Below are 72,089 nucleotides of genomic sequence, written 5' to 3'. Positions count from 1 at the left end.
GAATGTCTGGATAGTCATTCTGCTGTTTGGCCATTTGGTTGATTTGCATATTATGCTTTTATTATTATAGATTAAAATGTCATTGATTTTTCACATTGTTGTTTCTCCTTTTCCCTTCCTCTCGCTCTGAAATCAACAAATACATATTTAAAAGAAAAGTAGAAAAATAAAAGGTTAGTAAGCCCCATTGTTTATTAAATATATTTTATTGATTTTTTACAGAGAGGAAGGGAGAGGGATAGAGAGTCAGAAACATCGATGAGAGAGAACCATCAATCAGCTTCCTCCTGCACACCCCCCACTGGGGATGTGCCTGAAACTAAGGTACATGCCCTTGACTGGAATCGAACCTGGGACCCGTCAGTCCCCAGGCCGACACTCTATCCAGTGAGCCAAACCGGTCAGGGCAGTAAGCCTCATTTTTAACCCTTCCAATCTCTGTCATATCATGTCTTTTCTGTACCCAGCTTCAAAAAAAAAAAAAATTTACTTTCTTTTTCTACATAATTAGAATGTACACTCCTCAGTTCATCACCTTGTGTTCTGCACCAGCCATTTATTTTAACTTTCTGTGGGTTTTTCAATCATCCTTTATTTTTTCTAAATCTATACACATTTTTGTTGTTCTTTTTTTTCTTTATTTATTGATTAAGGTATTACATACGTGTCCTTATCCCCCTATTGTCCCCAAACCCCGCACCCTGTTTAGGCCCTCACCCCCACTGGTGTCTGTATCCATTGGTTAGGCTTATATGCATGCATATAAGTCCTTTGGTTGATCTCTCCCCCTTACTCCCATCCTCCACTACATTCCCTCTGAGGTTTGAGCATCTGATTGATGCTTCTCTGTCTCTGGATCTGTTTTATTCATCAGTTTATGTTGTTCATTTTATTCCATAAATGAGTGATATCATGTAATATTTGTCTTTCTCTGATTGGCTTATTTTGCTTAGCATAATGCTCTCCAGAACCATCCATGCTGTTGCAAATGGTAGGAGTTCTTTTCTTTTTACAGCAGCATAATATTCCATCCTGTTGATATACCACAGCATTTTAATCCACTCATTGGCTGATGGGCACTTTGACTGTTTCCAAATCTTAGCTAATGAAAATTGCGCTGCTATGAACATAGAGATGCATATATCTTTTCTGATTGGTGTTTCTAATTTCTTGGGATATATTCCTAGAAGTGGGATCACTGGGTCAAATGGGAGTTCTATTTTTAGTTTTTTGAGGAAACTCCATACTGTTTTCCACAGTTGTTGCTCCTTTCTGCATTCCCACCAGCAGTGCACGAGGGTTCCTTTTTCTCCGCATCCTCGCCAGCACTTGTCATTTGTTGATTTGTTGATGATAGCCATTCTGACAGGTGTGAGATGGTACCTCATTGTCGTTTTGATTTGCATCTCTCAGATGATTAGTGACTTTGAGCATGTTTTCATATGTCTCTTGGCCTTTATGTCCTCTTTCAAAAAGTATCTAAAAATAGTCCATTGCCCATTTTTTGATTGGGTTGTTTATCTTCCTTTTATTCTTTTTATATAACTTATTTTTATTATTTAAAACTCTTGCCAACTTTTGCCTTAGAAAACTTTTCCTTTCCATGATATCGATAATGGCACTCTTTGTTCTTTTCTAAGTTCTCTTCCATTCAGTTTTTTTAAAAAATAATTTATTGATTTTAGAATGAGAGAAAGGAAGAAGAGAGAAACATCTGTGTGAGAGCATAACATTGATTGGCTGCCTCCTGCATGCTCCCCACCAGAAATTAAGCCCACAACCCAGGCATGTTCCTTGACCAGGAATCAAAACAGCACCCCTTCAATGCATGGGACGATGTACAACCAACTGAGCCACACTGGCCAGGGCCCTTCCATTTAGTTTTATATGAGACAAAACTTCCTTTTACACTCCCTGGTATTTCCCAGGGCTCAACTCTTTGGTCATTCTGTCTCTTCTCCCACTCTCTCCATGCTCTCATGGCTCAGCTCTGATTTATCTGCTGAAGGCTCTCTAATCCACATCTTCCACTGTTACTACTGTCCTGAGCTCAAAACCCATTTACCTGAGTAGATGTTTGCACCTGGTTATTTCATAAGCTCCAGAGACTCCTCCAGGCAAAGCTCTTCTATGTAACCTCTATAGTACTTGTAGCAGTTTATACACAGAATATAGTACTTATCCTTTTATTTGTTGCATGTGAAATTCTCCAACTAGAGTCTTAAGTGTTTGGAAATCTAGGAGATTATATATATATGTATATATGTATATACATATACCTTTCTATTTCCAAACCCTGACATCATATCTGTATACCTCCTATCTGTTTTCTCCACCTCTCAGGATGGCTGGGGTTTGATTTCCACCTCCCTTCAACTTGTTTTACCTGATTAGCTATTTTCTTTAACCTGCCCCATTTCCAACATAGCATGATTTCACAACTTACCTTCAATGTATTTTTTTGGGGGAAAAAAGATGTACACCATTGGAATGAGCAACTGATTGCTCATCTTTGGAATTAGGTTGGTTTGGCTATTTGCCTGAGAAGAGTGTGGGTGGATTCATTTTGTCCCCTCTCTGTGTATGAAGTCACTGTTTCTTTCTTTGGTTCTTGGTGGGGAAAACAAAGAAGTCCATAATTGTTGCATCAGAGTAAAGTATAGTAAATGATGAATTTAGAGAATTTATCAAGGTCAGATCATTAAAGGGCTTTGTGATTTATTATTATTATTTTTAATTTTTTTACTTAACTCATACCATTGTGATTGAAGAAGATGTGTGATATGATTTTAGTCTTCTTAAATTTATTGAGACTTATCATGTGGCTTGACATATGCCCTATCCTGGAAAACATTCCATATACACTTGAAAAGCATGTGTATTCTTCTGCTTTGAGGTAAAACGTTCTAAAAATATGTATTAAGTTCATCTGCTCTAATATGTTGTTTAAGGACATGGTTTGCTTGTTGATTTTGTGTCTAAATTATCTATTCATTGATCTCAATGAGGTATTTAAGGCCCTATTATTACTATGTTACTCTGTATCTCTTGCTTTGTGTCCATCTATATTTGCTTTGTATATTTAATTTTTATACTAGCTTTATAATTTGTTGATTCACTGTTTTTGCAAAGTGCCTTTGCCAGTCTGATTTTTTTCTTTTCTATATTTTTGTATTTATATCTTTGATCTTTTCTTTTCCACTTAAAGAAGTTCCTTTATCATTTCTTATAATTCCTTTGTCTGGAAAACTCCTTCTCTCTCCTTCTGTTCTAAATGATAGCCTTGCTGGGAAGACTAATCTTGATTGTAAGTCTTTGCTCTTCCAATTTTTAGCATATGTGCTGCGAAAGTGAACACTATGTCTTTGCTTTTCATCACTTTCAATATTTCATGCTAATCCTTTCTGTTCTACCACGTTTCTGTGGAGAAATCAGCTGACAGCCTGTGGGAACTCCACCTTACATAACCAATTTACTCTTGCTGCATTTAAAATTCTCTTTTATATTTAACCTTTGATATTTTAATTATAATATGTCTTGCTGTGGACTTCTTTGTGTTCATCTTGTCTGGGAATCTCTGCACTTCTTGGACTTGTATGACTATTTCCTTTGCCAGGTTAGGGAAGTTTTTAGTCATTATTTCTTCAAGTAGTTGTGTTTTTTTTTATCCCTTGTTCTCTCTCTTCTCCTCCTGGGACCTTTTTGATGCAATTATTGGTATACTTGATATTGTCCCAGTGGTCCCTTAAACTATCCTCCTTTTTTATTCTTTGGTGTTGTTCCATTGGGAGTTTTTCACTGCCTGTCTCCTAGATTACTGATTCAATTTTCCATTTCATCTAATTGCTGTTGATTCCCTCTGATGTTTTATTGATTTCTGTTATTTTATAATTCAGCTCTGAATGGTTGTTTTTGTTGTCTATTTGTGTGTGTGTGTGTGTGTGTGTGTGAGTGTGTGGGTTTTCACTTTGTGGAAGCTCTCACTGAGTTCATGCATTCTTTTCCCAATTTCATTGAACATCCTTGTGTTTTAAACTCTGTATCTAATAGATTGCTTGCATTTTGTTTAGTTCTTTTTCTGAAGTTTTGTCCTATTCTTTCATTTAGGGCCTGTTTCTTTGTCTCCTCATTTTGGTTGACTCCCTGTCTTTATTTCTATGTATTAGGTGGATCTATTACATGTTCCAGTATTGGCAGAGTGTTCTTTTTTTAAAAAAAATATATTTTATTGATTTTTTACAGAGAGGAAGGGAGAGAGATAGAGAGTTAGAAACATCGATGAGAGAGAAACATCAATCAGCTGCTTCCTGCACATCTCCTACTGGGGATGTGCCCGCAACCCAGGTACATGCCCTTGACCAGAATCGAACCTGGGACCTTTCAGTCCGCAGGCCGACGCTCTATCCACTGAGCCAAACCGGTTTCAGCAGCAGAGTGTTCTTATGTAAAAGGTGTCCTATGGAGTGCAGTGGCACATCTCCCTGGTCACCTGAGCTAGGTTCCAGAGGCATCACCTGTGTGAATTGTGTGGGCCCTCCTATTGTACTTGGACCTCCATTGCTGTTGGCACATCAGTGGACTGACTGGGTGAGAGGACTGGCCATAACGACAATAGATGAGTTGTTCTGCAGGGGCTGACCCCAGGGAGTGAGAATCACTTTAGCAGAGGCTCTGGGGCCAGTTGGATCTGCCCTTTTCTTGTGTCAATTGTGAAGTTCATTGGGTGAAACCCCAGTGCAGCCTGAAGCCTGCCCCTGGGTTTGTTAGGTCTGGAACCTCTTGGAAGGAGCTCTGGTGTAGGCCAAGGCCAGCCACTGCTTGTTCAGGGTTTGGGGCTGCTTGGTAGGAGCCACATAGTGATTGGTTAGTTGCCACTTGTGCTGGACTTGGATGTGCTTGGGAGAGGCTATGCTGCAAACTGAGACCAGCTGCCACTTGTTCTGGCTTTGAGACCCTTTGATGGGTGCAATGATGCAAACTGAGGGTAGTCATCATTTGTGCTGGGTCTGTGGCTGCTTAGTTGGAACTATGCTGAAGGCTAAGACTGGCTTCCCCTTATGTCCAGTTTGGGGCCACCTGATGGCAGCGACAGTGCAAATTGAGACTGGTTATCACGTATGTTCACGTTGTGGCCACTTGGCAGGAGCTACAATTTAAGCCAAGGCCTGTTGCTGCTTGTGTGGGGGTTTTCGCCCTTTGAGAGAGTCTGTATCACGAGCCAAGAGCAACCACTTGCATGGAATTTGTGGCCTTTTGAAAAAGTCTGCAGCATAAGCCTAGGGGTTCTATGACTCATGTGGTGTTTGCCGTCCTTTGAGTGTGTCTGCAGCATGAGCCAAGGCAGGCCACTCCTATGGAGGAACTTCTGGAAGAGGCTCAGACCAGGCAAGGGAATTGAGTTGGTGGGGTCTTAGGGAGTCACCAGGGTGGGGTGAACTATGTTTCCCAAGTTAATGGAGAGCATGAGTTTGGCACCTTCCTGCCCTGGGCCAGCTTCTGGGAGGAGAGCTCAGCAAAGGAACAATGGTCCAGCCAGTGATTCTGTCCCTGGAGAGAATGCCAGCCCTCATCCAGAAGTTAGTCAACTTAGTTATTCCCCAGATGTTCCTGTCACTTTTTGAGCTGCAGCCTCTGTGCTGGAGTTTAGATCGAATGAGGTTTTGTACTGCCCCTTTAAGAGCAGCATGTCCTGGTCTCCCACAGACATTTATTTGTCTGTCTGGGATGCAATCGCCACTGGTTTTCACAGACAGATGTCATGGGGACTCCTCTTCCCAGCACTGAACTTAGGAGCCCAGAGTGGGGTTGGGCCTGATATATCCCTCCTGTTTCTTACTCATTATACTCAGGTATGGAACCTGCCCTGTCTGCATCTCCACCCCGCCTACCTGTCTCAGTTATGACTTTTTCTTCTGTATCATTAGTTATAGGAATCCTGTTCAGCTAGTCTTCAGGTGGTTCTCAGTGATGGTTGTTCCATAGTGTAGCTGTAATCTTGATGTGAACTTGGGAGGAGGCAATCTCAGAGCTTACCTACTCTGTCATCTTGAATGAAGTGTTTTGGTTTTTTTTTTTTTTAGTCAATAATTTTTACAAAGCTATATATGCCCTCATTTTCCTCAGGAATATAGTATTTAGTTTTTTCCCATTGGTGGGTTTTGACAAAAACATTCTCTCTCTCTCTCTCTTCTCTTTCCCCCATTGCCTACTGTATAGAACTCATTTTGTGCAGTAACTCAATTGATGATAAGGCACCCAATTTGCTAGAGCAAATATAGCTCTAGATTGTGCTATTATTATGGTCATGAAACCAGGTTGCTGCTATTTCTGTCATTACCTCAGATTGAGGAGGTCACTGTGGTTGCTGCTCTCAGTCTTTCAAATTACTCTTTGATATAGCTCATTTGGGCCAAAATTTTGCTAAATTTCATACTTTTTTTTTTAATTGAGGCATAATGGACATATAACATAATATAATGTTTCAGGTATAAAACATAATGATTCCATGTATGTATATATTGTAGAATGATTGCCATAATAAGTCTATCACCTCATGTAGTTACATAATTTTTCATGTGATGAGAACTTCTAAGGTCTACTATCTTAGCAACTTCAAATATACAATATAGCATTATTAACTACTAGAGGCCTGATGCATGAAATTCCTGCAAGAGTAGGCCTCCCTTCCCTGCCAGCACCGGCTTCCCTCTGGCACCCGAGACCCGGGTTTCCCTCCAGCCACCAGCAGGCACCCGGGACCTGGGCTTCCCTCGCAGCCCCAGCTTGGTCCAGAAGGTTGTCCAGAAGGATGTCCAGTCTAATTAGCTATTATGCTTTTATTATTATAGATAGTCCCCATATTGTATATTATATCCCTAGAACTTACGTAATTTATAACTGGTAGTTTGTATCTCCCTCTTTTTCTCACACACACAAAAAAACAAAGTGTTAAAAACTTTACTGTTAAAATGAGCTTGACATTTTTTCATGTCACTGACATTATAAATATTGTGAAAATAATTATAACATCACATCAATTTATGTAGATTTGTTTATAGCTCAAGATTGCTTAAACCAATAACATTAAATTTCCTCTTCCTGGTGTTTTGGAAGTCTTTGCCTTACAAGGTATTATCATATTTTTTTCAGGTGCAGAATGATCTTGAAATAAAACATAAAATCAAGGCACAAGCTTTATTTTACCCTCACTTACAGGTAATTGATTCGTATTTGCCATCTCACAGAGAAAATGAGAATGGTGTGGTTCTGACCAGGGACATAGCCATAAAACTTGTGAGCTTATATATCACCGAGGATAAAACATTTCCCCAGGCACTGAAAAGAAACCAACATATGCCGCTGGAATCAAGACCTTTGTTCAAGTTTGTTAACTGGAGTACTCTCTTACCCGAGAAGTATAGAAAGGACTATGTTTATACTGAACCAATTCTTGGAAGAACTAGTTATTCATTGCCAGCTCTTATGGACATCAGAATGTCACCCTTGGTGGCCAATGATTCCCAGTTACAGAATTTGCCATCAACCTTTATTCTTACCTGTCAACATGATATCCTGAGAGATGATGGACTTATGTATGTTTCAAGACTTCAAAATGCTGGAGTTCAAGTTACTCATGAACATATTGAGGATGGATTCCATGGAGCTCTATCATTTATGGCACCACCCCTGCACTTACATCTAGGTCTCAGAATAAGAGACATGTATATTAGTTGGCTGGATAAGAATTTATAAATCCATCACTTACTTGATTGTATTTTGTGATATTTTGTAGTTGTAGTACAAAGAACAATGCCATTTGTATTGTCTAAATCTAGGCTTGAATCAGTTATAATGACTACTGCATATCCTCGAACTAGTAATATTTTTGACTCACAAAACCTGCATGTGATCCTTTTTTCTCATTACTTATGGTTATTAGAATTATGTTGGTCCTGATAGAGACCCATGCTTATTAAAGTTTAGAAATAAGAATAATACTGGCAAGTAAGAGAAGACAACATTCAGACAGGTACAAAAACTGTATAATAAGTGGGAAGAGAAAAAACATACAGAAAACATCATAAGGAAATTGTATTCATTTCATGTGGCTGTTATAACAAATTACTACAAATTGTGTGGCTTAAAACAACAGAAATTTATTCTCTAGAGTTCCTGGGCCTGAAGTCCAATATTAGTATCACTGGGCCAAAATTAAGGTACTGGTGAGAGAGCTGCTTACTCTGGAGGTCCCAGATGGCTGAACCCCTGCCTCTTTCACCGGGTGGCTAACAGTACTCCTTGCTCTAGCCAGGTCACCTTAATCTCAAAGGCTGGATTCTGCAAATCTCGCTGCTGCATCTTCACATGGCCTTCTCCTACGCCTCCTCCTAGAAGGATACATGTGTTTGCATTCAGGTTCTATCCAAATAATCCAGAACAATCTTCCCATTTTGAGATTCTTTTTTTAAAATTTATCTTTATTGTTTAAAATATTACAGATGTCCCCTTGTTTATTTTTTCCCATTGACCCCCTCCACCCTGCACCCGCTCCTCCCAGACCTTCACTACACTATTGTCTGTGTCCATGAGCTATAAATATATGCATTTAAATTCCCGGTTAATCTCTTCCCATATCTAGCCCCACTCCTGCTTCCCTCTGAAATCTGTCTGTCTGTTCCATCTGTCTATGTCTCTGGGTCTATTTTGTTCCTCAGTTTATTTTGTTCATTAGATTCCACATCTGAGTGAGATCATGTGATACTTATATTTCTCTGACTGGTTTATTTCACTTGCATAACACTCTCCAGGTCCTTCCAAGCTGCTGAAAATAGTAAGAGTTTCTTTTTTATTTTCTTTCTTACAGTCGTGTAGTATTCCATTGTGAAAATGTACCACAGCTCTTTTTATCCATTCATCTGCTGATGGACACTTGGGCTGTTTCCAATTTACATTTGCAGATACTACCTTTCTATCCCTATATATTAGGTAACATTCACAGGGATTAGGATTTAGATATTTTGGAAAGGCCTTTTTTTATTTTCAGTTTTGTTTTGTTTTTTAAAAAAGCAGCAGATCAGCATTATAATTCAATCAAATCTAAATATGCATTCGACAATGTATTTCATCTGAGTATGTAGTGAAAAACTTTTCTACAAACACCCTAAATATATTATCTAGAAATACATTTACTAATAAGTAAATCACTTCTGCAAGCCTTTTGTTGAGCAGAATCATATGTTAAAACTGAAGACTTATTGCTGTGAAAAAAAAATGTGTAGTACAGTAGTATGAATCTTAGGTATTAAGCATAATCAGTTGAATCAAGTTAAGTTAAAAATAAATATGTGGCAAGAAATGTGTGTGTGTGTATGTGTGTGTGTACCTGTAAGTGGGGTGGGGGTTGGGGTGAAAATCTACAAGCCATTTGACTATATACCTTGTTTAGTTAAGACTAGACATTATATCATACCTTCCTTTTTCAGAAGACAATTAAAAATGACAATTTCAACAGTCCATAAAAAACACACTACTGTAAACAGACAACCAAGGGGTCCGAACTGCCTGTCACTACTTGAGCCAATTAAGCAGAGACATGATTAAATCATATATGAGCGTTTATTCCAACAATGCACGAAGTATGGAGAGCAGCAGGTCATCCACAAAAATCTGCTCTGCCCCCACCATAAGCCAGCTGCTTCTATTGGGTAGGAGGCAAAAATTATGTGGGAGAGTAAGAATTACAGGCATGGGAAAGTAGGCAAGGTATAATGGTTACAGATTACAGGCAATGCGGAGTGGGGGGGGGGGCGGGAGAGAGGGGGGTGGTGTGGTGGAGGGGGGGAGTGTCACAGAGGACGGGTGCCTCCAGGCACCACCTCTGGGACCAGATTACAGGCAATAGGGGCTGGGGATTGCAAAGGGTGGGGGCCTGCAGGACTAGATTGTTTTAGCCACAGGGTTGTAAATCTTTCCATAAGGGTAGGCAGTTCTTGGGAAAAGAAGATGGACTGCATTCCGATGTTAACTCCCATGTCCCAGGGTAGAGGACTCTTAGCCAGGTTAGAATGTGCTTTTTTCTAATCAGAACAGAACAATCACAGTTAATAGAGCATGATTAGAATTTCTTATAATTATAGCTACTCCCCAATATTCTATTTCTGCCCCTAACACTATTTTTTACAGTAGAAAGAAATTAACTATGTGCAAAAAGCTATTTTTATTCAGTTTAATTTCAAGGCCCCTAGGATAAAAAAAAAACACAAAAAAACACATCCATGATTCTCACAAATTAAAAAAAAAAAAAATGAATGGCATTGGAATGAGTTGTTTTTCCCCACTAAGGTTTATAAAATCTATACAAAAATTTGATACTGTCATATTGTCATGGTTCTGATTTCATTTCCATTACACTTTCTTAAAATATATTTTTTAAGTTATAAAAGTAATTATCTTCATGGTACTGAATCTGATTCCAGTTCTTTTTCATCATTTAGGATAACTGGCTCCCAGTTCCAATCAAGGAAAAATAAAAACCTCTTGTGCAGGTAAAGCCAGAACATTGAGACTGGTGCTTGGAGACAAAAAGGTTTATTTATTTAGTCAAAGCGAGAAGACAAGGAGCAAGATCCTCAATCCCCCTCTCTCAAAAAGCAAAATACGGGGGGTTTATGCAGTTAGGGAGTAGGGAAGGAGGAGTTCCAGGGAACTGAGAGAGAAGTCTGTGTTTCTTTAGTCACAGATAACACTTTTCCTCTCAGACTCCTGGGTGTCAGCAGCTGGCCGCAGCTACCTTGAAGACAATCTTTCCTTCTCCAAAACAAACTCATATATTTTCCTGCGACCCTGACCCTGAAGTTATCTCCTCCTGCTTGACATCAGCAACCTATGACTACATTTGTGAGAACAAATGTTGAGCAGGAAGAGCGATTTAACACATGGACATAGGCCTAATTAAGAATTAAGAAGGAACTCCTACCATTTGCAACAGCATGGATGGACCTGGAGAGCATTATGCTAAGCTAAATAAGCCAGAGGAAGATAAGTACCACATGATCTCACTCATACGTGGAATCTGATGAACAACATAAACTGATGAACAAAAATAGATCCAAAGGCTGAGAAGTGCCGGAACAAATTGTCAAACCTCAGAGGGAAGGAGGGATGGGATGGGTAGGAAGAGATCCACCAAGGAACTTGTATGCATATATGCCTAACCCATGGGCACAGACAATAGGGTGGTGAAGGCATGGGGTGGGGGACCTGGGTGAGCTGGGAGAGATCAATGGGGGAAAAGGGGGACATAGATAATACTTGCAACAATAAAGATGAAAAACATTAAACTATTTAATTCTAGCTGCCTAAAGTATGAGGGGCATCAACATCACAGGCTCAGCTCTGTGCCTTAGGGAGTGACTAAGGGCCCTCCTGGACTAGACAGTTCACAGAAGTGTGCTCCAAGCCTCTTTGCAGAAACAATCACCAATCTTGTAGGAAGATTATCTGGAGGTACCTTTGTTTGACACCATTTGCAACAGGAAGTCCTCCCTCCTTTACATCACATTTGTTGTACTCACTGTCCTTGATGCATACCCAAGAATACCCAAATCAAGGAGGTGGCTGGGAGTCATTAGGGACACAGATATTTGTTTTGTGTTTGGGGTTATGAACTAGACGGTGTTACTCATTCTGGCACTCAAATTGTTCCAGCTTGGGTCATTGGGCAGCTCTTTCCCCCTTACACATACCTCTGTATCCTTTAGATTGGTTGGTGTTGAAGGGTAGTAGGGCCCAGACTCTTCTATCCCCTTCAGATCTAATGGCAGACAGCTTGTACTCACTCACTAGGCTGCTCAAATCCTGCCAGTTTCAACTGCTTTCCAATTGGTTACTAAGACTTCAGATGAATACATGTTGGTAAGATCTTCTCTGTTGCTCCCTGGGCTTCCCCCTGCACAGAGGCTGCTGCTGCTGCACAGGCCTTGGAGCTGTTGGTGGCTTGTTTCCACTGTTCGTCCTTGGAGGTTTGTGCGGAACTGTACAGGTTTAGCTCACATTTTGCTTCCTAGTAGGTCGTCCATCTTTCGTTGGTTTTATTAACCAAGTTTCTCTGTGGGTTTTCATGGGGACATTGAAAGATTTTTAAAAGCTAAGGACTCATATTGGGATATTTAACACATTTTTTTTCTAGTAACTGATAGAATAAACAGATAGAAATTAATAAGTAGATTTTGGAAAAATAATAAAATAAATTTAATTTATACAAATTGAAACCAGTATCAAGTAATGTCATAACACACCTTCTTTTCAAATACACATGGAACATTTTTTAAAAAACCCTTGGCTATAAGCTATTGTTATCATATTTAAAATGATGGAAGCTATGTAAAGGATAATCTTTAGCTACAGTGGAATTAGGCTAGAAGTGAATAACATGATAATTCAGAAATCCCCATTTAAAAATAAATAAAAATATTACTAAATAATTCATGGTCAAAAATATAATTCACTATAGAAATTAGAAAATATTTCCACTTAAATAATAATGAAAACACCACATACTAGTACAAGGAAAAACTTGTGGAATGCAGCTAAAACTGGTCCTTACAAGAAAGTTTATAACTAAAACACATGCATTAGAAAAGAAGCAAGGACAGTTATCAGAGAAGGATCTAGAACAAAAACAAGCCTGTACAGATAATTTTTGCAGCTTCCTACTCAAGTACTTGCAAATTAAGTCAAGTACTGCCACCCAGTGGCATCTTTTGGAATTTGGAATTCAAATCCACTTGGTAAAACAGTACAAACAACTGCTTTTTTGACTGGTTGATTATTGTGCCTTGGTGCAAAAAGCTTCCATTATAGAAACCCACCAGGAATGTTATGGGTTGGAAAACATTTTGATTTGTGTAATTTCAGAGAGACATGCTGATAAATATGGCGCAACACAGCAGAGCTCTTTGATAACATGGGAATTGTATGTTCAGGACATGTCTGGAGAAACATATAGATGGGTTTAAGTCAGTCTGCTTTGTTTTCTATTTGTTCATTGTTTCAACATTTTCCTGCCTTTTTAAAAAATTAATTTGGTATTTTAATGATTTAATTGTTTTCCCCATTATTGGGTTATTTGTTTTATAATTTTTAGTGGTTGCTTTAAGAGTTTACAATAGGTATCCTTATTTTATCACATGTAACTTCAAATGATAACGGTACACATAAGTAGTAAGAATTTTTCAATTTCTTTCCTCTCTTCTTTTAGATTATTTTGACCATATATTTTGAATCTACATGTGTTATGAACTCAACATAATTTAAAAAATATTTTCGATTTAAATAGTTATTTAACTTTTGAGATATTTTCTAAATGAGGAGCAATCTATATTGGCTCAAATGATTATTTTTCTGAAATTCTTCATTCTTTTTTATAGATCAAAGTTGTTTTTTTATTATTTTTATTCTGCCTAAAAACCTGCTTATATCTTCTGCAATGTAAGTATGCTTGCAATGAATTCTCTCAACATTTTTTCTGAGTAAAGTATTAAGGTGCCCTCATTTAATAAAATATTTTACTTCGAATGGGGTTATGGTTTGATTATTTTTTTCTCCAACACTTTTAAAGATGATCTGTCTTCATATGGGTCTTCTAATGAGAAGACTGTGGCCATTCTTATGTATATACTAGGGGCCCAGTGCACAAATTCATGCACCGTGAAAGGAACTGTGAGCCACGAGGCTGTGGTAAGCACAGGGGTGGGTCTTGGCTCATCCTTCGTGCCCCCACCCAGCCCCTCCTGCTGCGGCCCCAGTCCCCTGTCTGCCAGCAGCCCTGCTCCTGCTGCCCCTACTCCCATGCACTGATGGCGCCGGCCTTGCTTGCACCTGCTGATGGCACAGAGCAATTGGGGCCAATGCCATCAGTGGGTGCGAGTGGCAGCTGCTGCCCTGATAACCCCTCAGGAGTAGGTGGTGGTGGAGAAGCCCTCAGGCATGATTAGGGCCAGCAACTGCTGCTCCCACCCACTGAGGGTGATGAGCGATTGGGACCAGTGCCAGGCACTGGCAACAGGTGCAAGCGGCGGCTCCAGCGCCAGCTGCGGGTGTGAGCAAGGCTGGTGCTGGCAGTGGGTAAGAGCAGGGTCAGCACGGCAGCAGGTGCGAGTACCAGGCAGGACTGTGGCCCGTGGGAGCAAAGTATTTTCAGTAACCACCAGAGGCTCGTCCTGATGACAGCAACCGGCACCCCGCCTTGGTCTGGCGCCCCTGCTCAATTGCTCCACCATCCCGCCATGGCCTATGCCAGCCATGTTCTGCGCATGCCCCCTGGTGGTCAGCGCATGTCATAGCAACTGGTTGTTCAGTTGTTCTGGTTGTTCTAGTTGTTCCGCCATTCAGTCTATTTGCATATTAGCATTTTATTATTTACTAGCGGTCTGGTGCACGAAAATTCGTGTACTCAGGGAGGATCCCTCAGCCCGGCCTGCACCCTCTCATAATCCGGACACCTCGGGTAGGGTTCCTAGTCCTGGCCTGAGATCAGGGCCTATCAGGGTTTTCCTTTCCCTGGCTGCAGGCAACTGGCCCCACCCCCCGCCGCTGCCACTGCTTGCCATCTGTGCAGTGATGCCCCCCCTCCCCTGCCACTGGTAGTCTCTCTGTACAGGCGACAGGCTGTGGTGCGATGGCTCGGCTGGCCTGGGCCTCCTTCTTTCTTTGCTGGGGGGCGGGGCCTGCCCTGTGATGGGCCGTCTGCCTACCTGATCGCCCCTAACTGCTCGCCTGCCTACCTGATCACACCTAACCACTTGCTTGCCTACCTGATCACCCCTAACTGGTTGTTTGGGGGCAGGGCCAGCCCTGCAAGGGGCCATCTGCCTACTTGATCACCCCTAACCACTCTCCCTACTTGCCTGATTGCCCCTAACCGCTTACTTGGGGGTGGGGCCAGCCCATGGAGGGCTGCGGTGGTCTGGTCTCTGGTCATTTCGGTCGTGATGTCTCTGATCTTTTATTATATAGGACTGGAGGCCCGGTGCACAAAAATTTGTGCACTCAGGGAGTGGGGGGACGGGGGTCCCCCAGCCCAGCCTGTGCCCTCTCACAGTCTGGGACCCCTTGGGAGATAACGACCTGCTGGCTTAGGCCTGCTCCTGGGTGGCAGAGGGCAGGCCCAATCCCTAAGTGCAGCCCCTGGTCAGGCTCTTAGCAGGGCCGATTGGGGAGTTGGGGCGCCGCCCCCTGTCATGCACAGAGCAGGGCGGATCGGGAGGTTGTGATGCCACCCTCAATCATGCTCAGGGTAGGGCTGATTGGGGGGTTGGGGCACCACCCCCTGTCACACTCAAGGCAGGGTCGATGGGGAGGTTGCAGCCCCACCCCCTGTCACGCACAGAGCAGGGCCGATCAGGGGGTTGGGGCACTGCCCCCTGTCACGCACAGAGCAGGGCCCATCAGGGGGGTTGGGGCTACGTACCCTATCACACACAGAGCAGGGTCAATCAGGGGGTTGGGGAGCTCCCCCCTGTCACTCACAGAGTAGGACCAATAGGGGAGTTGGTGCACTGCCCCCTGTCACACACAGAGCAGGGCGGATCAGGGGGTTAGGGCACTGCACTCTGTCACACTCAGGGCAGGGCCAATGGGGAGGTTATGGCTCTACCCTGTCACACACAGAGCAAGGCCCGTGGAGGGGGATTGGGGCACTACCCTCTATCACCCACAGAGCAGGGCCAATCAGGGGGTTGGGGCGCCGCCACTGTCACACTCAGGGCAGGGCTGATGGAGAGGTATGGCTCTACCCTGTCAAACACAGAGCAGGGCCCGTGGGGGGGGGTTGGGGCGCTGCACTCTGTCACACCAGAGCAGGGCCGATCAGGGGGTTGGGGAGCTCCCCCCTGTCAAACACAGAGCCACAGGACAATCAGGAGATTGGGGAGCTCCCCCCTATCAGGCACAGAGCAGGGCTGATCAGGGGGTTGGGGTGCCTTCCCCTGTCACGAACAGAGTAGGGCGAACAGGGAGGTTGTGGCCCCACCCCCTGTCACACACAGAGCCGCAGGGCGATCAGGGGGTTTGGGTGCTGCCCCCTGTCACACTGATCCCGGTGTCAGGAGCCTCGCTGCTCCGCTGAGCCCAGTGCTGGGAGGCATATTACCCTTTCACTATATAGGATAGAGGCCTGGTGCATGGGTAGGGGCTGGCTGTTTTGCCCTGAAGGGTGTCCTGGATCAGGGTGGGGGTCCCCACTGGAGTGCCTGGCCAGCCTGGGTGAGGGGCTGAGGGCTGTTTTCCGGCTGGCGAGTGACTGAAGCTCCCAACCGCTCCTTGTTTTCTTTTTTTTTTTTTTTTTATTCTGGGCCAGCTTTAGCTCTGAGGCCTCGCTGTTGAAAACATCGATACAATGTTGCAGTCTGAGCGTGGCTGAATGGAAGCCGGTTTCTGGGGTTTTGTTTAGCTTCTTATTTGCAACATAGTACATAGTTACTTAGAGTTGCAGCTGAGAGGCCGGCAAGTGAGGCGGGGAACGTTGGAGTCCACAGCAAGCAAGCCTCATGCTCTCTTCAGTGCCTGGCTGCTGGCCGCCATCTTGGCTGACAGTTAATTTGCATATACTCACTGATTAGCCAATGAAAAGGGTAGCGGTCATACGCTAATTACCATGTTTCTCTTTTATTAGTGTAGATTATATTATATAGGATACTTCTGTAAGTAATGTTCCTTTTTCTCTCCGGTTTGTTTGAAGACTTTCTTTTTGCCACTTTTTTTCCCCAGCAAATCGATTATGAAGTATCTTGCTGTGGTTTATAATTTTATTATTTTGGTGGGATTTATTGAGCTTCTAGAATCTTTTAGTTTATAGTTTTCTTCAGATTTAGAAAAATTGTGACCCTTTCTAACTTTAGATAATTTATCTGTCTCCCCCTACTTCCATAACATATCTGCTACCACTTTCTGGAACTTTAATTACACATATTAAACTGCTTGATATTTTCCCAGGGGTCACTGAGACTCTTTATTCTTTCCTCTCTGGATGCTTCATTTTGAATACTTTCTATTGTTATTCAACTTCACTGATCTTTGTCCTAAGTTCAAAATCTGGTTTAGTAAATACTTCAATTTCCTTCTGCTTAAAAATTGTCTTGGTCATTCTATGTTAATTGCAAAACAAAACATAAACAAAACAAAACAAAAAAAAACAAACACACAGAAAAAATAATGTAAAAAAACAACTCCCCCCCACCCCCCCACAAAAAAAAGAACAAACAAACAAAAGCCTTTGGAATCTGCTTGTCAGTTTTCCAAAAAAAAAAAAAATTTCTGACATTTTAAGTCAGATTTCATTGCATTTATGGTTTATTTTTAGGACAATGTTTATGTTAAAAATGATGCAATTTCCAATTCATGTACATGGAGTATATCTCAACTGATTTCTTTTCTAACTTCTCTCCGCAGTGTTTTGTAGTTTACAACATCAAAGTTTTACAAGTCTTTTGCTAGATTTAATTATAAGAATTTGATTTTTTGGTTGATATTGTGAATGGGTCATAATGTTTTAATTTTATTGTCCTATATTTCTTATAGTATAAAGAAATATATTTGATATTTTAATATTGAGCTTATATATTAAGACTGCTAAATTTACTTATTAACTCTGACTTATAAATTCCTTAGAAATTTCTTCTTACATGATTATATCATCTTGCAAGAAAGGCAGTTGTATTTCTTTTTTTTCCCCCAATATGTGTGACTTTGATTTCCTTGTCTTATCTTACTACATTTGGTCAAGATCTCCAGGACAATGTTGAATTGAGGTGGTGAGAGGGGATCTTATTTTTTTTCTTGATTTTAGGAATAAATAATTTTATATTTTACTATTAAATGTGATATGATATTAGATCTAACTTTCTCATAAATACCCTTGAAGAAATTAGGGAAATTATTTTCTACTAGAGGCCTGGAGAACAAAAATTTGTGCACTCACGGGGGAAGGAGGGGTCCCTCAGCCCGGCCTGTGCCCTTTGGGACCCCTCAGGGGATGACCACCTGCTGGCTTAGGCCTGCTCCCCAGGGGATTGGGCCTAAGCTGGCAGTCATACATCCCTCTGGCAGCTCGGCAGCCCTTGGGGGATGTCCACTTGCCAGCAGGCAGCAGGCCTAAGCTGCAGTTGGACATCCTTAGCGCTGCTGAGGAGGCGGGAGAGGCTCCCACCACCACCGCTATACTGGCAGCCATCAGCCTGACTTGTGGCTGAGCAGAGCTCCCCCTATGGGAGCTCACTGACCACCAGAGGGCAGTTCCTGCATTGAGCATCTGCCCCCTGGTGGTCAGTGTGTGTCATAGTGATTGGTCATTCCAAGTCATTCTGCTGTTAGGGTCAATTTGCATATTGCCCTTTTATTATATAGGATAGAGGCCTGGTGCACGGGTAGGGGCCGGCTGGTTTGCCCTGAAGGGTGTCCCAGATCAGGGTGGGGATCCTGATGGGGTGCCTGGCCAGCCTGGGTGAGGGGCTGATGGCTGTTTGCAGGCTGGACAAGCCCCCCAGCAGGGACCCTCACCCCATGAGGGTGTGGCCATCCTGGGTGAAGGGCTAATGGCTGTTTGCAGGCTGGCCACAGCCCTCAGCCACCCAAGCACCCAGTGGACACTGGCTGGAAGCAGGTATATGGGATTTATTTATCTTCTATAATTGAAACTTTGTTGCCTTGAGTGGAGGCGACAGCTGGCCAGGGCAGGCAGGAAGCTTGGCTTCCTCCATCATTGAGGCAACCAAGCCTCCTGCTTGCTCCAGCTACGTGGCTGCCGGCTGCCATCTTGATTGGGTTAATTTGCATATAGTTGCTCTGATTGGCTGGTGGGCATGCCTTGGGCTTAGTGAAGGTGTGGTCAATTTGCATGTTTCTCTTTTATTAGATTAGATTGTTTGGTGAGGGATTTATACTTATTATTATTCAATGTTGAATTCATTTAAATGCTTTCTCTGCATCTTTTAAGCTTATCATATTTTTATTATTAAAGAACTTCCATTAACACACTTGTCAAGTGTTAAAACAATATGCATAATTAAAGTTAACTATATTAGTGATACATATAAAATAGTTGGGTTCTATGTGCTAACATTGTGCTTAGAATTTGTATTTGCTTTTATGAGAGATTTTTATCTGTTAATTTCTTCTTTTTTACTGCCCTTGTCAAATTTGGGGTTCAAGTCTGCTTGTTATATAAAATGATTTGTAAAATACTCCATCTATATTTTTTTTCTTCTTTGAAAAATGTGTATAAGACTGGCATTCTTTTTTCTTTCAGTGGTTTGAAGAATTCAACAGTGAGAACATCTTGCCTGTGGCTTTCATTGTAGGAAGTTATTAAAATTGCAGATTAAATATCACTTATAGTTATGTTGACATCCAGCTTGTTTAAAACTTATTCTTAGATGACTTTTTTGTTTTTTCAAGAGATTTATCTTTTTTTTCAAGATTTTAAATTTATTGACATGATATTATTTATATTTTATCTTCTAAAATGATAAAAGACACCCTAAAGACTCCACCAAAAGCCAAAACCGGTTTGGCTCAGTGAATAGAGCATCGGCCTGCAGACTGAAAGGTCCCAGGTTCGATTCCGGTCAAGGGCATGTACCTTGGTTGTGGGCACATTCCCAGTAGGAGATGTGCAGGAGGCAGCTGATCGATGTTTCTCTCTCATCAATGTTTCTAGCTGTCTATCTCTCTCCCTTCCTCTCTGTAAAAAAATCAATAAAATATATTTAAAAAAAAAAAAAAAGACTCCACCAAAAAACTACTTGATTTATAAATGAATTTGGCAATGTAGCAGGATACAAAATTAACACCCAGAAATCAATGGCATTTGTATACACCAGAACTCTCAGAAAGAGAAACTACAAAAGCAATCCCATTTACCATTATAACAAAAAAAAATTTAAGATACTTAGGAATAAACTAAACCAAGGAGGTAAAAGACTTGTATTCAGAAAACTACAGAGCATTGAAAAAAGAGATAGAGGAAGATATAAACAAGTGGAAGAATATACCATGTTTATGAATTGGTAAAATTAATATCATTAAAATGTCCATACTACCCAAAGCAATCTACAGATTCAAAGTAATTCCTATCAAAATATCAACAGCATATTTTACAGATCTGAAACAAATACTTTAAAAATTTATATGGAACTAAAAAAGACCCTGAATAGACCCAGCAATCTTGAGAAAAAATAATAAAGTTGGTGGGATCATAATACCAGAGATCAAGCTATACTATAAAGCCACTGTAATCAGAACAGACTGGAACTGGCAAAGGAACAGGCATATATATCAATGGAACAGAATAGAGAACTCAGAAACCAATCCAAGCCATTATGCTCAATTAATATTTGACAAAGGAGGCAAGAGCATACAATGGAATCAAGACAGTTTTTTCAATAATTGGTGTTGGGATAATTGGACAGGTACATGCAAAAAATAAATAAATAAAACTAGACCACCAACTTTCACCATATATAAGAATATACTCAAAATGGACAAAAGACTTAAATGTGAGTCATGAAACCATAAAAATTCTAGAAGAAAACATAGAAACAAAATATTGGCTATCTCGTGGAGCAGAACTTTCCCTGATACATGGCCTAAGATAAGAGAAACAAAGGAAAAATCAACAAATGGGACTACATCAAAATAAAAAGCTTCTGCATAGCAAAAAGAAAACAGCATCAAAGTTAAAAGGAAACCCACTATAGGGAGAACATATTTGCCAATGATACATCTGATAAGGGGTTAATTTCCAAAATATATAAAGTACTCAAACATCTCAACAAAAAGAAGATAAACAAACCAATTTAAAAATGGGCAGAAGACCTGAATAGACACTTCTCCAATGAGGACATACAAATGGCCAAGGGACATATGAAAACATGTTCAATGTCACTAATAACCAGAGATGCAAATTAAAATGACAATGAGGTACCACCTTACACCTGTTAGAATGACTATCATCAATAAATCAGCAAACAACAAGTACTGGAGAGGATGCGGAGAAAAAGGAACCTTAGTACACTGCTGATGGGAATGCAGACTGCTGGTGGGGTGCAACCACTATGGAAAACAGTGTGGAGTTTCCTCAAAATATTAAAAATGAAACTGCCATTTGATCCAGTGACCCCACTTCTAGGAATATAGCCTAAGAAGCCAGAAACACCAATCAGAAAGAATGTATGCACCCCTATGTTCATAGCAGTGCAATTTACAATAGCTAAGATCTGGAAACAACTCAAGTGCCCATCAGTAGATAAATGCATTAAAAACTGTGGTGTATTTACACAATGGAATACTATGCAGCTGTAAAAAAAAAATAGGATCTCTTACCCTTTGAGATAGCATGGAGGGACCTGGTGATTATTATGCTAAGTGATATAAACCAGTCAGAGAAAGACGAGTATCATAGGATCCCACTTATATGTGGAATCTAATGAACAAAATAAACTGATGTATAAAAAAGATCCAGAGACATGGAAGCATTCAACAGACTGATGTATTTCAGAGGGAAGGGGGGGGGGGGCGGGGAAGAAAAGTGATTAGCCAATGAATTTATATGCATATATGCATAACTCATGGACAGATGAGGAAGGCCTAAGGAGGGGATGGGAGCATGTTTGGAGGTGTAAATGGGGGTAAAAGGGGGACATCTTTAACACTTTCAACAGTAAAGGTAAAGTTAAAAAATAAAATAAAATGGCATTAGAATCTGTAGTGGTCTTTTTTCTTATTTCTGTTATTTATTTTTTTTATGAGCCACTTAAGGATTTATCAATTTACCAACCTTTATAAAGGTGGTATAGTCTTTTGTTGATCCTTTTTATATCATGTTTATTTTAATGTCATTAATTAATCCTCATATTTTTATTAATTACTTTCTTCTACATTTTTGAGCTTTATTTACCATTTGTAATTATTTGACATGGGTGATTGCATTACTGATTTTCATCTTGAGTAATAGTATCAAATGCACACTTTAAAAATATATATCATACGTGTAGAGATGCAGAAACAGCTGGACAACTTTTCAACTTTCTAAAGTCTGACAGCAATGAATTAATGAGGAATGCTTTCATGATAATACTAGAGACTCAGTGCATGAAAATTTGTGCGCTGGAGGGGTCCCTCAGCCTGGCCTGTCCCCTCTCACAGTCCGGGAGCCCTCAGGGGATGTCCTACTGATGGTTTAGGGCAGTGGTCGGCAAACTCATTAGTCAACAAAGCCAAATATCAACAGTACAATGATTGAAATTTCTTTTGAGAGCCAAATTTTTTAAACTTAAACTATATAGGTAGGTACATTGTTATTAACTTAATTAGGATACTCCTAAGGCTTAGGAGTATCTTCAAGGGGCCAAAGAACCGCATGTGGCTCGTGAGCCGCAGTTTGCTGACTACTGGCTTAGGGGAGCAGGCCTAAGCCACAGTCTGGCCTCCCTCTGTGGGAGGCAACTGGACCGATCAGGGGAAGATGCCGCCCCCATTACCCCACTGCTGCTGCCACTGCCGGCCGCCACGGCTGCCAGCCCTCCTCGGCCCTCACAGCTGCTGTGGCTTTGTCCGGAAGGACATCCAGAAGACATTTGGTCTATCTGGTCTAATTAGCATATTACTTTTATTTGTATAGATTATATTTATTTTCTTATCAAGTGGTTTTTAGATCTTATGATGAGTATATGAGTAATTCCATAATTGCAAGAACATAATGTTGTTACATCTTTTCGGGTTTTGTACAAAAAATAATTTTAGCACTACTGGCCTTCAGCAGAAAGAGAGAAGGATTTTCAGTCTTTAGTCAAGGACAAACTACATCATGTACAAATAATGGAAATGCCCTGGGTAAGAACTCATACAATGATTCCAATGAGATATAGCAATGGAAATTGCATGTTTAATCAGCAATTTGACAAAAAAAATATTATTCTTGTTATGTTTTGCTGATAAAAATATCACATTGTGTTCATTGTGGAACTTGCCGAACAAAGCAGTCTCATATGCATTTACTCTCTAATTTTTGTATTTGGTACTTGCTGTACAAACAGCCCTGTCATTTACTCTGAGGAAGATATTAAACTGATGTGAATACAATAAAAGCCAGACCTTTTATAGTTTAGATCAGTGGTCGGCAAACTCATTAGTCAACAGAGCCAAATGTCAACAGTACAACAATTGAAAGTTCTTTTGAGAGCCAAATTTTTTAAACTTAAACTATATAGGTAGGCACATTGTTATTAACTTAATTAGGGTACTCCTAAGGCTTAGGAAGAGCCACACTCAAGGGGCCAAAGAGCCACATGTGACTTGCAAGCTGCAGTTTGCCGACCACTGGTTTAGATCATCTGTTTTCTAAAATAGCCAATTAGATACACCCAGCACTTGAACATAAGTCAAAGGGGTTATGCTAAGTATAAGAATCCAGTCTCAAAATAGTATATACTGTATGATTTCAGTTATATTACATGAAAAAACTATCACGATGGAGAATAGACCAATGGTTGCCAGGGTGATGGGTGGAGAAAGGATACGACTGCAAAGGTTCAGAAAGTAGGAGTTTTGGAGGTGGATGTGTTCTGCATCCTGATTGCATAGTAGTTTCACAAATGTATCCATGTGTTAACGTCCATAAAACTATACAATAAAATGTCAATTTTAAAGCATGTTCATTTAAAAAATAATTTGAGTTTCACTTCTGGCCTTGGTGAAAACAGACAACTTCTCTTTTTATTTTATTTTATTTTATTTTTTTTATTGATGCAGCAGTTCTCAACCTGTGGGTTGTGACCATCGGAAAACACATATAGCATATCAGATATTTACATTACTATTCATAACAGTAGCAAAATTACAGTTATGAAGTAGCAATGAAAATAATTTTATGGTTGGGGGTCACCACAACATGAGGAACTGTATTAAAGGGTCGCGGCGTTAGGAAGGTTGAGAACCACTGGAAATGTGTCCTTATCCCCTCATTATTCCCCCCAACCCCTCCCCTCCAGTCCTGTCCTCACCCTCACCCCCTGTTGTCTGCATCAATATGCTTATATGCATGCACACACTTTTTAAACAATGATTGAAACACCTGTTTTCATACCTGGGATAATGGCAAATACCCTTAAGGGAGAGAAGAGTAATGAACGAGGTCAGTCCTACAATTGTGTCAGCCTTCTGCTTGGAGGAAACTTACAGATCATTGTTCAGATAATTGATCGGAATTGAGGAGGTAGAAATGGAAGTTAGAGGAGACTGAGGCAGCTGGAACCATAATGTAGAGCTCTGGACAGGATAAAATGTTATATAAAAAAAGAGCTTGAGAAAAATGTCACGGGCCATCCTAGACCAGCTGCACAATGTGCTAGGAAAGGGAGACATAACTCCATGAGGCCAGCAAATAAACGGGAGCTGTAAGCTAAACCAATTCCACAACCCAAACTATAACCCAAAAAGGGTGGGTAGTTGTCTGAGCTAAATACAACCATTTCCGCCCCCCAAATTTTTGAAAACTGCAGTCACTGATCCCGAAGCTCAACAAACCTGAAGTAAGATAAACAGGAAGAAATTATAAAAAGGTACATCACAACCAAATTGCTGAAAACCATTAATTGAAAGAAACCACAGGGGAAAAAAAAATATAGTATACCAGTATACAGAGATACAAAACTTCACTGAAGAGCAAAATTCTCAGAAACTAGACAAACTAGAAGATGACAGAATGACATATTTAAAGGATTTGAGAAAAGGACAACTAAAATCATATATTCAGCCAAATTATCTTCTAACGTAGCCTAGACTGCCCTGGCCAGTGTGGCTCAGTTGGATGAGCATCATCCTGTGCACCTAAAGTTTGCCTGTTTGATTCCTATATTTTGTGATGCCACCAACTCAAGAGGTAGTTTCCAGGTCCTGTAGATTCTCATCACTTCTGTCTGGAAAAGACACACATGAATTTATATCTGATCCCTTTGGCTAGCTGGGGTCCCATCACCTTACTTCACTGCTAGAGAAGGGATCTAAAAATTATAGGGGCACATGGATATTCAGTGAACAATCAGTGCCTCCAACACTGTCACTTGGTTTTGCATGATCTCGGCAAAGTATTCATCTTAATCTCAGTTGCTTATCTATGATCTGAGACTAATTGATGAACTGGGCCAAGTGAGGTTTCAGTGTAAGAGACTCACAGAGGGCGGTCCTGGCTTCACTCCATAGGGCTGAATGAGCTTGTGCAAATTTTGAACTTTCCTCCGTCTGTTTATTGCTCTGTCACATGACAGTAGTACTACTGAGGAGTAAATAAAATTTAAAAGTTTTGGTATACTGACTCGACTACAGAATTAAGTGCTCAAAAACGGTTAGCTATCTTCATGATCATGGTATAATTTTAGCATAACTAGAATTACTTACTGGCGTTCAAAGTTGTAGCAAGACAATCAAAAGTTATAATCCTATAAAAGTTAAGTGAGCCTATACATCTTGCTTTGTAAAAGCTCCCAATACTTTCAAATGATTTGTTTTCCTTCTCTCTGAGATGTGTTATTTGAATCATATACCGGGTTTGTTGAATTTTCCTCAGGCCTTTAAAAACAAATAATGAAAGTATTCTGCACCTCATAATATGCAATAAACTGTTTGTTTGACTGCCTAGCCACCCAGTAAGGAGGTTGGACAAGGCAAAACTTGCAAACAGTAAGTGCTATGTTTACAGTGATCTTTGACCTCCTACTGTTTATTTCTGAACAGGCAATGAAACGACACAGAGAGCAGTGGAATTTGTGTTCCGGAAGTTAGGTAACACTTTATGATAGGTCCAAACCTGGTTATGAAAGTTCTGTCTCTGAATATTTCAAAGTGTATTTGCTGTGCTGGCAAGGAGAGCAGACAGGAAACAGCATGGGAAGAAAGACGATTTTGCTCCTGTTGGTGGGCATTTTCATGGCATATTATGGTTATACACCTCTCCCAGATAATATTGAGGAGCCATGGAAACTGATTGGGATGACCTTCATATTTAACACCATATCAAATGTGGTAAGTATAGAATTTTATTGACTCAATATCTAACAGTTTAATCAGGAGAACATATCTGTTGTATTACTTTTAACAGCTTCTACTGTCTTGGACGTTTTGCGCTTTAAGTTGCTGATTTTAAAATCGTTCTTATATTTTAACTATTCCTTAAAGCCGACCACTAGCAGAATGAAAATGAAGGAAGTAGTCAAATGAAGGAAGTAGTTTTGATTTTAAATATTAAAGGACAAATTGTGTCAGCTGAGAAACACAAAAAGTCTTCTTGTGAGTTTCATGGCATGAACACAGCCAGAAGGAAGCATGTTAAAGCATGAACTGCAGGAATGGTAGGACTGAGCAATACTCTGGTTAGTTACAACAATGCAATGATCTTGTATTCAGACATGAAAATGAATTCTTACTGAGATATTTGGAAACATGTTGCTGGTAAAGGCCAGGGAAATGTGTGATGTCCAGTAGATGGTGAGCTGCTGAGGTGACCAAGCAACTGGCTGACTAGCTGTCCACCATGGCGGGTCCTCAAAGACCTATGGTTCTTTCTGAGTGAAGCTCATTACCTAGAAATGAAACCATTTATTATCTTCTTTAATCTTCTCAGTAGCAATTTGCCTGTAGCAGAAAAAAAAAAAAAATAATCCAAGGACAATTAGCCTGACTAATAAAACTCTTGTTTTTTTAGCACTTTCCTTGCTCCCCCCCCACACCCGCCCCCCCCCACACACACACACTCCCTTTTTAAAGGTATTTTAACAATCTCTTTTGGCATTTAATATAGCTTTGAATCAGTGCAATATATAACATAGGCACTATTTCTCAGCTTTGATCATCAGAAATTCAACTGTTATTTACTTCCTTAGCTGATAGAGCTTTGTATGACTAAGGTATAAGAAACGATTTTGTCCATACACTGAGGCATATAAATTCCAGAGTTGGTCAAAATTTTCCCTCTTTATCATTTGAAATTTCAAATTTACGTCAAAAATTGTTTTGGGATTTTAGAGTCAGTATGAAGAGAGTAAGCTGGTCTGAGATCTTAATCTGCTGCTCTAATTCACAATACTTTGCTAAAAGGAAGAGTCAAAGGAACTTTAAAACCCTAATTATTCAATTCAGACTGCAGAGACACTGGGTGATAGTTTTAGCACTCACCAGTGGCTTTTTAGTCTTCAGTTTTATGTTTATCATACTTTCTAGTATAATCTAAAAACTTGTGGAATTATAAAGTCACATTAAAAATTTCATACTTTGTACTTTCTTGTACAACATTGCAATTTGTCTTCTAACTAAATTCCTGTCCTTAAATGGCATAACTTAGTGCCATTCTCTATCTTTTAAAAAATATTTGAAATAGTCTGGTTCTTTCAGGATAAATGACCTGAGCCCAGTGATAAATGTTTTGAAAGATGGTCTTGTATTTTCTGTACTTAACTTTGATTTAAAGCCAGAAGGCCAACTAAATTGTCATAAACGACTTTTGTGGGATACATTTTGATGCCTCCTCTACATCATAGGTGGTAGAAATTTTAAATTTATTTGCAAAATTAAGTAAGTAAATGCTGTAACCTGCATCTCAACTTTCTGTGTTAACACTTAAAATCAACCTAATATGTATGTGATTTCTTCAAAATCACACTGTTAATTGGTTGGTGTGCTTGTGCAAAACTAACACTAAGCAACATGGGGAAGCATAATATAACACTACTAGAGGACTGGTGCACGAAAATTTGTGCATTCAGGGGGTCCCTCAACCGGGCCTGTGACCTCTCGCAGTCTGGGATCCCCCGGGGGATGATCACCTGCTGGCTTAGACCCACTTCCAGGGGGATTGGGCCTAAGCTGGCAGTCAGATATCCCTCTGGCAGCCCAGGAGCCCTTGGGGGATGTCCACCTGCTAGTGGGGAGCAGGCCTAAGCTGCAGTTGGACATCCTTAGTGCTGCTGAGGAGGCAGGAGAGGCTCCCGCCACCACCACTGTACTGGAAGCCTGTCAGCCTGGCTTATGGCTGAGCAAGGCTCCCCCTGCGGGAGTACACTGACCACCAGAGGGCAGCTCCTGCATTGGACATCTGGCCCCTGGTGGTCAGTGTGTGTCATAGTGACCAGTCATTCCCAGTCTTTCTGCTGTTAGGGTCAATTTGCATATTACCCTTTTATTATATAGGATAGAGGCCTGGTGCATGGGTGGGGGCCGGCTGGTTTTCCCTGAAGGGTGTCCCGGATCAGGGTCGGGGTCCCAATTGGGTGCCTGGCCAGCCTGGGTGAGAGGCTGATGGCTGTTTGCAGGCTGGCCACAGCCCCTTCAGGGTGGGGGTCCACCCTGGGGTGCCTGGCCAGCCTGGGTGGGGGGCTGATGGCTGTTTGCAGGCTGGTCACAGCCCCTTCAGGGTGAGGGTCCCCCCTGGGGTGCCTGGCCAGCCTGGGTGAGAGGCTGAGGGCCATTTTCAGGCTGTCCACACCCACGTCAGGGTGTGGGGTCCTGCTGGAGTGCCTGGCCAGTCTGAGTGAGGGGCTGATGGCTGTTTGCATGCTGGCCAAGGCCCCCAGAGGGGAACCTCACCCCATGAGGGTGTGGCCATCCTGGGTGAGGGGCTGATGGCTGTTTGCCGGCTGGCCACGGCCCCATCCACCCAATTTCTAAGTGGAGGCTGGCTGGAAGCAGGTATCTGGGATTTATTTATCTTCTATAATTGAAACTTTGTTGCCTTGAGTGGAGGCCAAGCCGGCCAGGGCAGGCGGGAAGCTTGGCTTCCTCCATCTCCAGGGCAACCAAGCCTCCTGCTTGCTCCAGCTCCGAGGCTACCAGCCACCATCTTGGTTGGGTTAATTTGCATAGAGTTGCTCTGATTAGCTGGTGGGCATGGCTTGGGACGTAGTAGAGGTATGGTCAATTTCCATCTTTCTCTTTTATTAGATTAGATAGAGATAAAGAGCACAGATGACAGTCCATTGGGGGTTGGAGTCTCTACCCCTTTGTCACTGTAGAGAGGAGCAGGTAGAGGACACCCTCATGCTAGGGCCTGGTCAGCATGTGGAGCTGTCTGGCTGGCTGGTGTGGCACAGTGGTTGACTGTTGACCTGTGAACCAGGAGGCCACGGTTCAATTCCTCTTCAGAGTACATGCCCAGGTTACCGGCTTAATTGCCAGTGTGGGGCATGCAGGAGGCAGCTGATCAATAATTCTCTCTCATCATTGATATTTCTATCTCTCTCTCTCACTTTCCCTTCCTCTCTGAAATTAAATATATTTTTAAAATATATTTCAAAGCTCATAATGAACTGAAGCCTAGATTCTTCCGAGTTGTAATATCTCAAGAATTCTTTAAATGTCTTTTTTTTAATCTGAGGCAAGTATTATGGTAAAGATTCTGAATCTCAAATATTTCTGAGTCATCCAGATTCAGCTGTGGTAACAGGACACAGGGCTCGTGGGAGCATATATGCATACTTCTATGTTCATAAACAACACTGGCATCTGTTGTTTGTAACCTGGGATGGTAGTTGTTTTCTTTCTTTCCTTTTAGGCCCTGGTTGGTGAACTCCTGGGAATCAACCATTTCATGAACACTTTAATGTTTTTTATGAGCTTTCAAGATGTCCCACCCACATCTGATGAAACTGTCACTGTGATGGACACAACTTTCAGCAATGTTCCTGTCCGTGTATATGTACCAAAGCGAAAGTCAGAGGCCCTAAGAAGGGGCTTATTTTACATTCATGGTGGCGGTTTTTGTTTGGGGAGTGCCGGTAGGTACCCCTCGCTGCAAATTTTTCTTAGCATATAGCATACATTTTATTAATATATTTACTCTGCCATTGAAGGTATGTCAGAGTAAATATATTAATAAAATGTATGCTATATGATAAGCATATATTAATTAATTATCACAGATAACAGAATACCTCAGCTGTCTGAAATTTCTTCAGTTGGAATTATGTTAGTTTAAAAAATTACTTTAAATTTAATTCTCAAAGGAAATAAATATTCAAAGCTGTAGCAAATCTCAGGTAAGGAGAAAAACTTTCATGAACATAGAAATTTATTATTAAAATTGTTAATTGCAAATAAGATGGAATGTTGTTATGAAAACCAAAATTAAGTGAGTTGAAGAGTGGAGGAGAAGTGAGGAAATGAAGATGGCAATGACAGTCTTTTAATAAATTTAGATATGAAGGAAAGATGAGGTTTTAGACAGAAAAGAAGCACAGAGTTGAGTAAGTGTACTTTATTTTTATTTTATGTAAAATATATGTACAGCCTGGCAAGTGTGGCTCAGTTGTTTGGAAGGTCTTCTCGTGCACTGAAAGTTTGCCTGTTCAATTCCCTGTCAGGGCTCATACCCAGGTTATGAGTTTGAGCCCTGCTAGGAGCACATATGAAAGGCAAGGAATCAATGTTTCTCTCATAAATTGATGTTTCTCCCTCTCATCTTCTCTCTCACTCTTTCTCTCTCTCTTTCTTCCTCTTCCCCAATCTTTAAAATCAGTAAAAACAAACATATGCTTGGGTGAGGATTAACAAAAAAAATTAAAATCCACATTTTAATTTATTTTATGCACTCACCTCCTATATTTCTACAAATAAATCTAAAATATATCATTTTATTATATGCAATATAAATTTTGTATCTTATATAAAGTTTACATATATATTTATGTTTAAATACATATTTTATATTTATATATGGAAGGTCTATGGACATGTTTATAAGCTGAAGTTAAAGATAGCAATAAATACTTTTAACCAGTTTGGTTCAGTAGACAGAGCAAGGGCTCTACACCAGCAGTTCTCAACCTGTGGGTCGCGACCCTTTTGGCGGTCAAATGAACCTTTCACAGGGGTCACCTAAGACCATCCTGCATATCAGATATTTACATTACGATTCATATCAGTAGCAACATTACAGTTATGAAGCAGCAACGAAAATAATTTGATGGTTGGGTCACAACATGAGGAACTGTATTTAAAGGGCCAGAAGGTTGAGAACCACTGCAGACTGAAGGGTCCCTGGCTGGATTTCGGTCAAGGGAATGTACCTTGGTTACAGGCTCAATCCCCAGTAGGGGGCAGGCAAATGGCAGCTGATTGGTGTTTCTCTCTGGATGTTTCCAACTCTCTATTCCTCCCCTTCTTCTCTATCAAAATCAATAAAAATATATTTTCAAAAAGAAAAGAAAACTCTCCCTAAAAATCAAAGGGTGTATATCCTTGAGTGAGGATTAACAAGAACAAAAAAGAGTGGGAGCATGCTTACCAAGGTACAAAAACTAAATAAGAATAAGCTCTGAAGCAAAATAGTATTTGCCTGATGCTTTCTCTTTCAATATTAAAGAAAATTATACTAAAAATATGTGTCCTAATCCAAAATACAAGCATGATTTTGTATAGTAAATTTAAATAAAAGTTTAAAATTTAGTGTGTATTCTACATTTTAAGAATATTCAGCACTCAACTTTGGAAACATCACAAGAGAATATCTACTCCTTTTTTTATGGTCCACAGGATGTACCTTTTGTGACAACTTTATATCCTGATATTTCCCATCAGTACTTTATGATCTCTCCCTCCTCTTGTTACTGACAAATCCTATTTTATTTTCTTAAACTTGTCTTATGAGCCAAAGGAAGCACTTTTCCAAGCACAATAGCAAGCATGTATGACCCCTCTCCACCCCATCCATATTCATGGCCAAAATCACTCCACAGAACACATATCTTCTCATCTGCCTTGGAAATACCAATGCCAACATCAGGTCTCAGCTCTCCCCATTTCCTTTTACTCTTCTTTAACATGCTCTGGCAATTTTTATGAAATCTAATACTATTCCACAGAGCACTCTCTCTACCCCTCCATTAAAGCAACTAGTATATTGCTTTTAGTTTACATGCTTGACCTTCTTCCCAGCTCCTTTCTCCAGTAGGCTGTGACCTCCTGAAAGTGAGGGAGGTATATTTATGTTTACTCATTCAACACCTAACACCTGCTGATTGACGAGAGCACAGTTTAATCTTGAGAAGAGTGAAACTGCTTAAATTATACAGTGTAAGATGTGGGGAAGAATAAGAAAACTGACAATGTGCATGTAACAGAATCACTGAGCAAGAGAATTCATGTTCCGCAACTGTGATGAAATAGTAGAAATATTTTTCCAAAACATTTTCATGAACAATGAGGTGTCATAGTATGTTTTTTTCAGGGGGAAAAAATGTCCGTCAATTTATTTGTCAGTCTTTGATTTTCTTTTCGTTTATTTCAGCTCAGTATTCTTATGATGTGCTGTCAAGACGAACAGCTAATAGACTTGATGCTGTTGTCATTTCAACCAAGTAAGAGCACCGTTGGTTGGTGTGGGTTTGGGCCAGGTGCCTTATATAGTGAGATGTTTTCCAATGTTCTGATCATCCCATGGTTATGCTGGGTGTGTTTCAAATGGAAATCAGAGGATGAGAATAGAGAAAGTGAGCTTGGGCATGACCAGCAAAGAGACTGAGCGAAAAGAGTTGGAGAGGTGGGTCAAGTGGGGATCAAAAACAGGATGTCAAGAAATTGTTAGAATACAATTAAAATATTAAATTTTATTGACTAATGACCTATCTTGGTTTTCTAGCCTATTCTTAGCAAGGCGAATAAGGAGGGCTTCAGAGTCAGAGAATTAGGTTCAAAATTTGGTTCTAGAATTTACTGAGTGACTGTCACAGTTAAATCTCATATTAACTCCATTTAATATGTCATAGAGTTATTTTGAAAATCAAATGATAATAAAGTATTTTTAAAGTAATTAGTATAGTATATTTTGTGGTATAATTCTTCATCAAAAGCAAGTAGTCACTAAATAAACTGGGAATACAGGCACAGTCTATTCTAAAAAGCACTCTAGATCAATAATCAGTAATAGAAAATGAAAAAAAACACAAAGTAATGACTGCATGCCAACTTGATCATTAGGTTAAGTTGTAATAAAATTGTTTAATATTTGTTTAATATTTTTTGGTTAGTAATAAAGAATAATGATTACAAAGAAAATAACATTCTGGAAGAAGTTTAGGTAGTTATCATCTGGGATTTTTTTCTTTAATCCCCATCCAAGTTTTGCATTCAGGCCTCTATTCATGCAAAAATGACATTTGTGAAAGTTTTCATATCCAGCAATATCATTAGGATTAAGTCTGGCTTTAGATTCGTTGTAATTCAAAATATGTTTGCTAAAGAAAACATTTTACTTTTGATTTTAAGGCAAGAGCATGCACACAAATGAGTATGCACACACACACACACACACACTCATTCATTTTTATTATAAATATTGACTTAAAGAAAATTGTTTTTCTACCCACAGCTATAGACTAGCACCTAAATACCACTTTCCAAATCAATTTGAAGATGTGTATAATGCATTAAAGTGGTTCTTACGCAAAGATATTCTTAAAGGCTATGGTGTAGATCCCAAAAGAATTGGTATTTCTGGAGACAGTGCTGGAGGGAATTTAGCTGCAGCAGTGACTCAACAGGTATGTTGCTTAGATTTGTTTCATTTTTAAAAATATCCTACACTTAAATTTATTTATTTAAAACATTAAAATATTAATGCAAATATGTTATATTAATAGATTAGAGATACATAGATATCATATCAGAGAACATTAATACATCTAGTACCTCTAATCCTACCTCCTGCCATATTTATAAAAATAAAATGATAAAATCTTCTTTCTACTGTAGATCATTGGTTTAAACCTAATTGGTATGGCCAGGTAAGTACCAGAGTGTTTGTTATATTAGGGATTGCACTTGTGAGATCAATCAGTGACACTAATCACCATGATCAGAGTATCAGATGATTTCAGTATTCTTTAGTGGAGTATGCTAAAACGTGCATGAAAACTGTTACCAGAATTATAAAGTTGCCTATGGACAAAAAAGTTAGCAGGTTCATAAATACTCTTCACTTGCAGAAGGAACTATCCTTTTTATATATCAATTAATACACTATTTCTACGACATTTAGCTAAAACTAAACAGCTATTAAATATAGATTTAATGTGGTAATAATTAATTATAATTAGTCTAGTAGATTATGAGTAAAATTGCTTTGGATACTGGTTTATCTAACCTAAGAAATAAACTCAGCACTGATGGCTTGGAAGCAATGTTCCTGTACAGAAAAAAATTCTAATGTATTTACAAATAAATATCTACAATTTAATTCTAATCATAAATATTGCACATAAATTTATTGTGCTATAAAACAAACTTTGCTGTTGTTTTCATTGTTTATTTTCATACACATTTTAAAGTATATACATTTTGGCTATTGGTAGTTTTAGGATAATCATCTTGTTTTCAACAAAAGAAAAGATACCAAAAATTATGTGCACATAGCCTACACAGGGATGCACCTAGTGTGCCCAGCTCAGGTGACTTGGGAGGCTGAGCCACTGGGACCTACAGGACATCTACTACACAAGGCCACTTTACCAATTCCAGGAGCTATAACAGCTCTACCCAATACATAGAAACAAACATAGGAAAAGAGCCAAAATGGGAGACAAAGAAACATCACAAATGAAAGAACAGAAGAAATCTCTAGAAAAAGAACTAAATTAAATGGAAGCAAACAAACTATAAGATAGAAAGTTTGTAACAATAGTTATGTGGATGCTCAATGATTTAATAAGAGCTTTAAGAGACTTAGTGGGAATTTCAAGGATCCTAGTGAGAATTTCAAAGAGATGAAAAAGAACCAGTCAAAAATTAAGCATTCACTAACTGAAATAAAGAATAATTTACATGGACTCAACAGTAGAGTAGAGGATTTCAAGAATCAAATCAGTGATTTGGAATATAAGGAAGCAAAATACACCCAAGCAGAAGACAAAAAGTAATCCAAAAATAAGAAGGTAGTGTAAGGAGCCTCTGGGACAACTTCAAGCATACCAACATTTGTATTATGAGGGTGCCAGAAGGAGAAAAGAAAGAGCAAGTTATTGAAAACCTATTTGAAGAAATAATGACAGAAAACTTCTCCTAGCCGGTGAAAGAAATAGACTAATAAATCCTGGAAGACCAAACAAGATGAACCCAAAGAGGCCCACACCAAGACACATCATAACTAAAATGTCAAGGGCGAAAGACAAAGAGAGAATATTAAAAGCAGCAAGAGAAAAAGCAGTTAGTTACCTACAAGGGAGTGCCCATACAACTGTCAGCTGATTTCTCAACAGAAACTATGCAGGCCAGAAGGAAGTAGCCAGAAATATTCAATGTGGTGAATAGCAAGGATCTACGACCAAGATTACCCAGAAAAGCTATCATTTAGAATTGAAGGTCAGATAAAAAGCTTCTCAGATAAGAAAAAGCTAAAGGAGCTCATCACCACCAAACCAGTAAAATTAAATGTTGAATGGTATTTTTGAAGGAGAAGGAGAAGAAGAAGAAGAAGAAGAAGAAGAAGAAGAAGAAGAAGAAGAAGAAGAAGAAGAAGAAGAAGAAGGAGGAGGAGGAGGAGGAGGAGGAGGAGGAGGAGGAGGAGGAGGAGAAGGAGAAGGAGAAGGAGAAGGAGAAGGAGAAGGAGAAGGAGAAGGAGAAGGAGAAGGAGAAGGAGAAGGAGAAGGAGAAGGAGAAGGAGAAGGAGAAGGAGAAGGAGAAGGAGAAGGAGAAGGAGAAGGAGAAGGAGAAGGAGAAGGAGAAGAAGAAGGAGAGAAATAAATACTATCTATCAGCAATTGCATCTAAAAATCAAAATAAGCAGACAAGGAATCTAATGAACAAAATAAACTGATGAATAAAATAGTACTAGAGGCCTAGAAACAAAAAACAGATTAATGAATCTCAAAGGGAAAGCGGGGAGAGAGGCAGGAAAAGATTAACCAAACAATTCATATACATATATGCATTTCCTAAGGACACAGACAATAGAGTGCTGAAGGTTTGGGGCAGGCCAGGAACCAGGTGGATGGGGGCAATGGAGAAAACAAAAAAAAACATTTGTAATACTCTCAACAATAAAGATTTTTTTAAAAAAAAGAATGAAGGAGAAAAAAGAAATGTTCAGGTAAGCTTAAACTAAGAGAACTTACTATTAATGGAACACCCTAAGACTACTTTGAGTAAAGTGTTTCAGATGAAATGAAAATGCAGATGAAATTTTAACATGCTAGAAGAAGCAAAGAGGAAGAATGTGGTATAATGTGAGTAAATCGTAATAAACTTGAATATTTTAAAATAATAAGATATATATAGAATTAGAATATGACAAAAAAACTATAAGTTAAGGAGTGGATAGATTTTAAATCTTATAAGGTAATTTTATCATCTAAGAAGAATTAAAGACAGAATTGGCTTTTGATAAGTTCATTAGTCTTTGAGAAGTTAAGAATACATATTTTAATGTTTAGGGTAATCAATTAAAGAATCAAAACTGGGTATAACATAACCGACTACAGAAAAAAAAAATAGAATACTTGAAAGATCAACCAACTTGAAAGAATGCAAAAAAATAGAGAAAAAAGAAAAAGAAGATGCACAAAATAAGGTGTTGGTCACAACTAATTATTTCAGTAATTATAACCATTTGTGTTCTAAATGATCTTGCTATAGTATGAAGATTATCAGATTGAAAAATAAGTAAGCAGAAAATTTTAAAGCAAATGGATGGAAAATGTACACACTGTAATAATATTTAAAAGAATTGCTAGATAAATAAGATCACATCATTTCAGAAAAGGTTTCAATGGCCAAGGAAATAAAACTCTAAATCTATATGGATTTCATAACATTAAATACATAAGAGAATGACAGGATAAAACACAAGTTTCTGACCACACAAGATGTTTAATAATACTACTTTTAGCTATGAAGAGAACAGTGGGCAAAAATAACAAATATATAGAGGAGTGGAATAACAATCAATGTTTCATTCAGTGGAACAGGCAAATAAGCAAGTACATGTGATCATTTTTAAAATTCAACCAAGTACTGGGCCATAAAAAAGGCAGTCTCAAAAATATCACAGAATTTAAATTGTGCAACATTTGGACTTTTACTATAATGAAATAATGTGGGAAATCAACAAGAAAAAAACAAATAACATATGCTTCTATGGAAGTTTGGAAATTTTAAAAAATAGACTGAACACCTATGAGTCACTATTTAAAAGAACGCATCTTTTTATATGTTCTCTACATTTAGAACTATAGTTATAGGAAATTGTACTTTGTCAAAAGCATGTTAGAAAATAAGGAAGGCTGAAATAAGCATCCGACTTAAGAAATAAAGTCAATAAAATGAAGACAATGACAAGAACAGAAATTATGATATTCAAACAAGCTCAGAGTAAATATAACAAAAAGCAAAAAGTTAATTCTTTGAAAGGACTAATAGAATTTTAATTCTCTGAAAAGACAATTGAGGAATAACAAAAGTTAGTTACAAATGTCAGGATTGAGAAAGGGACAACTCTTCAGACAAAAAAAGAGTCTTTAATGAGTTAAGAGTGCACATTGTAATTCTTGAAAGCAATATTTGAACAACTTTGAAATTAAAACATCTAATAATATTTTAATTGAATTAAATAAAAATATATCATGGAAAACAGACAGGATAAGAAATGAAAACCTGTCATTTTATAATCACAAAATAAATTACATAAATTAAAAAAAAATAGTTCCACTAAGAAACTTTACTGGCAATTTGCTTGAAACATTTAAGAAGAAATAAATCCAAAATAAACATAAAATATGCCAAAGAATGGGGAAAATATGTACACTCTTCAGTTTTTTTTTTTCAGAGAAACATGGTATTTATGACCAACTAATCACATATTAGTCTTTTTCCCTACCCATGAGGAGAGTTGCAAAAATTGTTTTGTTTATATTTATAGTATTTAAGTGTAGATACTGAATCTTAGGTATAATATTGAAAATTGGCAAGTTCTTTGAGATATATTTTTTATTATTTCTGTCTATCTTTTTGAAATTTTGAATTTATCATATTAGCCTCATAAATGAAAATATATAATATTAGTGAAAATTATTATTTCAACAACTAACTTTAAATAATTTTCAGCTCATAGATGATCCAGATGTCAAGATCAAACTCAAGATCCAGTCTTTAATTTATCCTGCCCTCCAGACTCTTGACATGGATTTACCATCTTTACGGGAAAACTCACAGATTCCACCTCTGCCCAAATCACTCGTGGTCAGGTTTTGGAGTGAATACTTTACCACAGACAGATCACTTGGAAAAGCCATGCTCATCAATCAACATGTACCAGTGGAATCGAGCTACCTCTTCAAGTTTGTTAATTGGAGTTCTTTGCTCCCAGAGAATTTTAAGAAAGGGCACATGTATAGCAGTCCAACTCATGGACCTTCTGGGCTAGCTAGAAAGTATCCAGGGTTTCTAGATGTAAGGGCAGCCCCCTTATTGGCTGATGACAACAAGGTGCGTAACTTACCCTTGACCTATGTAATCACCTGTCAATATGATGTTTTAAGAGATGATGGAATCATGTACGTCACCCGACTTCGGAATGCTGGAGTTAGGGTGACCCATAACCACGTTGAGGGTGGATTCCATGGACTAATTTCCTTTCCTGGATTTAAAATTGGACATAGAGTAGAAAATCAGTATCTGAGTTGGCTAAGTGAAAATCTTTAATAAAAATCTTAGCAGTGGTTTATAAGAATATATGAGCCTCAAATAGAAAACAGATTAGTGAGATTCAAAAGGTTATGTTTAAATTTCTCTTTATCACTCGTGACCTTTCTAAGGTCCTCTGAACCACTGTGATCTTTTCTTGTTGTTGTTTTGGGGTTTTTTGTTTATTTGTTTGTTTGTTTTGTTTGCTTTTTTACTGAGTGGATTCTTCTCTATTTTTTATTCTAAGTGTTGTTTACTCACATTTGTATCTTAGAAAATGTCTACATTCTTAAATATTTTTTCTTGCTACTAAAGTGCCTAAGAGACCACTGATATTAATTTTGGTATCCTAGAACAGAAATAGCCTTGCTCACATTAAGAAATGGATTTTATAGTAATAGGTGGCATCATATTGAAGCAAATACTTTGAAAAAAAGTTGGCACAGAAGTCATATTAGTGACCTACAAGGTTGTTTTAAGGCACTAAATTCATTTCAGTAAAAGCTCTGGTATCTACAAGCCAGATATGTTTGTTTAAACCTTTTTTCTCAACAATAATACTATTAGACAAAAAAAAACTAAGGCTGTAAATTACAGCTATAATAAATTAGTAATGTAGTCTGTTTTAAAGAAAATGCCACATTTATTACAAAATATGTATGGAAATAAAATGGATATCAAAGAACATGATTTTTGTTTTGAGGAAACAAATTTGGTGGATTTATAGATTGCAAAACAATATAAAGCTACAATAGTCATGATGGTATGGTATTTCAATACAGATAAGCAACTAGATAATACAACAGAATCCAGAAACCATTTCATATATTTAGAGTCAATTGTTGAGATAAAGTTGCCAATGTAATTCAATTCCAAAAGTGTTATATATATTTTAAATGGTGATTAAACATTTGAATATTCATATAAAATGCCCTTAACCCTGACCTCGACTTACTTCACAATATAGACAAAAATTAACTCAAAGTGACTCATTGATCTAAATATAAAAACCCAAATTTAAAAATTCCTATAAGTTTTATTTTTTTAGATAGGACTACATTTTACTTGAACTATTGCATCATATTAGTGCTATCATTGTATTGTAGTGTCAGCTGTGTGGACTATTTCCAGTAGTATACAAAAAACACAGCCTAGGCACTGTCAACAGGCTGACTAAGTACAAATGATTTTTTGAACACTGATGTTCCATTGTAATGTGTGTATTTGAATATTTTATGAAGAAAGCAGGAGCTTTGTGATATTTTTGTAAATCTTAATTGGAAATTACATTGAAATAGTTAATTATTTTATTTATAATTCAGTCCTTTTTCTAGTTTGAAAAAATAAGTTGGACATATTTTAATGCCTAAAATGAATATATAAGACTAATGCAGCCCTAACTGGTTTGGCTCAGTGGATAGAGCATTGGCCTGCGGACTGAAGGGTCCCAGGTTCGATTCCGGTCAAGGGTATGTACCTTGGTTGTGGGCACATCCCCAGTAGGGAGTGTGCAGGAGGCAGCTGATCAATGTTTCTAACTCTCTATCCCTCTCCCTTCCTCTGTGTAAAAAATCAATAGACTAATGCAGTCAAACAGAGATGCATAAGCTAGTGCAGTTCCTGAAAGAGCTACAAAAAGACAAGATTGGAAGAAAGTATATTGAAAACTTTATAACAAGTGGCAGCTGAAATTTTCTGTAGCAGAGAAAAACAAGAGGCTACTTGTCTGTTGTATAAAACAAATTGTGAAAATAATAAAGTGGATAATATGAATAGACATAGTAGCTAATGTATAATTTTAATAAGTTCTTTTTCAAAAGTTAAAAAAATTAACACATTTACCTGAAAACAGAATTAAATGTTCAAGAAAATGTTTGTAAATTATTTTTAACGTGATCTGAGTTTATAACTTTGGCCAACTATAGTTTGGATTCTTATACAAAAAAGAAAATCATTTTTAGATGGAGAGGTGGTAATAGATATAATTACAGTGTTTGTTAGAAAATTATGAAATAAAGGCTAAAATAATTGTTTAGAAAAGTGAAATATTTTAAATTAAGACACCACACAATTATATGTAGAATGCAAAATATTTATAATAATACCAAAGATCAGTTAATTAAAAATTTGGAAAAGTACAAGCCCTTTAGTTTTAGGTGAGTGTGTGATGTGAGACACTGCCCAATTAATACTCTGGGTATGTTTTGTCTCAAAAATACTCCAAATTCACACACACACACACACACACACACACACACACGTCTACTTGTGACCAAAAATATTGAACTCATGACATAAATATGTTTGAATATTTTGAATCCATCAAAAAATAATTTTAACTAGTCATGAAAAAAATGATCATCACAGAAAGTGCTCTAGCTAGGTGTGTTAGGCAAGATTCAAGACTTAATGGAATTTTAAAACAAGAGACAATGTTTCCCTACTGCTTCATTCCCCTGTGTGGTATCTACTGAAAGGGTTTGGCTCAGCTTTCTGAAAATAACTCTGAAAAGTACCATGGATAATCCTTTTTAAATTTTTAGTGTATATGTGGAAATGTTATGAATCATTGCTAATTTATGAATCTATTGAAATAAATAGAATATAATGATTTCAATCCTCTTGTGGTCTTTAAAAAATGCTTGTTGTTGATTCCTTAGAGAGTTTTACAAAGATTTATTTTACCATTCACTTCAAGATTTTCTTGAAACAAAAAGAATGTTTGCCAAATGTACAATTGTATTGTGTAAAAAATGGCAGTGTGACTTGTTTCTCATCTGAATAAGCAAACTCTGAAGCTCCAACTAAAGAAAAGCTTACCTGTGACTAACTAGACAGGTGCCAAATTTTGTATCGAAATACACACTTTTTATTATCAGAATCAGTGATAATGGTTTGTGCACATTTCTAACAGGAATCAATATACAGAAGGTGTTAATATACAACTGAAATAATTATGTAAATTGGCTGCAAAAAGGACAAGAAATATTGGAGAATATGTCATAGCTATTGATAAATTGGGAGCTGCTTTTCAATTTAGTCATTACTCCTTTAATTTTAGTGTTAATTATATTGAGCTGACACAAGAGTTTTTAAATTTATTTACATTGGATAAATATAGTTTTGAAACTGATACGTTTTTGCTTAAAAGTCAAATGAATTATTTTTTTTAATGATGAAGCAATTTGTCAATATGGATGAATGTGATAATAAAGAAAAATTATTTTTATACTTAATCTATTATTGGAAAACTGTTAAGTGTGCTTATGAAAACTTGAGTATGTGATTCTATAGTTTCAATAATAATTTCATAAAGGATTAGTACAAAAATATCTTATTTTTATATTGATTATTAAATATTAGTAAAGTTAATTTAAACTATTTTTACCTTTCATTGATGTTTATGCTAGAAAACTTAAAATTACATATATGGCTTGCATTTGTAGCTCACATAATTCTAATGAAAAGCAGTGATATAGGTTATTCTTAACTTGTTTTTGTTATGTATGAAATTTCTAGAAAGTTCACTTTAACACATTTTTAAACTAGTTATAAATACTATGTGATCATTTTTTGGAAGCTTTAAATAAATTAGTTATCATTGGATAGGAAATTTTGGGGATATGTTTTAATGTCAACATACATATTTAGAAATATCCTGGTATATATTTTACTGCCCTGTTTATATTTGAATGTTTTATTATATGTGTAGTTACAACCCCTTGTTAAAAGAGATACTAAGCCCTGACCAGATGGTTCAGTTAGTTAGAGGGTCGTCCTGATACACCAAGGTTGTGGGTTCGACCCCAGTCAGGACAAATACAAGAGTCGAACAATGAGTGCAACACCAAATTGATATTTCTCCCTTTCTCTCTCCCTTCATCCTTTTCTTTCAAATCAATACGTTTTGAAAAAGAGATACTAAAAAGAAAGCAAATATTTAAAAAGAGGTTTAATTTATTTGACTGTAAGAAAGGCATTATAATTCCCTTTCAGTTAAAGAAAATATCATAAAAAAAATTAGCTGAAAGGCTATTGTGCATCCGCCTCTGAGTTTGGGATTGGGCAGATAGCCATGAAACAAGTTCTCAGGGTTAAGTCTCTATTAGTAGAGAAAAGCAGAGAGAGGAATTGAAACATGACTTACGCTTTAACAGAAATATACCTGTAACTGTATGGGTGCAAGGGTCAGGGTCCAGCCTGTTCAGATGCTGTCTTCAGTGAGGCAGAGATGTTAGCTCATATCAGGAAACCCAATGCACCTGGAGTGCTTTCTAAGCCACAGAGATAGCCAGACTGAGGAAATTACAAAGGGAGGTGAATACATCGGCTATTTCTTCAGCCTTGTGCAAGCATGCAAAGTCTCGGCACTCAGAGGCTGCAGCCTGGCAGCTGAAAACCCTGACTATGGGAAAGAAGCTCCCCAAGACTGTTTGTGCTGCCTGACGTACAGCCCTGTGGGCGAGCCCATGAAGGATCGGGCCAAATCTTCACCTCCTAGTCCACAGTTCTCTCCAAAAGACTTAAATGTGAGTCCTGAAACCATAAAAATCCTAGGAGGAAACATAGAAACAAAATATCGGCTGTCTCGTGGAGCAGAACTTTCCCTGATACATGGCCTAAGATAAGAGAAACAAAGGAAAAATCAACAAATGGGACTACATCAAAATAAAAAGCTTCCGCATAGCAAAAAGAAACCAGCATCAAAATAAAAAGGGAACCCACTGTATGGGAGAATATATTTGCCAATGATACATCTGAAAAGGGGTTAATTTCCAAAATATATAAAGTACTCAAACATCTCAACAAAAAGACGATAAAGAAGCCAATTTAAAAATGGGCAGAAGACCTGAATAGACACTTCTCCAATGAGAACATACAAATGGCCAAGGGACATATGAAAACATGTTCAATGTCACTAATAACCAGAGATGCAAATTAAAATGACAATGAGGTACCACCTTACACCTGCTAGAATGACTATCATCAACAAATCAGCAAACAAGTACTGGAGAGGATGCGGAGAAAAAGGAACCTTAGTACACTGATGGTGGGAATGCAGACTGCTGATGGGGTGCAAGGACTATGGAAAACAGTGTGGACTTTCCTCAATATATTAAAAATGAAACTGCCATTTGATCCACTGACCCCACTTCTAGGAATATAGCCTAAGAAGCCAGAAACACCAATCAGAAAGAATGTATCCACACCTATATTCATAGCACTGCAATTTACAATAGCTAAGATCTGGAAACAACTCAAGTGCCCATCAGTAGATAAATGCATTAAAAACTGTGGTGTATTTACACAATGGAATACTATGCAGCTGTAAAAAAAAAAAAAAAAAAAAGGATCTCTTACCCTTTGAGATAGCATGGAGGGACCTGGTGATTATTATGCTAAGTGATATAAACCAGTCAGAGAAAGACAAGTATCACAGGATCCCACTTATATGTGGAATTTAGTGAACAAAATAAACTGATGTATAAAAAGATCCAGAGACATGGAAGCATTCAACAGACTGATGTATTTCAGAGGGAAGGGGAGTAAAGAAAAGTCTTTAGCCAATGAATTTATATGCATATATGCATAACTCATGGACAGACGAGGAAGGCCTAGGGAGGGGATGGGAGCATGTTTGGAGGTGTAAATGAGGGTAAAAGGGGGACATCTTTAATACTTTCAACAATAAAGATAAAGTTAAAAAATAAAATAAAATGGCATTAGAATCTGTAGTGGTCTTTTTTCTTATTTCTGTTATTTATTTTTTTATGAGCCACTTAAGGATTTATCAATTTACCAACCTTTATAAAGGTGGTATAGTCTTTTGTTGATCCATTTTATATCATGTTTATTTTAATGTCATTAATTAATCCTCATATCTTTATTAATTACTTTCTTCTACATTTCTTGAGCTTTATTTACCATTTGTAATTATTTGATATGGGTGATTGCATTACTGATTTTCATCTTGAGTAATAGTATCAAATGCACACTTTAAAAATATACATTGTACATGTAGAGATGCAGAAACAACTGGACAGAATTTCAACTTTCTAAAGTTTGACAGCAATGGATTAATGAGGAATGCTTTCATGATAATACTAGAGGCTCAGTGCACAAAAATTTGTGCACTGGAGGGGTCCCTCAGCCCAGCCTGTCCCCTCTCACAGTCTGGGAGCTCTCAGGGGATGTCCTACTGATGGCTTAGGGGAGCGGGCCTAAGCCAAAGTCTGGCCTCCCTCTGTGGAAGGCAACTGGACTGATCAAGGGAAGATGCTGCCCTCATCACCCCACTGCTGCTGCCACTGCCGGCCGCCACTGCTGCCAGCCCTGTCGGCCCTCACAGCTGCTGTGGCTTTGTCCGGAAGGACATCCAGAAGACATTCCATCTATCTGGTCTAATTAGCATATTACCTTTTATTTCTATAGATAATATTTATTTTCTTATAAAGTGGTTTTTAGATCTTATGATAAGTATATGAGTGATTCCATAATTACAAGAACATAATGTTGTTATATCTTTTTGGGTTTTGTACAAAAAATAATATTAGCACTACTGGCCTTCAGCAGAAAGAGAGAAGAATTTTCAGTCTTTAGTCAAGGACAAACTACATGATGTATAAATAATGGAAATGCCCTGGGTAAGAACTCATACAATGATTCCAATGAGATACAGCAGTGGAAATTGCATGTTTAATCAGCAATTTGACCCAAAGAAGTATTATCCGTGTTATGTTTTGCTGATAAAAATATCTATCACATTGTATTGATTGTGGAACTTGCCGAACAAAGCAGTCTTCTATGCCTTTATTGTCTAATATTTGTATTTGGTACTTGCTGTACAAACAGCCCTGTCATTCACTCTGAGGAAGATATTAAACTGATGTGAATACAATAAAAGCCAGACCTTTTATAGTTTAGATCATCTGTTTTCTGAAATAGCCAATTAGATACACCGAGCACTTGAACGTAAGTCAAAGGGGTTATGCTAAGTATAAGAATCCAGTCTCAAAATAGTATATACTGTATGATTTCAGTTATATTACATGAAAAAACTGTCATGATGGAGGGCAGACCAATGGTTGCCGGGGATGAGGAGTGGAGAAAGAATACGACTGCAAAGGTTCAGAAAGTAAGAGTTTTGGAGGTGGTGGATGTGTTCTGTATCCTGATTGCATAGAAGTTTCACAAATGTATCCATGTGTTAACATTTGGATATAGTTTTATTGCATACAACGATACAATAAAATGTCAATTTTAAAGAATGTTCATTTAAAAATAATTTGAGTTTCACTTCTGGCCTTGGTGAAAACAGACAGCTTCTCTTTTTATTTTCTTTATTTCTTTTTTTATTGATGCAGCGGTTCTCAACCTGTGGGTCACGACCATCAGAAAACACATATAGCATATCAGATGTTTACATTACGATTTATAACAGTAGCAAAATTACAGTTATGAAGTAGCAATGAAAATAATTTTATGGTTGGGGGTCACCACAACATGAGGAACTGTATTAAAGGGTCGCGGCGTTAGGAAGGTTGAGAACCACTGGAAATGTGCCATCCTAGACCAGCTGCACAATGTGCTATGAAAGCGGGGACATAACTTCCTGAGGTCAGCAAATAAACGGGAGCTGTAAGCTAAACCAATTCCACAACCCAAAAGGGGGGTAGGATAGTTGTCTGAGCTCAATACAACCATTTTTCCCCACCATTTTTGGGGAAACTGCAGTCACTGATCCCGAAGCTCAACAAACCTGAAGTAAGATAAACAGGAAGAAATTATAAAAAGGTACATCACAACCAAATTGCTGAAAACCAGTAATTGAAAGAAACCACAGGGGAAAAAAATATACAGTATACCAGTATACAGAGATACAAAACTTCACTGAAGAGCAAAATTCTCAGAAACTAGACAAACTACAAGATGACAGAATGACATATTTAAAGGATTGGAGAAAAGGACAACTAAAATCATATATTCAGCCAAATTATCTTTTAACGTAGCCTCGACTGCCCTGGCCAGTGTGGCTCAGTTGAATGAGCATCATCCCGTGCACCAAAAGTTTGCCTGTTTGATTCCTATATTTTGTGATGCCACCAACTCAAGAGGTAGTTTCCAGGCCCTGGGGATTCTAATCATGAATTTATATCTGATCCCTTTGGCTAGCTGGGGTCCCATCACCTTACTTCACTGCTAGAAAAGGGATCTAAAAATTATAGAGGCACATGGATATTCAGTGAACAATCAGTGCCTCCAACACTGTCACTTGGTTTTGCATGATCTCAGCAAAGTATTCATCTTAATCTCAGTTGCTTATCTATGATCTGAGACTAATTAATGAGCTGGGTATAGTGAGGTTTCAGTGTAAGAGACTCACAGAGGGCGGTCCTGGCTTCACTCCATAGGGCTGAATGAGCTTGTGCATCTTTTGAACTTTCCTTAGTCTGTTTATTGCTCTGTCACATGACAGTAGTACTACTGAGGAGTAAATAAAATTTAAAATTTTGGTATACTGACTCGACTACAGAGTTAAGTGCTCAAAAACTGTTAGCTATCTTCATGATCATGGTATAATTTTAACATAACAACTATTACTTACTAGCGTTCAAAGTTGTAGCAAGACAATCAGAAGTTATAATCCTATAAAAGTTAAGTGAGCCTATACATCTTGCTTTGTAAAAGCTCCCAATAATTTCAAATGATTTGTTTTCCTTCTCTCTGAGATGTGTTATTTGAATCATATACCGGGTTTGCAGAATTTTCCTCAGGCCTTTAAAAAAAATAATGAAAGTATTCTGCACCTCATAATATGCAATAAACTGTTTGTTTGACTGCCTAGCCACCCAGCAAGGAGATTGGACAAGGCAAAACCTGCAAACAGTAAGTGCTGTATGTTTACAGTGATCTTTGTCCTCCTACTGTTTATTTCTGAACAGGCAATGAAACGACACAGGGAGCAGTGGAGTTTTTGTTCCGGAAGTTAGATAACACTTTATGACAGGTCCAAACCTGGTTATGAAAGTTCTGTCTCTGAATATTTCAAAGTGTATTTGCTGCACTGGCAAGGAGAGCAGACACGAAACAGCATGGGAAGAAAGACTATTTTGCTCCTGTTGGTGGGCATTTTCACGGCATATTATGGTTATACACCTCTCCCAGATAATATTGAGGAGCCATGGAAACTGATTGGGTTGACCTTCATATTTAACACCATATCAAATGTGGTAAGTATAGAATTTTATTGACTCAATATCTAACAGTTTAATCAGGAGAACATATCTGTTGTATTACTTTTAACAACTTCTACTGTCTTGGACGTTTTGCGCTTTATGTTGCTGATTTTAAAATCTTTCTTATATTTTAACTATTCTTTAAGGCCGACCACTAGCAGAATGAAAATGAAGGAAGTAGTCAAATGAAGGAAGTAGTTTTGATTTTAAATATTAAAGGACAAATTGTGTCAGCTGAGAAAAACAAAAAGTCTTCTTGTGAGTTTCATGGCATGAACACAGCCAGAAGGAAGCATGTTCAAGCATGAACTGTAGGAATGGTAGGACTGAGCAATACTCTGGTTAGTTACAACATTCTATGCAATGATCTTGTATTCAGACATGAAAATGAATTCTTACTGAGATATTTGGAAACAGGTCGCTGGTAAAGGCCAGGGAAATGTGTGATGTCCAGTAGATGGTGAGCTGCTGAGGTGACCAAGCAACTGGCTGACTAGCTGTCCACCATGGCGGGTCCTCAAAGACCTATGGTTCTTTCTGAGTGAAGCTCATTACCTAGAAATGAAACCATTTATTATCTTCTTTAATCTTCTCAGTAGCAATTTGCCTGTAGCAGAAAAAAAAAAATAATCCAAGGACAATTAGCCTGACTAATAAAACTCTTGGTTTTTTATCACCTTCCTTGCTCCTCCCCCCCCCCTTCTCCCCCCACACACACTCCCTTTTTAAAGGTATTTTAACAATCTCTTTGGCATTTAATATAGCTTTGAATCAGTGCAATATATAACATAGGCACTATTTCTCAGCTTTGATCATCAGAAATTCAACTGTTATTTACTTCCTTAGCTGATAGAGCATACTTGTATGACTAAGGTATAAGAAACGATTTTGTCCATACACTGAGGCATATAAATTCCAGAGCTGGTCAAAATTTCCCCTCTTTATCATTTGAAATTTCAAATTTACGTCAAAAATTGTTTTGGGGCCCTAACCGGTTTGGCTGGATGGATAGAGCCTCAGCCTGTGGACTGGGGGTGCCGGGTTCGATTCAGGTAAGGGGCATGTACCTTGATTGCGGGCACATTCCCAGTGAGGGAGTGTGCAGGAGGCAGCTGATCGATGTTTCTCTCTCATCGATGTTTCTGACTCTCTATCCCTCTCCCTTCTTCTCTGTAAAAAATCAATAAAATATATTTTAAAAAAATTGTTTTTGGCTTTTAGAGTCAGTATAAAGAGAGTAACTGGTCTGAGATATTAATCTGCTGCGCTAATTCACAATACTTCACTAAAGGGAAGAGTCAAAGAAACTTTAAAACCCTAATTATTCAATTCAGACTGCAGAGACACTGGGTGATAGTTTTAGCGCACACCGGTGGCTTTTTAGTCTTCAGTTTTATGTTTATCATACTTCCTAGTAGAATTTAAAAACTTGTGCAATTATTAAGTCACATTAAAAATTTCATACTTTGTACTTTTTTATATACCATTGCAATTTGTCTTCATAACTAAATTCCTGTCCTTAAATGGCATAACTTAGTGCTATTCTCTATCATTTAAAAAATATTTAAAATAGTCTGGTTCTTTCAGGATAAATGACCTGAGCCCAGTGATAAATGTTTTGAAAGATGGTCTTGTATTTTCTGTACTTAACTTTGATTTAAAGCCAGAAGGCCAACTAAATTGGCATAAACTACTTTTGTGGGATACATTTTGATACCTGCTATACGTCATAGGTTGTAGAAATTTTAAATTTATTTGCTAAAATTAAGTAAGTAAATGCTATGACCTGCATCTCAACTTTCTGTGTCAACACTTAAAATCAGCCTAATATGTATGTGATTTCTTCAAAATCACACTGTTAGTTGGTTGGAGTGCTTGTGCAAACTCACACTGGGCAACATGGCGAAGCATAATATAACACTATAGAGATAAAGAGCACAGACGATGGTCCACTGGTGGTAGGAGTCTCCACCCCTTCTGTCACAGCAGAGAGGAGCAGGTAGAGGACACCCTTATGCCAGGGCCTGGTCAGCATGTGGAGCTGGCTGGCTGGCTGGTGTGGCTCAGTGGTTGAGCATCGACCTATGAACCAGGAGGTCACGGTGCGATTCCTAGTCAGAGCACATGCCCAGGTTACCAGCTTGATTGCTAGAGTGGGGCTTGCAGGAGGCAGCCAATCAATAATTCTCTCTCATCATTGATATTTCTATCTCTCTCTCCCTTTCCCTTCCTCTCTGAAAAAAATATATTTTAAAATGTATTTCAAAGTTCATAATAAACTGAATCCTAGAGTCTTCCAAGTTGTAGTATCTCAAGAATTCTTTAAATATATATATTTTTAATCTGAGGCAAGTATTATGGTAAAGATTCTGAATCTCGAGTATTTCTGTCATTCAGATTCAGCTGGGGTAACAGGACACAGGGCTCGTGGGAGCATATATGCATACTTCTATGTTCATAAACAACACTGGCACCTGCTGTTTGTAACCTGGTATAGTCTTCATTTTCTTTCTTTCCTTTTAGGCCCTGGTTGGTGAACTCCTGGGAATCAACCATTTCATGAACACTGCAATGTTTTTTATGAGCTTTCAAGATGTCTCACCCACATCTGATGAAACTGTCACTGTGATGGACACAACTTTCAGCAATGTTCCTGTCCGTGTATATGTACCAAAGCGAAAGTCAGAGGCCCTAAGAAGGGGCTTATTTTACATTCATGGTGGCGGTTGGTGTTTGGGGAGTGCTGGTAGGTACCCCTCGTTGCAAATTTTTCTTATCATATAGCATACATTCTATTAATATATTTACTCTGATATTGAAGGTATGTCAGAGTAAATATATTAATAAAATATATGCTATATGATAAGCATATATTAATTAATTATCACAGATAACAGAATACCGCAGCTGTCTGAAATTTCTTTAGTTGGAATTATGTTAGTTTAAAAAATTACTTTAAATTTATTTCTCAAAGAAAATAAATATTCAAAGCTGTAGCAAATCTCAGGTAAGGAGAAAAACTTTCATGAACATAGAAACTTATTATTAAAATTGTTAATTGCAAATAAGATGGAATGTTGTAATGAAAACCAAAATTAAATGAGCTGAAGAGTGGAGGAGAAGTGTGGAAATGAAGGTGGCAATGGCAGTCTTTTAATAAATTTAGATATGAAGGAAAGATGAAGTTTTAGACAGAAAGGAAGCACAGAGTTGAGTAAGTGTACTTTATTTTGACTTTATGTAAAACATATGTACAGCCTGGCAAGTGTGGCTCAGTTGTTTGGAAGGTCTTCTCATGCACTGAAAGTTTGCCTGTTCAATTCCCTGTCAGGGCTCATACCCAGGTTATGAGTTTGAGCCCTGCTAGGAGCACATATGAAAGGCAAGGAATCAATGTTTCTCTCATACATTGATGTTTCTCCCTCTCATCCTCTCTCTCACTCTTTCTCTCTCACTTTCTTCCTCTTTCCCTATCTTTAAAATCAATAAAAACAAACATATGCTTGGGTGAGGATTAACAAAAAAATTAAAATGCACATTTTAATTTATTTTATGCACTCACTTCCTATATTTCTACAAATAAATCTAAAATATATCATTTTATTATATGCAATATAAATTTTATATCTTAGATAAAGTTTACATATATATTTATGTTTAAATACATATTTTATATTTATATATGGAAGGTCTATGGACATGTTTATAAGCTGAAGGTAAAGATAGCAATAAATAATTTTAACCGGTTTGGCTCAGTAGACAGAGCAAGGGCTCTAGACCAGCGGTTCTCAACCTGTGGGTCGTGACCCCTTTGGCAGTCAAACGACCCTTTCACAGGGGTCGCCTAAGACCATCCTGCATATCAGATATTTACATTACGATTCATATCAGTAGCAACATTACAGTTATGAAGTAGCAACAAAAATAATTTTATGGTTGGGTCACAACATGAGGAACTGTATTTAAAGGGCCAGAAGGTTGAGAACCACTGCAGAGGGAAGGGTCCCTGGCTGGATTCCGGTCAAGGGAATGTACCTTGGTTACAGGCTCAATCCCAAGTAGGGGGCAGGCAAATGGCAGCTGATTGGTGTTTCTCTCCGGATGTTTCTAACTCTCTATTCCTCCCCCTTCCTCTCTATCAAAATCAATAAAAATATATTTTCAAAAAGAAAAGAAAAAGATACTAGCAGTAAATAGAAGTGTGTTGAATTGTGGGAGGAGGCACGGGAGGACAGAATGAAGTTTGCCTGACCTACAGGATGTGGGAGGGAACTGGACTACCTACCAAGGGGAGTATTGACACCACACACAGGGAGAAACCTAACTTTCTCTGTTATGCTTTCTCTCTGTTTTCAGGAGAAATTAAAAAAAGAGGTATCGATGAGTACTGATGTAGATTGGAAATGTAAATTGGAGCAGTAAAGGGTTGTGATCCTAATATTGTCTATAAATTCAGGCAGTTAAGTCATCAGCTGGCAATGAAGTGATGTTTTTAAGACTAAATCTGAGAAAAAAATCTGACTGTGCCACTATGCCATGCCTCAGTTAGTTTCCATGAGTTCCTGCTGCCCAAAGCAGTCCCTTAAAAAATCTTTCCATCAATGTTTCCCTAAAGAGTTGGGAGCATGATACCCTAGCCAGTTTTGCTCAGTGGATAGAGCATAGGCCTGCAGACCAAAGAAGCCTGGGTTTGATTCCCATCAAGGGCCCATACATTGGCTGCAGTCTCCTCCCAGCCTGGGGCCTGGTGGGTGTACATGCAGGAGGCAACCAATTGTGTTTCTCTCACATCAATGTTTCTCTCTGTCTTCCCACCTATTTTCCACTCTCCCTAAAAATCAAAGGGAATATATCCTCCAGTGAGGATTAACAAGAACAAAAAAGAGTGGGAGCATGCTTACCAAGTTACAAAAACTAAATGAGAATAAGCTCTGAAGCAAAATAGTATTTGCCTGATGCTTTCTCTTTCAATATCAAAGAAAATTATACTAAAAATGTGTGTCCTAATCCAAGATACAAGCATGATTTTGCATAGTAAATGTTAAATAAAAATTTAAAATTTAGTGTGTATTTTACATTTGAAGACTAGTCAGCACCCAACTTTGGAAACATCACAAGAGAATATCTATTCCTTTTTTTATGGTCCACAGGATGTACCTTTTGTGACAACTTTATATCCTGATATTTCCCATCAGTACTTTATGATCTCTCCCTCCTCTTGTTACTGGCAAATCCTAATTTATTTTCTTAAACTTTTCTTATGTGCCAAAGGAAGCACTTTTCCAAGCACAATAGCAAACATGTATGACCCCTCTCCACCCCACCCATATTCATGGCCAAAATCATTCCACAGAACACATATCTTCTCATTTTCCTTGGAAATACCAATGCCAACATCAGGTCTCAGCTCTCCCCATTTCCTTTTACTCTTCTTTAACATGCTCTGGCAATTTTTATGAAATCTAATACTATTCCACAGAGCACTCTCTCTACCACTCCATTAAAGCAACTAGTATATTGCTTTTAGTTTACAAGCTTGACCTTCCCAGCTCCTGTCTCCAGTAGGCTGTGACCTCCTGAAAGTCAGGGAGGTATATTTATGTTTACTCATTCAACACCTAACACCTGCTGATTGACGAGAGCACAGTTTAATCTTGAGAAGAGTGAAACTGCTTAAATTATACAGTGTAAGATGTGGGGAAGAACAAGAAACCTGACAATGTGCATGTAACAGGATCACTGAGCAAGAGAATTCATGTTCCGTAGCTGTGATGAAATAGTAGAAATATTTTTCCAAAACATTTTCATGAAGAATGAGGTGTCGTAGTAGGTTTTTTGCTGGGGAAAAAAATGTCCGTCAATTTATTTGTCAGTCTCTGATTTTCTTTTCGTTTACTTTAGCTCAGTATTCTTATGATGTGCTGTCAAGACGAACAGCTGATAGACTTGATGCTGTTGTCATTTCAACCAAGTAAGAGCACCGTTGGTTGGTGTGGGTTTGGGCCAGGTGCCTTATATAGTGAGATGTTTTCCGATGTTCTGATCATCCCATGGTTATGCCAGGTGTGTTTGAAATGGAAATCAGAGGATGAGAATAGAGAAAGTGAGCTTGGGCATGACCAGCAAAGAGACTGAGCGAAAAGAGTTGGAGAGGCGGGTCAAGTGGGGATCAAAAACAGGATGTCAAGAAATGGCTGGAATACAATTAAAATATTAAATTTTATTGACTAATGACCTTTTTTGGATTTCTCACCTATTCTTAGCAGAGCGAAGAAGGAGGGCTTCAGAGTCAGAGAATCAGGCTCAAAATTTGGTTCTAGAATTTACTGACTGTCACAGTTAAATCTCATATTAACTCCATTTTCTCATATGTAAACTGGGATTCATATAATATTTCCTATGTCATAGAGTTATTTTGAAAATCAAATAATAACAAAGTATGTTTAAAGCAATTAGTACAGTATATTTTGTGGTATAATTCTTCATCAAAAGCAAGTAGTCACTAAAAAACCTGGGAATATAGGCACAGTCTATTCTCAAAAGCATTCTAGATCAATAATCAATAATAGAAAATGAAAAAAACACATAGTAATGACTACATGCCAACTTGATCATTAGGTTAGGTTGGAATAAAATTGTTTAATATTTGTTTAATATTTTTTGGTTAGTAATAAAGTATAATGATTACAAAGAAAATAACATTCTGGAGAAGTTTAGGTAGTTATCCGGGATTTTTTTCTTAATCCCCATCCAAGTTTTGCATTCAGGGCTCTACTCATGCAAAAATGACATTTGTGAAAGTTTTCATATCCAGCATTATCATTAGTATTAAGTCTTGCTTTAGATTCGTTGTAATTCAAAATATGTTTGCTAAAGAAAACATTTTACTTTTGATTTTAAGGCAAGAGCATGCACACAAATGAGTATGCACACACACACACACACACACACACACACTCATTCATTTTTATTATAAATATTGACTTAAAGAAAACTGTTTTTCTACCCACAGCTATAGACTAGCACCTAAATACCACTTTCCAAATCAATTTGAAGATGTGTATAAGGCATTAAAGTGGTTCTTACGCAAAGATATTCTTAAAGGCTATGGTGTAGATCCCAAAAGAATTGGTATTTCTGGAGACAGTGCTGGAGGGAATTTAGCTGCAGCAGTGACTCAACAGGTATGTTGCTTAGATTTGTTTCATTTTTAAAAATATCCTACACTTAAATTTATTTATTTAAAACATTAAAATATTAATGCAAATATGTTATATTAATACATTAGAGATACATAGATATCATATCAGAGAACATTAATACATCTAGTACCTCTAATCCTACCTCCTGCCATATTTATAGAAATAAAATGATAAAATCTTCTTTCTACTGTAGATCATTGGTTTAAACCTAATTGGTATGGCCAGGTAAGTACCAGAGTGTTTGTTATATTAGGGATTGCACTTGTGAAATCAATCAGTGACACTAATCACCATGATCAGAGAATCAGATGATTTCAGTATTCTTTAGTGGAGTATGCTAAAACATGCATGAAAACTGTTACCAGAATAATAAAGTTGCCTATGGACAAAAAAGTTAGCAGGTTCATAAATACTCTTCACTTGCAGAAGGAACTATCCTTTTTATATATCAATTAATACACTATTTCTAGGACATTTAGCTAAAACTAAACAGCTATTAACTATGGATTTAATGTGGTAATAATTAATTATAATTAGTCTAGTAGATTATGAGTAAAATTGCTTTGGATACTGGTTTATCTAACCTAAGAAATAAACTCAGCACTGATGGCTTCGAAGCAATGTTCCTGTAGAGAAAAAAATTCTAATGTATTTACAAATAAATATCTACAATTTAATTCTAATCATAAATATTGCACATAAATTTATTGTGCTATAAAACAAACTTTGCTGTTGTTTTCATTGTTTATTTTCATACACATTTTAAAGTATATACATTTTGGCTATTGGTAGTTTTAGGATAATCATCTTGTTTTCAACAAAAGAAAAGATACCAAAAATTATGTGCACATAGCCTACACAGGGATGCACCTAGTGTGCCCAGCTCAGGTGACTTGGGAGGCTGAGCAACTGGGACCTACAGGACACCTACTATACAAGGCCACTTTACCAATTCCAGAAGATATAACAGCTCTACCCAATACATAGAAACAAACATAGGAAAACAGCCAAAATGGGAGACAAAGAAACATCACAAATGAAATAACAGAAGAAATCTCCAGAAAAAGAACTAAATTAAATGGAAGCAAACAAACTATAAGATAGAAAGTTTGTAACAATAGTTATACAGATGCTTAATGATTTAATAAGAGCTTTAGGAGACTTAGTGGGAATTTCAAGGATCTTAGTGAGAATTTCAAAGAGATGAAAAAGAACCAGTCAAAAATTAAGCATTCACTAACTGAAATAAAGAATAATTTACATGGATTCAACAGTAGAGTAGAGGATTTCAAGAATCAAATCAGTGATTTGGAATATAAGGAAGCAAAATACACCCAAGCAGAAGACAAAAAGTAATCCAAAAATAAGAAGGAAGTGTAAGGAGCCTCTGGGACAACTTCAAGCATACCAACATTTGTATTATGAGGGTGCCAGAAGGAAAAGAGAAAGAGCAAGATATTGAAAACCTATTTGAAGAAATAATGACAGAAAACTTCTCCTAGCCGGTGAAAAAAATAGACTAATAAATCCTGGAAGACCAAACAAGATGAACCCAAAGAGGCCCACACTAAGACACATCATAACTAAAATGTCAAGGGCGAAAGACAAAGAGAGAATATTAAAAGCAGCAGGAGAAAAAGCAGTTAGTTACCTACCAGGGAGTGCCCATACAACTGTCAGCTGATTTCTCAACAGAAACTATGCAGGCCAGAAGGAAGTAGCCAGAAATATTCAATGTGGTGAATAGCAAGGATCTACGACCAAGATTACCCAGCAAAGCTATCATTTAGAATTGAAGGTCAGATAAATAGCTTCACAGATAAAAAAAGCTAAAGGAGCTCATCACCACCAAACCAGTATTACATAAAATGAAATGTTGAATGGTATTTTTGAAGGAGAAGAGGAAGAAGAAGAAGAAGAAGAAGAAGAAGAAGAAGAAGAAGAAGAAGGAGGAGGAGGAGGAGGAGGAGGAGGAGGAGGAGGAGGAGGAGGAGGAAGAGGAGGAGGAGGAGGAAGAAGAGGAAGAAGAGGAAAAAGAAGAAAAGAAGAAGAAGAAGAAGAAGAAGAAGAAGAAGAAGAAGAAGAAGAAGAGAAGAAGAAGAAGAAGAAGAAGAAGAAGAAGAAGAAGAAGAAGAAGAAGAAGAAGAAGAAGAAGAAGGAGGAGGAGGAGGAGGAGGAGGAGGAGGAGGAGGAGGAGGAGGAGGAGGAGGAGGAGGAGAAGAAGAAGAAGAAGAAGAAGAAGAAGAAGAAGAAGAAGAAGAAGAAGGAGAGGAAGAAGGGAAATAAATACTATCTATCAGCAATTGCATCTAAAAATCAAAATAAGCAAACAAGGAATCCAATGAACAAAATAAACTGATGAATAAAATAGTACTAGAGGCCTGGAAACAAGGAACAGATTAATGAATCTCAGAGGGAAAGGTGTTTGGGTGGGGGAGGAAAAGATTAACCAAACAATTCATATACATATATGCATTTCCTAAGGACACAGACAATAGAGTGGTGAAGGCCTGGGGCAGGACAGAAACCAGGTGGATGGGGGCAATGGGGGAAACAAAGAAAAACATTTGTAATACTCTCAACAATAAAGATTTTTTTTAAAAAAAAGAATGAAGGAAAAAAAAAGAAACATTCAGATAAGCTAAAACTAAGAGAACTTGCTATTAATGGAACACCCTAAGACTACTTTGAGTGAAGTGTTTCAGATGAAATGAAAATGCAGATGAAATTTTAACATGCAGGAAGAAGCAAAGAGGAAGAATGTGGTATAATGTGAGTAAATCTTAATAAACTTGAATATTTTAAAATAATAAGATATATATAGAATTAGAATATGACAAAAAACTATAAGTTAAGGAGTGAATAGATTTTAAATCTTATAAGGTATTTTTTATCATCTAAGAAAAAATAAAGACAGAATTGGCTTTTGTTAAGTTCATTAGTCTTTGAGAAGTTAAGAATACATATTTTAATGTTTAGGGTAATCAATTGAAGAATAAAAACAGGGTATAACATAACCGACTACAGGAAAAAAAAATAGAATAATTGAAAGATCAACCAACCTGAAAGAATGCAAAAAATAGAGAAAAAAGGAAAAGAAGATACACAAAATAAGGTGGTAGGTCACAACTAATTATTTCAGTAATTATAACCATTTGTATTCTAAATGATCTTGCTGTAGTACAAAGATTATCAGATTAAAAAATAAGTAAGCAGAAAATTTTAAAGCAAATGGATGGAAAATGTACACACTGTAATAATATTTAAAAGAATTGCTAGATAAATAAGATCACATCATTTCAGAAAAGGTTTCAATGGCCAAGGAAATAAAACTCTAAACCTATATTGATTTAATAACATTAAATACATAAGAGAATGACAGGAGAAAACACAAGTTTCTGACCACAACAAGAGGTTTAATAATACCACTTTTAGCTATGAAGAGAACAGTGGGCAAAAGTAACAAATTTATAGAGGAGTGGAATAACAATCAATGTTTCATTCAGTGGAACAGGCAAATAAGCAAGTACATGTGATCATTTTTAAAATTCAACCAAGTACTGGGCCATAAAAAAGGCAGTCTCAAAAATATCACAGAATTTAAATTGTGCAACATTTGGACTTTTACTATAATGAAATAATGTGGGAAATCAACAAGAAAAAAACAAATAACATATGCTTCTATGGAAGTTTGGAAATTTTAAAAAATAGACTGAACACCTATGAGTCACTATTTAAAAGAACGCATCTTTTTATATGTTCTCTACATTTAGAACTATAGTTATAGGAAATTGTACTTTGTCAAAAGCATGTTAGAAAATAAGGAAGGCTGAAATAAGCATCCGACTTAAGAAATAAAGTCAATAAAATGAAGACAATGACAAGAACAGAAATTATGATATTCAAACAAGCTCAGAGTAAATATAACAAAAAGCAAAACGTTAATTCTTTGAAAGGACTAATAGAATTTTAATTCTCTGAAAAGACAATTGAGGAATAACAAAAGTTAGTTACAAATGTCAGGATTGAGAAAGGGACAACTCTTCAGACAAAAAAAGAGTCTTTAATGAGTTAAGAGTGCACATTGTAATTCTTGAAAGCAATATTTGAACAACTTTGAAATTAAAACATCTAATAATATTTTAATTGAATTAAATAAAAATATATCATGCAAAACAGACAGGATAAGAAATGAAAACCTGTCATTTTATAATCACAAAATAAATTACATAAATTAAAAAAAAATAGTTCCACTAAGAAACTTTACTGGCAATTTGCTTGAAACATTTAAGAAGAAATAAATCCAAAATAAACATAAAATATGCCAAAGAATGGGGAAAATATGTACACTCTTCAGTTTTTTTTTTCAGAGAAACATGGTATTTATGACCAACTAATCACATATTAGTCTTTTTCCCTACCCATGAGGAGAGTTGCAAAAATTGTTTTGTTTATATTTATAGTATTTAAGTGTAGATACTGAATCTTAGGTATAATATTGAAAATTGGCAAGTTCTTTGAGATATATTTTTTATTATTTCTGTCTATCTTTTTGAAATTTTGAATTTATCATATTAGCCTCGTAAATGAAAATATATAATATTAGTGAAAATTATTATTTCAACAACTAACTTTAAATAATTTTCAGCTCATAGATGATCCAGATGTCAAGATCAAACTCAAGATCCAGTCTTTAATTTATCCTGCCCTCCAGACTCTTGACATGGATTTACCATCTTTACGGGAAAACTCACAGATTCCACCTCTGCCCAAATCACTCGTGGTCAGGTTTTGGAGTGAATACTTTACCACAGACAGATCACTTGGAAAAGCCATGCTCATCAATCAACATGTACCAGTGGAATCGAGCTACCTCTTCAAGTTTGTTAATTGGAGTTCTTTGCTCCCAGAGAATTTTAAGAAAGGGCACATGTATAGCAGTCCAACTCATGGACCTTCTGGGCTAGCTAGAAAGTATCCAGGGTTTCTAGATGTAAGGGCAGCCCCCTTATTGGCTGATGACAACAAGGTGCGTAACTTACCCTTGACCTATGTAATCACCTGTCAATATGATGTTTTAAGAGATGATGGAATCATGTATGTCACCCGACTTCGGAATGCTGGAGTTAGGGTGACCCATAACCACGTTGAGGGTGGATTCCATGGACTAATTTCCTTTCCTGGATTTAAAATTGGACATAGAGTAGAAAATCAGTATCTGAGTTGGCTAAGTGAAAATCTATAGTAAAAATCTTAGCAGTGGTTTATAAGAATATATGAGCCTCAAATAGAAAACAGATTAGTGAGATTCAAAAGGTTATGTTTAAATTTCTCTTTATCACTCGTGACCTTTCTAAGGTCCTCTGAACCACTGTGATCTTTTCTTGTTGTTGTTTTGGGGTTTTTTGTTTATTTGTTTGTTTGTTTTGTTTGCTTTTTTACTGAGTGGATTCTTCTCTATTTTTTATTCTAAGTGTTGTTTACTCACATTTGTATCTTAGAAAATGTCTACATTCTTAAATATTTTTTCTTGCTACTAAAGTGCCTAAGAGACCACTGATATTAATTTTGGTATCCTAGAACAGAAATAGCCTTGCTCACATTAAGAAATGGATTTTATAGTAATAGGTGGCATCATATTGAAGCAAATACTTTGAAAAAAAGTTGGCACAGAAGTCATATTAGTGACCTACAAGGTTGTTTTAAGGCACTAAATTCATTTCAGTAAAAGCTCTGGTATCTACAAGCCAGATATGTTTGTTTAAACCTTTTTTCTCAACAATAATACTATTAGACAAAGAAAAACTAAGGCTGTAAATTACAGCTATAATAAATTAGTAATGTAGTCTGTTTTAAAGAAAATGCCACATTTATTACAAAATATGTATGGAAATAAAATGGATATCAAAGAACATGATTTTTGTTTTGAGGAAACAAATTTGGTGGATTTATAGATTGCAAAACAATATAAAGCTACAATAGTCATGATGGTATGGTATTTCAATACAGATAAGCAACTAGATAATACAACAGAATCCAGAAACCATTTCATATATTTAGAGTCAATTGTTGAGATAAAGTTGCCAATGTAATTCAATTCCAAAAGTGTTATATATATTTTAAATGGTGATTAAACATTTGAATATTCATATAAAATGCCCTTAACCCTGACCTCGACTTACTTCACATTATAGACAAAAATTAACTCAAAGTGACTCATTGATCTAAATATAAAAACCCAAATTTAAAAATTCCTATAATTTTTATTTTTTTAGATAGGACTACATTTTACTTGAACTATTGCATCATATTAGCGCTATCATTGTATTGTAGTGTCAGCTGTGTGGACTATTTCCAGTATTATACAAAAAACACAGCCTAGGCACTGTCAACAGGCTGACTAAGTACAAATGATTTTTTGAACACTGATGTTCCATTGTAATGTGTGTATTTGAATATTTTATGAAGAAAGCAGGAGCTTTGTGATATTTTTGTAAATCTTAATTGGAAATTACATTGAAATAGTTAATTATTTTATTTATAATTCAGTCCTTTTTCTAGTTTGAAAAAATAAGTTGGACATATTTTAATGCCTAAAATGAATATATAAGACTAATGCAGCCCTAACTGGTTTGGCTCAGTGGATAGAGCATTGGCCTGCGGACTGAAGGGTCCCAGGTTTGATTCCGGTCAAGGGTATGTACCTTGGTTGTGGGCACATCCCCAGTAGGGAGTGTGCAGGAGGCAGCTGATCAATGTTTCTAACTCTCTATCCCTCTCCCTTCCTCTGTGTAAAAAATCAATAGACTAATGCAGTCAAACAGAGATGCATAAGCTAGTGCAGTTCCTGAAAGAGCTACAAAAAGACAAGATTGGAAGAAAGTATACTGAAAACTTTATAACAAGTGGCAGCTGAAATTTTCTGTAGCAGAGAAAAACAAGAGGCTACTTGTCTGTTGTATAAAACAAATTGTGAAAATAATAAAGTGGATAATATGAATAGACATAGTAGCTAATGTATAATTTTAATAAGTTCTTTTTCAAAAGTTAAAAAAATTAACACATTTACCTGAAAACAGAATTAAATGTTCAAGAAAATGTTTGTAAATTATTTTTAATGTGATCTGAGTTTATAACTTTGGCCAACTATAGTTTGGATTCTTATACAAAAAAGAAAATCATTTTTAGATGGAGAGGTGGTAATAGATATAATTACAGTGTTTGTTAGAAAATTATGAAATAAAGGCTAAAATAATTGTTTAGAAAAGTGAAATATTTTAAATTAAGACACCACACAATTATATGTAAAATGCAAAATATTTATAATAATACCAAAGATCAGTTAATTAAAAATTTGGAAAAGTACAAGCCCTTTAGTTTTAGGTGAGTGTGTGATGTGAGACACTGCCCAATTAATACTCTGGGTATGTTTTGTCTCAAAAATACTCCAAATTCACACACACACACACACACACACACACACATGTCTACTTGTGACCAAAAATATTGAACTCATGACATAAATATGTTTGAATATTTCATATCCATGAAAAAATAATTTTAACTAGTCATGAAAAAATTATCATCACAGAAAGTGCTCTAGCTAGGTGTGTTAGGCAAGATTCAAGACTTAATGGAATTTTAAAACAAGAGACAATGTTTCCCTACTGCTTCATTCCCCTGTGTGGTATCTACTGAAAGGGTTTGGCTCAGCTTTCTGAAAATAACTCTGAAAAGTACCATGGATACTCCTTTTAAAATTTTTAGTGTATATGTGGAAATGTTATGAATCATTGCTAATTTATGAATCTATTGAAATAAATAGAATATAATGATTTCAATCCTCTTGTGGTCTTTAAAAAATGCTTGTTGTTGATTCCTTAGAGAGTTTTACAAAGATTTATTTTACCATTCACTTCAAGATTTTCTTGAAACAAAAAGAATGTTTGCCAAATGTACAATTGTATTGTGTAAAAAATGGCAGTGTGACTTGTTTCTCATCTGAATAAGCAAACTCTGAAGCTCCAACTAAAGAAAAGCTTACCTGTGACTAACTAGACAGGTGCCAAATTTTGTATCGAAATACACACTTTTTATTATCAGAATCAGTGATAATGGTTTGTGCACATTTCTAACAGGAATCAATATACAGAAGGTGTTAATATACAACTGAAATAATTATGTAAATTGGCTGCAAAAAGGACAAGAAATATTGGAGAATATGTCATAGCTATTGATAAATTGGGAGCTGCTTTTCAATTTAGTCATTACTCCTTTAATTTTAGTGTTAATTATATTGAGCTGACACAAGAGTTTTTAAATTTACTTACATTGGATAAATATAGTTTTGAAACTGATACGTTTTTGCTTAAAAGTCAAATGAATTATTTTTTTTAATGATGAAGCAATTTGTCAATATGGATGAATGTGATAATAAAGAAAAATTATTTTTATACTTAATCTATTATTGGAAAACTGTTAAGTGTGCTTATGAAAACTTGAGTATGTGATTCTATAGTTTCAATAATAATTTCATAAAGGATTAGTACAAAAATATCTTATTTTTATATTGATTATTAAATATTAGTAAAGTTAATTTAAACTATTTTTACCTTTCATTGATGTTTATGCTAGAAAACTTAAAATTACATATATGGCTTGCATTTGTAGCTCACATATTTCTAATGAAAAGCAGTGATATAGGTTATTCTTAACTTGTTTTTGTTATGTATGAAATTTCTAGAAAGTTCACTTTAACACATTTTTAAACTAGTTATAAATACTATGTGATCACTTTTTGGAAGCTTTAAATAAATTAGTTATCATTGGATAGGAAATTTTGGGGATATGTTTTAATGTCAACATACATATTTAGAAATATCCTGGTATATATTTTACTGCCCTGTTTATATTTGAATGTTTTATTATATGTGTAGTTACAACCCCTTGTTAAAAGAGATACTAAGCCCTGACCGGATGGTTCAGTTAGTTAGAGGGTCGTCCTGATACACCAAGGTTGTGGGTTCGACCCCAGTCAGGACAAATACAAGAGTCGAACAATGAGTGCAACACCAAATTGATATTTCTCCCTCTCGCTCTCCCTTCCTCCCTCTCTTTCAAATCAATATATGTTTAAAAAGAGATAATAAAAAGAAAGCAAATATTTAAAAAGTGGGTTAATTTATTTGACTGTAAGAAAGGCATTATAATTCCCTTTCAGTTAAAGAAAATATCATAAAGAAATGAACTGAAAGGCTATTGTGCATCCGCCTCTGAGTTTGGGATTGGGCAGATAGCCATGAAACAAGTTATCTGAGTTAAGTCTCTATTAGTAGAGAAAAGCAGAGAGAGGAATTGAAACATGACTTACGCTTTAACAGAAATATACCTGTAACTGTATGGGTGCATGGGTCAGGGTCCAGCCTGTTCAGATGCTGTCTTCAGTGAGGCAGAGATGTTAGCTCATATCAGGAAACCCATTGCACCTGGAGTGCTTTCTAAGCCACAGAGATAGCCAGACTGAGGAAATTACAAAGGGAGGTGAATACATCGGCTATTTCTTCAGCCTTGTGCAAGCATGCAAAGTGTCGGCACTCAGAGGCTGCAGCCTGGCAGCTGAAAACCCTGACTATGGGAAAGAAGCTCCCCAAGACTGTTTGTGCTGCCTGACGTACAGCCCTGTGGGCGAGCCCATGAAGGATCGGGCCAAATCTTCACCTCCTAGTCCACAGTTCTCTCCTGCTCCCCATCATACAACCAGCGACCCTGCCAAGCTGAGGCACTGCTTTGCAATATTAACAATTGCCATGTTTCTGAAGTCTTATGGGCATGCATTATGATGACTGTCAGTGCTGGCCTTGTGTCTTTCTGCTGCAATATATATCACTTTAGTTGAATTCCTTTGGACCATCAGCAACGAAGGAGAACCCATTTGATAGGTGAATTGCAATCAAGCTAATTTTCCAGGATAGGGTGAGAAGATTGAGGGGAGGAAATGCAACCACTTTCATACTGGTTTCTCTCGTGTGAGATTTTTAAAAATATATATTTTATTGATTTCAGAGAAGAAAGGAGAGAGTGAGAGAGAGAGAGAGAAACATCAATGATGAGAGAGAATCATTGATAGCTGCCTCCTTCACACCCCCTACTGGGGATCGAGCCCACAATCCAGGGATGTGCCCTTGACCAGAATCAAACCTGGGACCCTTCAGTCTGCAGTGCTCTATCCACTGAGCCAAACCGGCTAGGGTTTATGTGAGATTTTTTTTTACAATATCCACAATATTTCAAGATTGTGAGCAGATTGCTGAATCCTTTAGGTATTAATTAAAATGCTGAGATGAACTCAGTGAGAATCATATACTCTCAATTTGCAACCATGGCTAAGCATGTGAGAAAAGCTTTAATTTATGATTGGAAACATATTTAAATATTAACACTCTGTTGCTTAACAGAAAATAGAATCCTAGATTTCAGATATGATTTAAATTCTAAATGCCAAATATTTGGGGAACTTATTTATACCTGCAACATATGTCCTGCCTGGGTGAAAGTTTCTTGGAATCTGAGTGAAACTGAATTCAGAAAAAAAGAGAAAAAGTTGAGAATTTGCTTTACCAACAAACTCTTATGTCAGTATGCTTACAGTGTACTGTAGGAAGGCTTGGTGTGTCATTATTTTTATTTCCTTATTTGTTCTCTAGTACACAGATCCTTGTAAGGGAAATAGCCTTTCCTAACATACTTGCTCTAGGCACCATGCTTCTCTGTTCTCAACCTTTGCTCACAGATAAGGAGGAAGACTTTCCCCACCAATTCGTTCTTGGAAGTGCATCTTGTTTGCATCTTATGTAATGTGCGTTACCTAAAAAGAGCAGTGTGATCCAGGTGGACAGCGGGCGGCGGGGGCGGGGAGGGGGAGATCAACAAAATTGTTTTCATGCTCATGTAAAAGCTTTATGTCTTTAATTCATAGACTTCCACTTAGAAGACATGGTGCCTTTTATCTATTTTAATGGACTAATAATCCATCCACAATCAAGGTGCAGGGAGTTTTGGTTTCCATTGGTCACTATGCCTTTTTTCAACTCCACTTTCTGCACTGTACAATCTTGACCTTTTCTATACGGCCACCCAGTTTGCAGGAGCGGTTCCTAGGGCTTGTGCATTAAATTGCTGCTCTTCATTGTTCAATCCAGCAATTTAGGCAACACCAAGGAGTACATATTTTTTATTTTTATTTATTTATTTATTTTTTAAAATATATTTTATTGATTTTTTACAGAGAGGATGGGAGAGAGATAGAGAGTTAGAAACATCGATGAGAGAGAAACATCGACCAGCTGCCTCCTGCACATCTCCTACTGGGGATGTGCCTGCATCCCAGGTACATGCCCTTGACCGGAATCGAACCTGGGACCTTTTAGTCTGCAGGCCGACGCTCTATCCACTGAGCCAAACCGGTTTTGGCAGGAGTACATATTTTTTAAATGGGCAATGGATTAAGTCAGATCCATCTGGGCATAAATATCGATTGTGTTCCTTTCTCACTGTAATGTTAATAATAATGTAGTATACAGAGATAAGAATAGCAATTACAACATTACCATTTATTGAGAACCTAGTAGTTAAATTCAAATGACCCTATTCAATATAAATTAATATGCCTTTATTATAAATGCAATTATTGCATTAAGGATAATCTAAGAAATTTCTCGGTGATCATACAAGTAGTGAATCATACAGGTAAGTTTCAATTACAACATCTTTTAAACGAGGAGCATAACGCAGCCTTATTCTAGTGTTTAAACAATAAGCCCCTTTAGTACATAGGCTGTGATTGAACAGAGGACTGGCTTAGCTTTTTTTTCCATCGGTCTTTCTCAGAACTCCAGCTTCTTGATGTCTAGCACACGTCAAAATTTTGATTACATTGGAATTGAACTGGCCTCAAAGTGATGGACGCCAGAGTGCACCCTGCTAGAATTCCTGCTGAAGTCCATTGATCCTAGCATTCTTTCTTCAAAGGGCTTTGGAATTCCTTTCTTCCTTCTTGGGACTATGTAAATGAAAGGCAGAGGTTGGTTAGATAGAATTCACTAGGGCTTCCAGCTCACACAGTGAAACGCATCAAAAAAACAACCTGCTCACAATTGCAATTTTTTGAAAACGCACACACACGATGTAGTTAAGCCCCAGTATCTCTTATGGTGTAACTGCCCTCCCCTGCCGGCCTGGTCACCCCTAACTGCTTCTGCCTTGGTCCTCGCCACCGTGGCTTTGTCCAAAAGGATGTCTGGAAGATGTCCAGTCTAATTAGCATATTACCCTTTTATTAGTATAGATAAGAAAAATAAAGATATATATCTTTAAAATATTCTAAAACCTGTTTGAATCCCTTTTCTTTCCTCTCCTCTAAGGGGAATGTGCTCTACTATATTTTCCAAATTCTGAATATGCATATACTCTTCTCCAAGTAGGTGCACCACAAATATTTGCCCAGTGACTAAAGATACAATCATGTCGGCAGATTTAATAGAACCTGCCTGGGGAGAGTGTTTTCTGTTACAAAGCACACACTGGAACTTGAGCTTTTATCAGCAACACTACCTGTTGATACTTGCCGCATGAAAATCTGGTGTGCCTCTGAGGAAACACTGTGGCTGAGAAGTCAGATAACAGTTTGGATGGGACTTTCCCAAAGTCTATTTTAGTTGCACCATTGAAGTAACGTGTAATAGTCTTGTTGAAGATATGATATGGTTACAATATGGGGGAAAACCTTTTTACCTTCTGGTATTGGGAGTCCTCCTAGCATATTATATTTGATACCACTTCCAGATAACATTGAGGAGCAATAGAAAATAAGGCTGTTTGATGCTGTTATAAAAATAGCATCAGCCGAAACCGGTTTGGCTCAGTGGATAGAGCGTCGGCCTGCGGACTGAAGGGTCCCAGGTTCGATTCCGGTCAAGGGCATGTACCTGGGTTGCGAGCACATCCCCCGTAGGAGATGTGCAGGAGGCAGCTGGTCGATGTTTCTCTCTCATCGATGTTTCTAACTCTCTATCTCTCTCCCTTCCTCTCTGTAAAAAATCAATAAAATATATTTTAAAAAAAATAGCATCATACTTGGTAAGTAAAAATATTTATTAACCAAGAGAGGAAAGTTTTCTAAAATTCTAGTGTGGGTTTGGTTCCTTCTTTCTTTTCTTTTCTTTTTTTTTTATCAGGTTGTACATGCCTTTAGCTTCTTATTATCAAATTTTGCTGACTTGTTTTATTATTTCTCTGAATGATCTCCTAGCAGACTACTAAAAAATGACCAAGATGGCATCTGAGTTATATTGCTAAAATGATTCATTCCAGTAGCAGCTCAATCCTCGCTTGGTAGGAGGTGTGCGGGAGGCAAGGAATCCATGTTTTGCTTTTACATCAAAGTTTCTTTCTCTCTCCCTCTCCCTTCCTCTCTCTCTCTCTCTCTCTCAAAAAAAGAAAAACGTAAGTTTTATATAATAGCAAACATCTATATATCATGCTGGTAAAATAAAGTTTATTTCTGATTTTGTATTGGGAGTGCATGCCTTGTTTTAGTACATAAATAACAACTAATGATTAAGAAAACATTAGTGTGTTTTTTTAACCTATAACTACAGACTAGCCCCCATAGAATAATTTCCCAGTTCAATTGGGAGCTGTATAAACTGCATTAAAGTGGGTTTTACAGCCCAAAGTCCTTGAAAGCTACAGTGTAGATCCTGGGAGTGTTGGTATTTCTGGAGATAGTGCTGGAGGGAATTTTTTTTTTTAAATATATTTTATTGATTTTTTACAGAGAGGAAGGGAGAGAGATAGAGAGTTAGAAACATCGATGAGAGAGAAACATCGACCAGCTGCCTCCTGCACATCTCCCACTGGAGATGTGCCCGCAACCCAGGTACATGCCCTTGACCGGAATCGAACCTGGGACCTTTCAGTCTGCAGGCCGACGCTCTATCCACTGAGCCAAACCGGTTTCGGCGGTGCTGGAGGGAATTTAGCTGCAGCAGTCACTCAGCAGATAAAATGTTCAGAATTTTAATTTGTTATGTTTTCTTTCATCTTTAATCTAATAATAGTTGATATACATTTAAATTATAAATACAATGTTTCAATATTTTTTCTTTTACTTATTTAGGGAACATTGAGAAAAATAATTTCAGGCTTTAATACTGGTTTTTTAATTAAAATACTGATATAATTTCCTATATACTATACCAGCCTTTTGAATGAGGGAAAAGCAATAATGATAGCAATAACCATAATTACAAAGTCAGCATATTGCAAGTATTCTTAGTATAGTCAGAATATACTTTCAAGGATGTTGTATAACATAACAGAATATGTGGATGTATACTCACAGCAGCAAATATAGGTCATCACTAGGAGAAGGCAACATGAACCCAGCTTTCAAACTGCTCCTAAAAATATCTATTTTATTTGAACAAACAATAGCGAGTTGAAGATAGCCAGGCACAAAGGCAAATAGAGAAATGAGAACTAGGTAACAGGAACACCCAGATTCAGATATTTCATAATTAGAAAAAAAATGTTTTAAGAGAATGTGTTCTGATAGCTCTTAGTGTATGATTTATAATTTTCTATATAGATAATCATTGTATTCAAGTCAATCAAACTGAATACAAATTGAAGCTAACCACATATCATATTGGTAACATTACACAAAGAATGAATTTCTAGTAACTTTTTGAGTATTTGACTCAAGTGGAAAGATTTAAGGTAGAAAATATTATAAAAAATATTAATTATCCTTGGGTGATGATAGGAATCTTACTATTGAAATTTTGAGATAATTTCTTATATTTCAATGTAAAGCAAACATGAAATATTAACTTAAAAAATGTCAATAAAGATATACAGCTAAAGGGTGGTGAAGTAAATGCAAGTCCAAGCTGTCTTGCTCCAAAAAGAATGGGTGAGCAAAGGCGTAATTCCACATTTAAGAAATAGATTCTGCAGTGGTAATAAGAAACTATTATGGTACAACAGGATAAATAAATGTGTGCCATTGGTGAGTTAGTTCATCTTTCTCTGCTGCAGTTTTATATTTTTAATTGTAGATGATGTCAGTTAATCAATGCTTATGAGGAGAAGTAAATGAGAAAGCCAAGTAATATCATTAATGTTAACTTTAATTATTATTTTTTCTAAGAATCAATTTCCTTCCATGAAGAAACCACGACTGCTGGAGCGTCCCTTAAAGAAAAGACCTCCAGCAGCCCTTGAATGATGAGGACATAATCCCAACAGGGAGGAGTTTCAATGACAAGTGAAACAGTCAGCCTATTTCAGGGAAGAAGCCATCATCCCAGGAGAAGGGAGCAAGCAAGAAACTGTGCAATGCTCAAACAGGCATAATCCAGAAAGGCACAAAAACATCATTGAGTCATGTGGCTGGAGTACAAATAAGACAGAATTTGCATTAGTTTCCTATTATTACTTAACCTTGAACTTGTACTCACATGATTATCTCTGGACAGGCAGTGAAATCTAAACTTTATTATGCCAACCCTAAAACTAAGTGTGCAAGTCTATGCTCACAGATTAGATCAAGCTCTAGGTGGCGCTGACGCTCACTGGCTGAGGACACCATGCTGACAGATTAGGAAAGTTTAGTCTCTGTTCAGAGGACAGAGGAGCACAGGAACTGCATCATGGGAAGAAAATCCCTGTCCCTTCTGATCGTGGGGGTCCTTTTCGCATATTATGTTTTTTTACTTCTGCCACGTGATTTTGAGGAGCCATGGAGAATAATATGGTTGAACACATATATGAAAACTATAGTACATCTGGTAAGTTTGGAGTTTTATGAATTCACATGTGCATATGCAACCATTTGATCTGGAGGAGTAACTTTTCCATGATTTTGATCCTTTGGTGTTTTTATTGATTTATTGGTTGATCGATTTACTCACTTTTTTAAAAACAAATGCTGCATCCTTTGTCTCGTTTCTATTTAAAACATTGCTACCTTGTTTGCTTGATTTCTAGTTTCTATATCAGAATCATGTTAAAAAATATTAAGAAAGCCAGGCCTGTGTGGCTCAGTGGTTGAGCATTGACTCATGAGCCAGGAGGTCATGGTTCAATTCCTGATCAGGGTATATGCCTGGGTTTGGGGCTTGATCCCCAGGAGGAAGTATATAGGAGGCAGCAAATCAGTGATTCTCTCTCATCATTGATGTTTCTATCTCCCTTTCCCTCTCCCTTCCTCTCTCTGAAATCAATAAAAAATTAAGAAAAATAAGTGAGGAAGCATTTGAGTAGCTTTTACTAAAAATGTTTTGTTTAGGTAGCATTAATGCCATAAGAGTGGTGTTTGTTTGCAATTAGATGTTTTTTAGCATTTACTTCATCAGCAAATCAGAGATCTCTGACCTGGTAGCACTGTGTTAGAGACTTTCACGCAATCATTTTTGGATCCAGAGGGTAGACTAAAGACATGTAAGTTCTCAAGGAAATACTCTGTCAGCCTGCTGGTTAGCAGGTGCTCTGGGTTACTGATAAGAAGCATGATGTGCAGATATGGAGGAGGGGGAGACCCTGGAGTGTCATGGTGACTGCCTATGACTCTGGTGGTGGCCAGGAAAAAAAATGTGACCCTCTCTGGCTTCTTGGGAATGTTTTTCTATTTCATCCATGGATGAAACTCCCAGATTATAACTCTCAGATTGATGTTTTATTTCTCACTTATCCAACAACTGAATTCTTTATCAAATCCTATTAGGCAAAGAAAGAGTCTGTCCCCACAGAGCTTACATTCTAGTAGTGGAGAAAAAGAACAAATTAGAATTAAATGGATGATTGCAGGTCATGAAAACTAGCTTGAAGGAGATAAGCAGGAGGAAAAGAAAGCAATTTGGGCAGATGACAGGGGTGG

General features: G+C 37.4%; 3 protein-coding genes across 3 annotated transcripts in view; all 3 read left to right on the top strand.

Annotated features, from left to right (window-relative positions):
• AADACL2 (arylacetamide deacetylase like 2) overlaps window positions 1-9,309 on the top strand; it is a 25,231-nt gene extending 15,922 nt beyond the window's left edge. Inside the window, exon 7 of the mRNA XM_070403659.1 lies at window positions 7,150-9,309. Coding sequence (XP_070259760.1) covers window positions 7,150-7,752 — 603 coding nt within the window. The 3' untranslated portion in view covers window positions 7,753-9,309. The remainder of the gene's footprint in view (window positions 1-7,149) is intronic.
• A 16,608-nt stretch (window positions 9,310-25,917) lies between these two features.
• LOC139004176 (arylacetamide deacetylase-like) lies at window positions 25,918-41,897 on the top strand. Its single transcript, XM_070406980.1, has 5 exons — window positions 25,918-26,073; window positions 29,594-29,816; window positions 32,327-32,396; window positions 33,407-33,578; window positions 38,134-41,897. The coding sequence occupies exons 1-5, from the start codon at window positions 25,936-25,938 to the stop codon at window positions 38,728-38,730; spliced, it is 1,200 nt and encodes a 399-aa protein (XP_070263081.1). The 5' UTR covers window positions 25,918-25,935; the 3' UTR covers window positions 38,731-41,897.
• A 5,889-nt stretch (window positions 41,898-47,786) lies between these two features.
• Window positions 47,787-63,472, top strand: AADAC (arylacetamide deacetylase). Its single transcript, XM_070406979.1, has 5 exons — window positions 47,787-47,942; window positions 50,472-50,694; window positions 53,850-53,919; window positions 54,961-55,132; window positions 59,799-63,472. The coding sequence occupies exons 1-5, from the start codon at window positions 47,805-47,807 to the stop codon at window positions 60,393-60,395; spliced, it is 1,200 nt and encodes a 399-aa protein (XP_070263080.1). The 5' UTR covers window positions 47,787-47,804; the 3' UTR covers window positions 60,396-63,472.
• The last annotated feature ends 8,617 nt before the right edge of the window (window positions 63,473-72,089 follow it).

This window comes from Myotis yumanensis, unplaced genomic scaffold, assembly GCF_028538775.1.
Source record: "Myotis yumanensis isolate MYYU_CA2020_CCGP unplaced genomic scaffold, mMyoYum1.0.hap1 SCAF_2, whole genome shotgun sequence".
Classification (NCBI taxonomy): domain Eukaryota; kingdom Metazoa; phylum Chordata; class Mammalia; order Chiroptera; family Vespertilionidae; genus Myotis; species Myotis yumanensis.
The sequence above is the reverse complement of the archived record's forward strand: the minus strand, read 5'-3'. Positions and strand labels throughout refer to the sequence as shown.

Bases quoted from the DNA above. Each gene is read 5' to 3' on its own strand.
- LOC139004176 (XM_070406980.1), top strand. From the start codon at position 25,936: ATGGGAAGAAAGACGATTTTGCTCCTGTTGGTGGGCATTTTCATGGCA. The intron at 26,074-29,593 runs GTAAGTATAGAA...CTTTCCTTTTAG, and splicing joins TTAACACCATATCAAATGTG to GCCCTGGTTGGTGAACTCCT. The intron at 33,579-38,133 runs GTATGTTGCTTA...AATAATTTTCAG, and splicing joins CTGCAGCAGTGACTCAACAG to CTCATAGATGATCCAGATGT.
- AADAC (XM_070406979.1), top strand. From the start codon at position 47,805: ATGGGAAGAAAGACTATTTTGCTCCTGTTGGTGGGCATTTTCACGGCA. The intron at 47,943-50,471 runs GTAAGTATAGAA...CTTTCCTTTTAG, and splicing joins TTAACACCATATCAAATGTG to GCCCTGGTTGGTGAACTCCT. The intron at 50,695-53,849 runs GTAGGTACCCCT...CGTTTACTTTAG, and splicing joins TTGGTGTTTGGGGAGTGCTG to CTCAGTATTCTTATGATGTG.